This window comes from Lygodium microphyllum, chromosome 11 (genome assembly GCF_053477565.2).
Source record: "Lygodium microphyllum isolate KBCC chromosome 11, Lygodium_microphyllum_v1.1.10, whole genome shotgun sequence".
Lineage (NCBI taxonomy): Eukaryota > Viridiplantae > Streptophyta > Polypodiopsida > Schizaeales > Lygodiaceae > Lygodium > Lygodium microphyllum.
Window position 1 is genome coordinate 38,742,509 of NC_141145.1, and position 72,089 is coordinate 38,814,597.

Here is a 72,089-nt window from a genome sequence, read left to right on the forward strand (position 1 = left end):
ATAAAACAATCTCTTTTAGTAGGCAAAAGAAACCCTTCTACACTAACTTTCAGTTCCTGTAATGTTTCAACTGTAAACTAGTGACCTATATCTTTAGGATCCTGTAAACTTGGCTGCCTTGACACTTTCCTTATACACGTCCTCACTATCTAGTGGAAGCAGCAAAGCAACTAGTTTCACCTTTTTGTCAATTGTCTTATACTTTATCTCCACAATTTCTTCAGTCCATTGTAATCCTTCATGCTGAGCAAACAATCCTATAGCATCATACATGTCCAAAGGGTATACTGACAATAGTCTATTTTCAGCCTCATTTTTTGCATGTATGGTTGCTGAAATTTCAACCATAGTGTCAATAATATTTAGCCCATGAAAGAGGCCTGAAATGCCTTCATTTTCATCTAACAATCCCAATGCTCTCAATTCCTTAGCAATCTGTTTCATAGATATGTGTTCTGTCTTGCACATAGCTTCTATAGGCTTAAACCAACATGAATTGTTTATTGTAAACTGAGAATAACCACCAGCAGTAAATGCTTACTTCGTTCCATCAGGAGGCGAGTACATCCACCCCAAAGAACTCCATCTTTTGAGCATATATATGCAAATATGCAAAATGCATTCCTACCATTAAACAACTTCATCTCACACTCTATTGTTGTCTATAAAGCATTCATCACAACAGTTTCTATTTGAGCAAAAGCATGCATCACCTATTGTTATTGTTGTACCTGCATAAGCATGTTGATATTCTGCACTAACTATTGCAAAACATCACTAGAAACTGTGCTTGAAGGTTCTCCCATCCTCCCTTTCCTTCAGACGACCTTCCACGTTAGGTTCACCAATATCGGAGAGATTTTAATTGAAAGGTCATAACCATCGAGGATTAGAGAGTGAAGGAAGTAGAGAATAGGAGATAGAAGAGAAGAAAAAGAATAGGTAGGAGATTCAAATGAATCCCAAGAATGCTAGAAATCAAGTTCTCTTCAAGACATGTCCATACATCATGAATCAATCATAAAACCTTCTGTCAAGTCTACCAAAGCCTTTACACAATATAAAGGCAAAGCTCAATGATTCAGACTCTGTATGTATTACATTTAAACTCTACCGTACATCCAAAACAAAGAGTCCAAATAATCCAAATGTCAATAGATTTAGATGATTTCTTGGTAGAAGAAGCCCAAGTACTTCTCCTAGGAGCACTATGTATTGATAGAACCTGAGAAGGGAAACAAAATCCTTGTATGGGACTCCAAATACACTTCCTTGTGTATTCCTGGTTATTACAGCAATCATAAGTTGACCGTTTGATGGCTAAACTCCAAGACAAATGGTTATTGGATTATCTAGACAATGTCTACTACTACTCGGAAGCAATCTCCAAGCTTTAGATCTCTTGGAGCTCCTTGTTATATCCAAAAACATGCACCAAACTCTAGCTTCTACTTTGCAACTTAGACGGAAAATCTAATGGTTTCGTTCGCTTCAAAAGGGGGGTAAAACCCTAAGACACCTACTCAAAATTCTCCTAGATCACTGCTCCTCTTTCTCCCGTTCGGAGTGTTGTGCATTTGCTGCCTGAAAACTGTGATCGCACGCCACATGAATTTGGAAGCCCTTCTTTTTTTATGAGATTTACCAAAATTGGCTAAAAATCCACTTGCTTTCTGCATGTCATCCTATTCTAGAAGTTTATTATACCTTTTGAGAATATTTACGAGAAATAATTGCCAAAATATCAAAAATAGTCCAAAAATCTCATATTTTTAAACCATCCATACTATGAACACTAACATTAATGACTATATGACATTGACTCTCTAAATTAATAAAAAATCCAAATGATGATGTACTCTAGGATTTTCCACACTGTATCTGCGTAGTGGCACGACATCGGGCTATAAAAGGAAGACCTCTCTAAAGCCATCGTCAATCTGTCTTTCACCCAGTCATAGTTCTTCTAGCTACCCTAAGCTGCCTATGATCTATTTGGATCACCATCTAAGATTCACAATGGAAGCACACGAGTAAACAAAGTCATCTTTGTATCAGTTCGTCTGAAATTAAAGCAATCTCTGTTCTTCTCATATTTGTTGTGTATTCTCTATTCCTTGCTCAAATTTTGTCCACTTTGCCGTGTAATTTCTACAAGGATGAGGGTGCCAAGAAAAAGAGATGTTATTAATTGGGGGGGGGGGGGGAGCAATCATTGAGGAATAGAAAAATAGAATTGCTAGTGAAAAAAGAAGCAATCGAACATCACTACTAGTGAAAATTCAATAAGTGTGAAGAATGCAACAGCACATTTGACAAGTTCAGACATTAGCTAATCTTATGCTTTTGTTATGCCTTGTTGCTAAATCCTTCTTCTCATTCACATGGCTTACTAGTGTAGCTAAAAATAACAAGGTATTTCATCAACAGTGCCTCCAAGCATATAGTATCCTTTCATAACTTATTTATATCATATAAAAATGTGCATCAATTATATGTGCTAAAAATGATTCATATGCAATCCAAGGTATTGGATAGATTACCATTATTACACTAGATTTCTAAATTACTATGCTTAAAAAGGTTTTGTATGTATCTAGCATAAAGAAGAAATTGTGCTCAATATGAGCCATTACGCATACTGGTTTTGTGGTTAATCCCATATGAATCAATGTATTGTCTATGACTACAAAGATAGGGATACATTTGGTGTCATTGACACGTTGTACAATGACCTATATTAGCTTGATATATATGAGAGAAGAGCATCAAAGGATGCATTATATGTTAATGCCACCATTATGGATAACACGAAGTTGTGACATGCTTGATTTAGTCATCTTAACTATGGCAACTTACTTCCTTTGAAAATCAAAAATATGGTGCTTGATATTCCTTCGTTGAAAGCACCTACTCAAAATGACATGAGAGTTATTCTCTTGACAAAATGTATCATGCTTTATTTTCAAAAAAGGGATCTATGTGTGTTAATCAAAAATTACAACTTGTGGATAATTATCTTTGTGGATCCATGTGTGTCAAACCCATCGAACGATACTCATATTTGGTAACCTTCATTGATGACATGATACATCATAGTTTGGTGTATACGATGAGGCACAAATCAAAGGTATTTGTTTGCTTTAAAGCTCTCTACCATGATTGAAAATTGTAATGGTTGCAAGTTGGTTACTTTTCTTATTAATTGAGGGGGAGATATATATCATGTGAGTTCAACACATTTATGGCTAAAAGAGGGATTATACATCAACGTATTAATCCTTATATGCATTTTTTTTTTAAATGGTTGAAAGAAAAAACAAGAATCTCATAGAGATGACACGTATGCTTACACATAATAAGCTATCCACAAAAATTTGGCTTGATACTATCTTGTGTGCAATTGTATTAAATCATAGCCCTATGAAAGCTTTGAGTGATTATACACCTTAAATGGCTTAACATGGACGTAAATATGTTATGACTCACATTTCATTGATTATAGTCTAGAGAGCAAAGGATACTATTTGTATCAATCCTTCACGTACAAAGTTTTTGTGAGTAGAGATATGGTATTTGTTGAAAATGCAAGTCAACCTTTCATTGACTGGCAAAGACCAACTACTTGTTAAACTAATGCACATGTTTGACATTACTACCTTACTTTCAACATTATACCTCTCAAAATGATCATTTCCAACCAACTATATTGAGAGGGTATAACAATAAAATTATGCATTATTACTTGAAAATCAGAAACCTCAAATTCAACCCTTGATCCAAATACTATTTTTCATGCTTGCACTAACCACATTGAGATGCATTATCATTATGTTAGAGAGGCTCCATGCAAGAAAAATTGACTTGACATATATCTCTACCCAAGATAACTTGGCAAATATGCTTATAAAAGCTCTTTTTAAAGAGAAGTTTGAGGCATTTGGCAAGTCTTTAGGCTTACTACCATGTGGAGATTGATCTAGTGCTTCCTTGTATTACATTCACATCATTCACTGGAGGGGGATTTGTTAGACATATCGCATTCCTCCTTAGCCTTGGTGTGGACGATCTATTATCAACAACCACTTTTTACATTCTAGTTGGAGAAGGGTCTTTCCCTTGTGTGAGCATCAGTCAATGGGTATGGTGCTTTAGTACCTTAGGGATTATACTTTCATTATCATTTTCACATAATGGATGTGACTTTCTAAGAACTCTCTTCTTTCTTGCTATTCACTTATTCATTATGAGGGTATGTACATGCTACATGGAACAATAACAAAATTTCTTGGAGTAGAGAGGAGAAAATCCATCTTGATATTTCGATATCTAGGTTCAAATCTAAGATCTTGACTGTGTTTAGAGTTGTTAGCAAAAAAGTCCAAGTTTGAAAAGGAACCTATAAACTTCTTTCAAGGGTCTAATTAGAATTTTGGCAAAGTAAACATAGCTATAGCTGATGTACATATTTAGATTCATATATCAATATTCCATAATAGAGTTAAATTCCAAGTACTTGCAACTTTTATAACCACAAATTTTGTAAAGTTCAAAGTTGTTAACTTTTTCCAGTAATAGTTCGTGTACTAGCAACTTTTGTAACTAAAAATTTTGCAAAGTTCAGAGCTGTGAACTTTTTCCTTTCGTGTTTTTTAAAATGTTGAGATTCATTTTACATAAGCCTCAGTTTCTGATTAATGATCTTTAACACAGCACGTGTTGACATTTGCACAATTTCTTAGTCTCTTGACTATGTGGGCAAATGAGGTCCCCTTTTGACCACAACAAATGTGATTATGACATTTGCACAGTTTAATAGTCTCCTGATTATATGGGTCATGAAGGTCACATCATGTCTGTTGTTCACATGTCATATGCAGGATTCATACAGTGATGGGTAACAACCCTACTGACCTTTTGACCGCATATAGCTTAGAAAATCATCCCAACTCAAACCTGAATCAATATATTGAGGATCACTCGGATTGTAAGGAGCTTGTATTCTGTCAACACTATTAACAGTAGCTGTGGGTGGAAGAACTGTTTCATCCAGATCTGTTGCGGTAGGCCTCATTAATGATGACGATTGACCCTGCTATACAAAGCAAAAGCTTGCACACGTTAGCTATCTATAACAATTTTCTCATTAAAAATCTTGAAAATAAGGTTAAACAATCTGAGACAACTAAGTAGTAGTACTTTGTAGACCAGAACCTCATCCTCCTCGTCCTCCACAACTGCATGCACTAATAAAACTTCTGATGGATTCTTTTGTGTGTAGTATTCCAAGATGCTGATGTCGAAGGACATGGGAGATGACGAGCAGGATGTTCTGAGCAATGTCTTTTGGGACCTGGGTATCAGAGGACAACAGGAGAAATTGCAGCTCAGAGAAGGCTGCTCTTGGGTTTTTGAAACTGGAAGATGAGGTGACCACATACGGAGATTAGTCACCAACCTCTCCATCACCTGAAAAGGCATCATAAATGCCAAAAGTCGAAAAGAACCAATATCAGATCATGTGAAGCAAATCATACCTTTCGAAAGACTCCATGCTCTCAATCAGGGCATACTGTGACCCTTTTAATAGACCCGTAAAAGCTTTAAAAGGACTCATTAGTCACATGTGGTGGACAAGCGGCATCATATAAATCTGTGTTGTTCCATAGAAAGTAGACAGACCAGCATTCCTAGAAGACTGTAGAATGGTCTTCACAATACCGTTTTAGGTTTCTAGAGATGGAAAGAATGTTGGCAATTTGCAAACATGTGTCAGTAGGTACGTCCCATGATAGCCACCTATCAAGTACCTTAAAATGCAAACAGAGTTTTGAGTCCAAGTGTTATTGAGCTAAAAGAATGCAGCATAGTAGCATGGAATGGGGATCGGGGAACAGGCATGGAAATGCAACTGGAATGGAAAGCCCCCATTCCAAGGAGCAAGGAGGAAATGGGGCATCAGAGAATAGATCAATTTTAGGATTCATTGATAACTCGCCAATAAACAAGCAGTTAGAGACACTTTAGAACACACTAAACATCATACTGCACTACTAAAAACAAAATGAATGGTGCATCATGCAAGTCGATGCTGCAAAATAAGTATACACAAGTAAACTCTAACGAGTAGAAAGAAAGAAAGATGTATTTGTGTCTCCAAGAAGCCAAAAAGGCCTATGAGACAAAGAAATGAGTACATCTAACCATGTTGTCTCGACTCAAGAACAAAAATGAAAATAGCAATGACTATGTTGATGCTTACAATCATAACTATTGAAAGAACAGGCAGCCATCATATACAAAATGAGCTCTCAATGATCCTCAAGCTGACCTGGCGGATCCCACCTCGATCAATAGGACCCTCCAAGAGAAACATTGTACTCTCCTCGAGGTAAGAATATTTGTGGAGGGGTGGTCCAAGATAGTGAGTCCACTGAGAGGGGGGACTCATCTCTGATGGCGAGTGATGGTGAGCAATGATGGGTCAGATCTACCGAAGGTAAGGATGTCGAGCTTGGCAACAGGGTGGTGGGTGCCGTGCTCTATGGAATGTGGCTGCCTGGTCTACTATCTCCCCTCTCGACTTGTAGATGGTTTGACAGTGCTGTCGTAGTGGTAGAGCTAGTGCTGAAGAAATCTGTAAGAAATCATTGGCTCACTGGCTCTACCTGTCCTTCTCCTGCTCCTAAGAAGTCTCTCTCTGTGTTCAGAGCTCCAATATGAACAATCCTAGGCATCTCTGACCCTTGTACTCCATCAACTTGTGGGGAAGCCCAAACCCCTCCCAAAAAAGGCAATGAAATCTCCCTCTGATCTCATATGTGCAAATAAAGTGCTTCTTTGACTCAACCTCCTGGCAGCTTAACTGGCAAATGCGTGCATTCTCAAATGTGTGTATACCGTCCTGTCTCAATCCTAAGTAGCATGATGATGTCAGAATCTATCCAATAGCACTACATATCCCATGAGAGAGGTGGACATCCATATATGCTGTCTTGACAATAAATCCCTCTGTTGACACATGCAAGAAATGACATTGATATTGTGTCATCTTCATGCAAGGAGCTCTACTATCTAGGGGATGCCCTCATGTATAATCTATATCAATCTTCACAATATCTGACCTAATAACTCAATTCCAAACAACAATGTGTCTCCCCACTCTATGTTAGTTGTCTAGAGAAAGTCAAAGCCAATTGCGGATATCAATATCTAGGGAGCTCCCATATCCTCTATTATCAAGTTACTGACTGAACTAATGCCTCCGTGACCACAGGTGCTACTCTAACCTTTACCCTAATAATCTCGCAGGGTACTTATGGCTTGCTTCATATTAATAATCATGCAAGCAATCATTATCAGTTGACACTAGTGGCCTCTCAATATTCTTCGAAGTCTTTCTATTGAGGATCCGTATAGGAAGGTCAAGGTAACCAATGTATCAAACAGCAACAATTTAGTCTGAGGTTCCTAGAATTGATCATTGGCACATTTCCCCTCAAGTGCTCCAAGTGTTGCATAACCTATATCCAATCTAGCAGTTGTTACATCTCACAAATGAAAATGTAGGTCCTATTAAAGTGATCCCGAATATACATGGAATCTAGCATACTCAGCTATATCCCCTCCAAGAGTAAACGAATGCTCCACTCGAGTCATCCAAGCTTGTATGGTATTAAAGACCATCACCATAGTCTTTCCAAGGTTCACTAGCAATCCTCTATCAATGCAAAACGCTTGCAATGCATTTCTTTGTCTCTACAAGCCCTTGGGAGAGTCAACAATCTATACCACATCATCTGCATACAACAAAATGGATATCAAAGTCCCAACCACAATCCTCCTAATCTACCCATATAATCTAAGAGTTGATCAACAAAACCCCCAAATAGAGTAGGTGAAAGAAGACATCCCTACTTCACCCCAATGGTATTGTCCACTAGACCTAAAAATTCTCTTAGAGCGCGTACCCTACCGTCATTGATTCATACAATACATAAATTCCCCACCGTGGATTCTCTAGAGTGCCAATATCCTATAGTCATTGCATAAGCCTAGCAAGGGGCACCATGTCGAATGCTTTATGGAAATCCACAAAGCAACAATTGATCCTCTTTCCATGTGCCCTACACTCCTCTGTGATAGCTTTAAGGGTCAATATATGATGGAGTGTAGTAAACCCTCTACTAAAGCATGTTTGCCCTTGTGCTCTTCTACCCGTATACTAAGCTCATATTCTAAAATGCAGACATGTATCTTGGCCAAATAATGATCAATCATGATTGTCATATAGTGATTCCCACTCTTAAAGAATGGTACAATAGTATGCTCTCTCGAAGTCACCAAACAGCCCTCACACATGACTCGATTAACAATGTGCCTCAACAAAGGAGCAAGGATCTCACATGCATGTATAAAATGTTCCCCAACCAAGCCATCACAATCTTGTGCCTTCCCATGCTGCAATCTATAGATCATCTCCATCACCATCCCTGTAGTAAAGTATGAATTGCAAGATGGGCAATAACCCTCTAGGAGAGACATAGGGGGTTGGCCTTGTATAAGCGCATTCTAAGCCGGATAGTTGGTAGGAGGCTCTTTAGCATCCCCAATGGTGAGAGACCATGGAGAAGGAGCTAGAGAGTATTGACCAAAATGAGACTTGGACCTTGGTGGATCGTCTGAACCACAAGAAAGTAATCAGGGCGAAGTGAAATTTTAGGACTAAGCTAAAGGAGGCCAATGGGACTTTAGACAAGTACAAGGCTCGCCTTGTGCTGCAAGAGTTTCGACAAAAGCAAGGCATTGACTACTACGAAGAGACCTTTGCTCCTACTACATATTGATATCATTTCCTCTGTTGGTTGTGCTCGGCACTCACTACGGTTGGCCAATCTATCAAATGGACATTAAAAGTGCCTTTCTAAAAGATTATCTAGAGGAGGAAATCAATGTGGAGCAACCACCCGGATTTTCTTCAACTGACAGGATGGATGAGTTTCTTAGAACTCACAGATACCATTCTACCCCTTATAACCCAAACTTATATGTCTGCATCACTTCACAGGGGATCAGCTGTATCTTGCTATATATTCATAATTTACTTATCATTGGCTCAGACTCTACTACCATAGTAAAAGTCAAGACTCAACTTTTTGCTACTTGTTGAGCTCAGAGACGCGAGGATCGAGACACGCAGTGCTTGCTAGCAGTAGAGAGAGTGAGAGAGAGAGTGCAGAGTAGATAGGAGAGTGAGCACAACTTATGGATACAATGACGAGTGTACCTCTTTAGGTTTTTTAGATAGATGTGTATGTGTGTGTGTGTGTGTGTGTGTGTGTGTGTGTGTGAAAGTACAAGTGTGCAAAGGGTGTGTTCACACCCGAGCACATATAAAAGGCAGGAGGACCCTTTACTCCCGACAACCTCTCACCTAAAGGCAATGTGCCTTAACAAAAGAAAAGAATCAGCTAAGTCTAGGTATGTACAAAGCTGAAATACATATACCTATCCAACTCCCATCATCTGTCGGCAATGAGCAAACCACTTTGCTAGAAGACCCTTTGTGAGAAGGTCTACAGGATTATCATCTGTATGCACTTTGACAAGCTCAATGCTCTTGCTGTCAAGTACATCTTTAATGAAGTGATACTTTACCTGTATGTGCTTCGTCTTTGCATGAAAGACAAGATTCCGTGCTAGCATGATAGCACTCTCACTATCACAAAGGAGAACAGGTAACTGTGTAATGCCAAGCTCTCCCACTAGACGTGAAAGCCATAAAGCCTCCTTGCATGCCTCAGTGGCAGCCACATACTCTGCCTCTGTAGTAGACAATGCAACATACTTTTATAGCCTGAAGATCAAAGAGACCGCTCCTCCTATAAAGGTAAACACATAGCCAGAAGTGGACTTTCTGCAGTCTGCGTGACCAGCATAGTTTGCATCCGTAAAGCCAACGACAAATGCCTTTTGCTCTCCAAAGCAGATACACAAATCCTTTGTGCCTTTGAGGTATCTCATAATACCTTTCACTGCTTCCCAATGCTTTTTACCAGGGTTTGCCATATATCTGCTAACCACTCCCACTGCAAAGGCAATGTCAAGATGTGTAGCAACCATAGCATACATCAAACTGCCAACAGCTGAAGCATATGGTATCCTGGCCATTTCAGCCTTCTCATCATCAGATATAGAGCTGTCCTCTCTACACTAAGTTTCACATATAGAGGCAATGAAACCCCAATTGTTTTCCCCCCCTCCATATTGAAACGCTGCAAAATCTTGGAGATATACTCATGGTGAGATAGATAGAGTAATCCTTTTGACTTATCTCTGAGTATTCGCATGCCAAGAATGTGATTTGCATTACCAAGATCCTTCATGTCAAAGCTGCCATGAAGGCTTTGCTTCAGTGAGTCCAAGGCATGAGTATCCCTGCCAGCAATCAGCATGTCATCAATATAGAGAACCAAGATAATCAAGTTGCCATCTGCTGCCCTTCTTGGTGTACAAGCAATCCACTTGACTTCTATGAAGACCTTGAGACTGCATAAATGTATCAAACTTATGATACCATTCTCTTGGTGTTTGTTTCAGCCCTTTTGAGTTTGCATACCATCTTCTCTTTCCCTTTTGCCACAAACCCTTCAAGCTGCTACATATATATGTCTTCATGCAAATCACCATGTAAGAATGCAATCTTTATATCCATCTGTATGAGCTCCATATCTTCAGCAGCAACCAAAGCCCAAAATGGTTCTCAATGTAGTCATCTTGACTACAGGAGAGAATATCTTATCAAAGTCAATTCCATGTTCCTGCTTATACCCCTTCACAACCAATCTTGCTTTGTACTTTGACAAGGAACCAGAAGTAACCTTCATCTTGTAAAGAGTTTTCTGCCCTTTAGACAACTGCACCAAGTCCCAAGTGCCGTTTTTCTCAAGAGATTCCATCTCTGACAACATGGCTTTATACCATTTCTTGCTGTCCTATCTGTCCATTACTTCCTTGAAGCAGGACGGTTCACCACAATCTGTCAACATGACATAATCAACCACACTGTTTGCACCAGGAACAAATCTATCAGGTTGTCTAGTAGCCCTAGACGATCTCCTAACCCAACGATCATTGTTTGCTGGCAGTTCCTGCAAATTTTCATTTTCAGCATGCTGTCTTGGCATTTCAGCCTGTAAATCAGTATTAACAGCTTGCTGTCCTGGCTGTTCTTGCACATCCAATGGCTCATCATTATGGGCAATAGCCAGTTGATCATTTCCAGCATTATTTTTTGCATTTACAGCAGGTACTTACTGCTGTACAGCGGGCATATTTTGCTGTCCAAAATGTATTTCTTCTCGGAAGACAACCCTACGGACCTCAATCTTTTCGGGTTGTTTATGCATGCGATCTTCCTGGAAGATAACATCATTGCTCCGTACTACTTTCCTTTTCTCGGGATCCCATAGTCTATACCCCATTTCACCCTCGTCATCATATCCTAGGAAAATGCATTTACAGGACTTTGGCTCAAGTTTGTTGCGTTTTTCCTTACGTATGTGCACAAATGCTTCGCACCAAAACACTTTCAAGTGAACATACGAAGGTGGTTTGCCTAACCACGCTTCTTGGGAAAACCCCCCCCCCCCCCCCCCAAAGACCTGTTTGGTGACCAATTCATCAAGTGTACGGCTGTCATAACAGCCTCTGCCCAAAAACCATGGGGTAATGGAGCACGAAACAGCATCATACAGACATTATCCTATATGGTCCGATTCATACGCTCTCCAACTCCATTTTGGGGTGGATTATGAAAGACAGTGAGCTCCCTCTTTATCCCTTTGCTGTCACAAAATGCTTGAAAGGCCTTGGACACATATTCCCCACCATTGTCAGAGCGAAGACACTTACGTGTCTTATCAGTCTAATTCTCAACCAATGCCAAGAATTTTTTAAACTTGTCAAGCACTTCATCATTGCTACGAATAGGGTAAACCCATACCTTCCATGTAGCATCATCGACAAAGGTGACAAAGTATTTCTTTCTTCCTAAAGATAACTTTGGCATCTGACATACATTAGAATGTACTAACTCTAGAGGAGAAGATTTCAACAAAAGAGACTTCTTATGAGACGTTTGTGCATGTTTACCATAAACACAATGATCACAATGCTTAAAATCAGCATAATGAAGACAAGGCAAGTAACCCAAACGAGAAAGCACTTTCATTCATGTTTGACTCATGTGTCCCAACCGGCCATGCCACAAAGAAACACTTGGCTGCTCGATCACGGCAACAACATGGTCACACACACTAGATACATGGAGAGGATACAAGGTATCGCTTTTACAACCTCTGGCAATCACTCTAGATCCCTTATAGATCTTCCATTTTCCATCACCAAAGGTGGTATAAAATCCATCATCATCTAGATGCCCCGTGCTGATCAAGCTCTTCTTGAGCTGAGGTACATGCCGTACATGCTAAACTGTGAAGACAAAACCATGCTGAAACTGCAACTGCACACTGCCAATACTTGCAATGTCACGTGCATAGTTGTCCCCAAGATGGACAACACCATGTCGACCCCCTGTATAGTCGGAGAACCGGTCACAATGAGGGGTGACTTGAAAGGAAGCACTTGAATTGAGAATCCAAGTATACTGCAAGTAAAGCATGTGTACTAAAGTGTGAAGAGACCAATAGTACATCATTCTCATTGTCACTGTCATGAGTAACTACATTCATCTCTTCAATTTTGACATTGCTCTTCTTAGACTGACTCACTTTCTTCTCTTTCTTGCTATCATCTGTCTTCTTACATTTTCATTTTTCTTTTTTCCATTTGTAGCAATCACATTTAAAGTGACCCTTCTTGCCACAATGATGGCATTCAACATCCTTACCATGCGATTTACTGCTTCCCTTGCTATCAAATTTGCCTTTTTGTTGTGATCTGCCCCTAGTATGTCAAAGGCAAAATGTCACAATTTCTTGCAATTTCTAAGACAAATTGTCTTGTCCTGCATCAAAATCCCCAAATCCGAGAAAAAACCCAAATTTCCGGGCCAAGATTGCACAGATCTACACTGTGTGTTGTGCGAGTGAACGTCCGGCAAAGGGAGAATGAAAAAATTTCAAAAATTTGATAAAAATGACGAAAAATGCCTAGAAAGTGACGAATCTTAATGCCAGGAGGCATATTCCACGGTGGATTCCATGAGACCGGGGTGGATTCCGTGAGTTTTTATTCCACCGTGGATTCCGTGAGGTTTTGTGGTGGATTCCATATAATTATATTTATTTGCCGCGGCTCATATACAAGGTGGATTTTTCTGCGAGAAGTTGACAGACACCTGTCCTTTTCGGGCGTCAAGTTAATTTAATGTGCACGTGGGTGTTTATGAGTTTAGAGTGCACTCATATTAAAATAAGGTTAGAACAGAGTTTCAATCTATTTATTTATTTTGTAGTTTAAGACTGCTAGGTATTTACTTTTGGCGGTTTAATTTTATTATTTTCTAATTATGAATGCTTCAATTGATGTGTAGAGCAGGCGACGGTAGCATTGGGAAGCACTCGGCGATAGCATGTATTCAAATTACCTAGAAGATTATCATTTTTTATGGGCACGCGTCTTATCATTAAAGGCGTGGCGCTAATATTTATTTAGTGTACGCTTATTTATTGAAGCGCTTGACAAATATTTATTATTTTGTATGTGCATGGACGCTTGGTTTAAATATTTCATTATTGGACATTATATTTGGACACAGCCTGACTTTTGGGCCGCCCAACTGCTTTATTCTTTATTTGGACAAAAGCAAATACAAAAGCTAAACCATGTTAATTGTAAAATTTGGCTATTTTTTAGCTTTGAGATGAATAAATTTATAAATACATACCTTGTGAAGCGCTCACACAAGGCATGGGGGAAGATTGTACCCAATTTGTCTCTTTTCTTCATGTCGTACAAATCTTCTTTATTGCTTTTTGAGCTTAAGTAGAGTTCTTTTGTTCTTAGGGACCTTCCAGCACTCGCTACATACGCATCCAGCATCCGATTTGCGCACCAGTGGTATCAGAGCGAAGCTGAGATCAAAGGCTTCCAATCGCTTACTATCTCGTGCAAAGGTGAAGCTCCTAGAACGAACGGGCTCTACAGTCAGCGAACCGTCAATACCAGTGTGTTCTTGGCGGTGAAGAACCCCCTGTTGTGCTATTGGATCGCGAAGGATTACTCGGGAAGCTCCTTTGGAAGACGTTTTTTTTTTCCCTCTCTCTCAGACAAAAAGTCAATTTTCTTTGAATTGAGCTTAAGCTTTAAGCTTAAAGGGAAAAAAAATAGCTTAATCTCTTAAATCCAACGCAATATGGCGGCAGCATGTACTGGACGTCGCCGATTATGATGACGACATACTGCTGTCTTGCACATTTGATGATGATTTGTATAAAAATTTTATTTAAAAAGCTTAAAGCTAAGCTTTAGTAAAGCTTAGAAGTTTCATTAATAATCTCCTCCTCAACGGGTGTTCACATTGAATTCTTTCCGAATCAATCCCGAAAACTTCAACAAGTCCCTGTTCGTACCTATACTCTGACAGAGACAGTTTCCAGCAAGCAAACTAACACGCATAGTCTATTTCCCGCTTAAAGAGGACTTCATTAATTTCCATATCTGCAAAGAAGAAAGATCGCAAAAAGCCATATGATAAAAAAAAGAAGCAAGCCTTGTAAACCCAACCTTGAGTAACGCTCATCCCGCTAACAAGATTTCGAGTGTGTGAGATTGTTTGAAATTTTGCAGGATGTCTGATCAAAATATGGAAGATTTTATGGCCGAATGTGATTTAGTGGAACCAACGGTGGGGCAAAAATTGGACCTAATTATGATGCAACTTCAAGAGGAACGAAGAGCACATCAAACTTTACAAGCTCAATTGGCTACTCTTCAACGATCTACTATTGATCAAGATGGACCGCAAACCGAAGATGTTATACGACGTACGATCGATGCAACACTCGAAGCACAATCTATCAGTAAAGAAGCCAAGATAAGTAAAAGAAATTTTAAATTCTGTACTTTTAATGGGCTACATGACGGAAAAACTGTTCTCGCTTTTATCAATCAGTTTGATGATTATTTCCATAAAGAACAGTATGCCGAAAAAGACAAACTCAAATGTATCACTAATCATTTAGTGAACAGAGCATCGTTATGGCGGACTATTGTCCGCAAAAGTATTTATTGTCCTACTACTTGACAAGCTATTCAAAAGAAATTTTTGTAGAATTTTCTTCCACCTCAATTTCATAAAAAAGCAATCAAACAGTGAGATCTTCTACAACAAAGAGATCATGAGCGTATTCCGCAATACACTGAGCATTTCTGAAATGCCTTATTGCAACTTCGAATGCTTGAAGACGTACCTAAGGCAATCCACAAGTGCAAGTTTATATCTAGTTTCCTTGGTCACTTCTATGCGGAGGTGAACATGTTCAAGCCAATGACTCTCGAGGATGCGATTTCTTTAACCCATGATGCTGAAGACAAAATTCATCGACGAGAAGAGCAACCACAACAATTTTCAACTAACGGTAACTTCAGTACAAAGCAATTCAATTCTAACTTTCGAAGATTCAATCAAAATCGCTTTGTTTCATCTTCTTTCCGTAAATCCTGGACACGACCCCTTGCTTTACCATCAAATACAAATTCAAATCCTAAGCCATCTTTCCAACCAAATCCCAGCATACCTAAACTCCCAGCCATTACCAATAATGTTTCCAAAGACAAGCCTATAGTTTGCTACAAGTGCCACCAACTTGGATATCTAGCAGTGAATTGTCAATCTACTCTTCACACCAACTACTTGGAAGCGACTGAAGATGAAAACCATGAAGAAATGCCAAACTTCATAGAAGACGATAATAATATCGGTACTACTTCAGATACTTTACTAAGTATGTCAAATCCTCATTCATTATTAACAATGAAATGTCTTGTGCATAGTAAAGAAAATATTGTTTTGCATAATGATGAAAGCACACATGAATTTATTTCTACAAAATTGGTCAAAGAATTGAATTTACATACTGTTCCGACTCATTATCGCATAAAGGCTGCATTCTTAGGCACTAGATATAATGGTACACAAGAAATTCACGATTTAGAAATTAAAATTAACGATTATGTTGAGCATAGAAATTTCTTAGTTGTGCCTTTGCAATCTAGTGACATTACTTTAGGAATGCCTTGGCGTCATAAATATAATCCCGATATAGATTATTCTACACATTCAATGAAGATTTATTCTAATGGAAAACAAATCACATTACATGGTACGCACACGTTAGATAATTTTCCATTGCTTAGTCACACACAAGCTAAACGTGCATTAAGAAAAGGTAGCAAATCATACTTAGTATCGGTGAATGAAATTGAAGCTAAGGAAAATCAGATGCATCCTAGGCACGCACAATTTCTTTCGCAATTTAAAGATTGTTTTGTTGCTGACTTACCACCTGGCATATTTGTCAGAGTGCAGCGATGCGGAAGCGAAGGACAAAGAGAGAGAGAGTGAATACAGAGAGAAGAGAGAGAGAGAAAAGGAGACACTGTAAACAGAGAAAATCTACGGTGTAGTATGCTGTATAAGAGTACAGAAATACAAGGGGATAGAGGAAATATATACGTATGTCTCCGACTTGATGACCTTGATCTCCGTCAGCCCGAGCTGTCTCAACCAACAAATCTCAAGATCAGAATCTGAATAATGAATACTGGAGTAAGCCACGAAACAGGCCATAAATAGCCAAAGAAATAGGAAATAATTAGAGCAGGTCGGCTGCATTAAATGCAGCCGACTGTACCAGTGCCTTGCCGTACTGCTGTCGTGCAGCCTGCTGTCCACCAACCTGTTGACGTGGAACTTACTGTCTGCCAAATGGTCCCATTAAGAAGCTTCTCACGAATGAAGTGATACTGAATCTCAATGTGCTTCGTCCGGGCATGGAATACTAGATTCCGTACCAAGGCAATGCAACTCTCATTGTCGTACCGCAGAAGAGTAGGACGAGTCTGGGGACAGCTAAGCTTCTCCAACAATCTCCGAAGCCACACAAGCTCCCTCTCAGATCCTAGATGGATCAAAAGACTAAGGAATTTGGACTGGTGCCGGAGAAGAGCCTGGGGAAGCGCCTTCGTAAAAAAATCTGCAAGATTATCCTCCGTCTTGTAGTACTCCACATCAATGGTCCCATCCAGAAGCTTCTCTCGAATAAAGTGATACTGGATCTCAATGTGCTTCATCCGGGCATGGAATACTGGATTCCATACCAAGGCAATGCAACTCTCATTGTCGCACTGCAGAAGAGTAGGAAGAGTCTGGGGACAACCAAGCTTCTCCATCAATCTCCGAAGCCACACAACCTCACATGTGGTGTAAGACGCAGCTCGATACTCCGCCTCAATAGAACAAAGGGCTACTGTGGACTGCTTCTTGCTACCCCAAGACATAACACCTGTACCCAAGATAAAACAATAGCCTGTAGTAGACCGACGCTGGTCCACATCGCCAGCCCAATCCGAGTCACTCCAACCTGCAAGAACCAGATCTGTAGCATCTGTACCTACGCGATAAAAAATCCCTAAGTCAGAGGTCCTCCTGAAATACCAAAGAATCCTTAGAGCAGCCTACCAATGCACCGGTTTGGGTTCCGTCATAAACCCTGCCAAAAGACCCACAGCAAAACAAAGATCAACACAAGTGTTGAGAAGCCAAATCAAGGATCCAATCAACTGACCGTAGCGTGAAGCATCCATCATGAGAGAATCTGAGTGTAAAGTGGACTTCCAATTCCAATCCATAGGAGTAGTAATGGGCCGACATGTCTCCATTTAAAAAGTCACCAAGAGCTCCTGAATGTACCTCTGTTGAGAGATGAAAATTCCCCCTCTGAGACTAATAAATCTTGTGACCCAAGAAGAAATAAAGAAGCCCCAAATCTATCATCTCGAATGCTTGATGTAAAGCTATCTTGGTCTCTCGGGCCTTCTATGCATGATCCCCTGTCAAAATCAAATCATCAACATATAACACGAACAAAACACGACCAACCTCAGAAGTGTGTACATAAAGCTGCAGATCGGCCTTGGAGCGCCGATATCCCAACTTCGACTGAAGAAACGAGTCAATCTTCTCATTTCATGCACGCAGAGCCTGCATGAAACCATACAAGGCCTTCTTCAACCTGTAAACTTTCCCATCCGAGGATCCAAAGCCAAGAGGCTACTCAACATAGATCTCCTCCTGCAAGTCACCATTCAGAAAGACCGACTTCACATCCAACTAATAAAGAAGCCATCTCCTATGGCCAACCAAGGCAAAAACAGCTCGAATAGTCGCCATACGAGCAGTGGGGGCAAAAGTATCATGTAAATCAATGCATGGGCGCTGAGCAAAACCTTTAGTAACAAGGCGAGCCTTATGCTTGTCCAAAGAACCATCGCTAACGTACTTGATCTTGAAGACCCACTTGACACCAATCACCTTCTTGTGAGAGGGACAAGGCGCAAGAGACCAAGTGTCATTCCTCTCAATAGCCTCCAACTCGGCTTCCATGGCCTTCCGCCAATGATCAGACTCCAAAGCCGCTTTCACTGAAGTGGACTCTCAATCCTGCATAACACGGGTCAGCAAACAATAGTTGGAGCAAACAAGCTCTGAAGAATGTGCCTGGTTCCTCCGTGACCTCCGCGATCCATCTTGTGGTTCCCACTACTCAGGGACCCTCTCGATCCCTGAATCTCGAAGGGTGTCACGGGCCCAACAAGGAGGACGACAACGAACCTCTCCCCGTCGCTCTCCATCTATTGAAGACTCAGGAACATCCACCGACAGAAGCTCCACGGGGGTGGCCGGTGGAAGAGAAGACTCTGAATCCGAAGAAGAATCTCCATCAAGAGACTCTGGCTCCAAAGAAACTGTCTCGGGAGCCCAACTCTCCCCTAGATCTCCAAGGACGGGGTGCTTCTCACCCCCCTCTATGGCCGGTACTTTCACGAACCGCACATCTCTGCTCGTGTAGACATTCCGCTTAACGGGATCAAACAAACGATAACCTTGGGATTGGGAGCTATAGCCAACAAAAACATGTCGTCGCGAAGCCGCCTCGAACTTATCACGTTGCGTCTTCGAAATGTACACATAAGCATCACACCCAAAGATCCTGAAATAAGAGACATCAAGCTTAGTCTCGAAGTAAGCCTCAAAAGGTGTCATCCTGTCAACGCCCGAAGTGGCAAATCGATTAAGGATGTGAACTGCGGTAGCCACTGCCTCGGCCCACAGAAACTGAGGTATCTTGCGGTGCTCCATCGTGGTACATGCCATCTCGATCACACTTCGGTTCTTCCACTCCAAAATACCATTCTCTTAGGAAGTGTTGGTATTAGCAAACTCCTCGTAAATGCCCCCACAAAAAGGAGCAAACTCATTAGACATAAATTCACCTCCCTTGTCTGAACACAAGGTCTTCAGTCACCGGCCAGAAAGGTTCTCCTCAAAGAGAAGCCAATCCTTGAAATGAGAGAAATCCTCCGACTTCAAAGTCAAGAAATAGGCCCAAGTCATCCTGCTGTAGTCATCTACGATACACATGAAGTACAAGCTCCTCTTCAAGGACTCGGTCCTCGTTGGGCCACAAAGATCCGTAGATACAACCTCCATAGGTGAAGTAGACCGTCTAGAAGCTTTGTTGGGAATCGCATCTTGATGCAATTTCCCACGAATGCAAAAGACACATGGCCGATGGCTCACCACTATGTCCAGCAAGCCTCGGACAAAGAACTCTCGCTATGCCTTCCGAAGGTACTCGTAGTTCAGGTGGCCAAACCGAGCATGCCATAGCTCGGACTATGTCTGAGAAGTAAGAAGAAGAGAAGTAAGAGCTGAAGAAGACTTCAATTTGTAGACTCAATTCTCCTCATACCCTGCAGAGAGAACCTTCCTCGATCCACGATCAAGGACTAGAACAGTATCACTGTCAAACTCCATCAAGAGACCAAGAGCACAAATCTTATGAACCGAAAGTAAATGATACTCCAATCCTGGCACATGCAGCACCTCAAAGGTGTGGATACCACCACGTCCATCTGGAATAAGCTGCATCTCACCCCGCACAGCAATAGACACAGAAGAGCTATCTCCAATGAGAATATGCCCACACGAAGGTCGCAAATGGGCAATACCAACGGAAAAAGGAGTCATGTGCCGTCAGGCACTATTGTCCACAATCCACTCTCAAGCTTGGGGAGTTGTCATCGCAACATTAGAAGTTGTCGGTGTAGAGTTCTCAATGACTGCTAAGTGTAGAAAAGCAGTTGATGAGGGTGCAGCCACCGCTCCAGAGTCCTTCATGTCCTTTTTCTTGGTATCCTTATTGTCTTTTTCGGAGCAATCCTTCTTCCAGTGACCGGTCTTACCATAAATATGGCAAGTTGATTCCTTATCCTTGTCCTCCTTGGATTTGTTGTTCTCCTTCTTCATCTTTTGGTCCTTCCCCTTCTTCTGAGAGGCTCGACCAACCAATGTCTCTTATTTGGAAGCATTTTGTCCCTTCAATTGTTCCTCCTAATCGAAGACCATATAAACCACCTCTTCCCACCGAAGAGTCGACTCCTGCCCTAAAGCAATAAGAGCAGAATAAAAAGTACCAAATCGTCGCGCCAACTGAGATAGTAAGATGATCCCCATGTCTTCGGAGGAAATAGGCTTCCCCGCATTTTGAACCTACATCTAAAGCTGCCGAGACTTATTGATGTGTCCTCGAAGCGAAGAAAACTTACTCATGCACATAGTTCACATCTGCACCTCCAAAGGAACCCTCTTTATTAGGGTCATCCGGTTGTACATCTGATCGAGCTCCAGTCATATCTCACGGGTCACCGTCAAGTGCTCGATGTGAGCTATTACGGCTATGATGCAAGACAGAAATAGAAAAGATCAAATCATGGCATTCAATTTGTCCCAATGAGACTGGGCCTTGGTCAACCCCGCGCGAGCATTGGAAGAGAGTTTGGACACATCCCTCATCGAGGGCCCATTAATCTCCTCCATCCCTAATTCCGTCAAATCATAAGACTCTTAAATGGCCAACATCATTACCCGCCAGATGCGGTAATTGGCACTATCAAGCTTTTGATTTGTTGGAAGAGCCGGTAGGACTGGCACCTTTCTGTCCATGATCGCCTCGAACTCCAAATCACTCTCTAAAGTCATGTTAACCTGCAATACCTGCACAAACGCAAAAGTAGCCCCCTCTGACTGTGAAAACACAGCCTTCAAGGACTGATTCCTCCGTTGCCCAAACCTTCTTCACTTGCGGAGATGATAAAAATGTAAAATCTGCAATGGAAAGCCTCAAATGCAGCGTTCCTCACCTTCAAACAGTAATAACCTACAGCAATTTCACCGATTAGACTCCTTTCTCGTATGCCCACGCTCGCTTCAGCCTTGATCCAATGCGCAGCCCTCCCGCTCGCCCTCGAAACCTAGAAACGCAGCCTTGTGCCGCGATGAAATCTCCTCTTCAAATAGGTTCAGCCCTCAGTCAATCCATCTTCACCGCTCTGATACCATGTCAAAGTGCAGCGATGCAGAAGCGTAGGACAAAGACAAAGAGAGTGAACACATAGAGAAAAGAGAGACAAAAGGAGACAGTGTCAACGCAGAAAATCTGCAGTATAGTATGCTGTATAAGAGTGCAGAAATGCACAAGGGGGCTAAGGAAATATCTGCGTATATCTCCGATTTGATCACCTCGATCTCCGTCAGCCCGAGCACAGTCTGTCTCAGCTAACAGATCTCAAGATCAGAATCTGAATAATGAATATTGAAGTGAGCCACGAAACAGGCTATAAATAGCCGAAGAAATAGGAAATAATTGGAGCAGGTCTGCATTAAATGCAGTCGACTGCATTAAATTTGGCCGACTGTACCAGCAAATCTCGCCGACTGTACCAATGTCCTGCCGTACTAATGACGTGGACTGTCGTACTACTGTCGTGGAGCCTGCTGTCCACCAACCTGCTGACGTGGAACCTGCTATCAGCCAACTATCCAAGAAATGAGTGTCTAACATTATCACCTATACGTCTTGAAGATCATAAAATAGACTTAATTCTTGAATCACAACCACCATGTAAAGCATCTTATAGACATAATTAAATTAAACAGAAAGAAATTCAAACCCAAGTTGAAGAATTGTTAAACGAGAACTCATTAGGCCCAATAGTTTTTCTTTGGTGCACCTATCATGTTAGTCAATAAGAAAAATAACACCTATTGGATGTGCATTGATTATCGTGCCCTAAACAATATCATTGTAAATAATAGATATCCAATCGCTAGGGTAGAGGATCTCATGGATAAACTAAAAAAAGCCACAATATTTAGCAAGATAGATCTCAAATCTTGATATCATCAAGTACGATTGGATACACCTGATATTTTCAAAACTGCATTTAGAACTCAATTTGGTCATTATGAATTCCTCGTTATGCCTTTTGGTTTAACTAATGCACTAGCCACATTCAGTCGTATGATAAATCGCATATTTTTCAAGTATCAACATTGTGTAATTGTTTTCTTTGATAATATATTAGTTTTCAATAAGAATAAAAACAAGCATTATAAACATTTATCTTTGGTTTTCAAATTATTGAAAGAGAATCAATTATATGCTATCCCTGAAAAGAGTGAATTTTTCCAAACCCAAATTGAATACTTAGAACATATTGTTTCTTCTGATGGTATTAACGTTGATCCTAAAAAGATAAAAGTAATTTTGAATTGGCCAATCCCTAGAAATATCCATGAATTACATTATTTCTTAGATCTTGCTAGCTTTTACAAAAAATTTGTAAAAAAAATTTCATTGCTTGCATTATCTTTAACGATACTATTAAAGAAATGTATTATATATCACTAGTCTGATAGTCATCAAAAGTCTTTTGATTTACTAAAACATGCTTTAATCCATGCCCATGTTTTGCAATTACCTGACTTCAATAGACCATTCTTTCTAGTAGTCACTGATGCTAGTGGATCTAGAATAGGAGCTATTCTTATGCAAGATTTACATCCCATAGCCTATTCTAGCTACAAACTTAAGCCATCTAAACTCAAATATTCTACCTATGGTAAGGAATTACTAGCAGTAGTACAAGCTTTATGTCAATGAAAACACTATTTAATGGGATCTGAATTCATGATCAAAACTGACCAACAAAATATCAAACATCTCTTTAGTCAGCCACAAATCTCCGACCGTCATATTAAATAGACTGCTTTTATTCAAAGTTTTCATCTACTTATCCAATATTAATCTAAAAAAGAAAATGTTATTGTCGATGTCCTAAGTAGAAGACCAAGTATCCATAATATTTCCGCTATATCTTTTGATTCTCTTATCCCTATGAAAGACACCTATGACCAAGACCGCAGTTTTCAAGCTGATTGGAATAAATTAGTTGCTAATAACTGGATTCCAATAGATTCATTGTCTTATTTGTATGGATTTATGTTTTATGAGAAAAGATTCTGTGTAACTGTTCCATTTCGATCATTTGTGTTGCAAGAAATTCATTGTCCTCCATATCAAGGCCATAGAGGTATTATTTCTACTTTGCGTATATTGGTTGAAGATTTTTATTGGCCACAGATTAATCTGATGTTTCTAACTTTGTATCTAAGTGTTTAATTTGTCAAAGAGTTAAGCGACACCATGGTAAGCAATATGGTTTGTTAAATGCCTTTATCAATTTCTGAACAACCATAGAAACATATTTTAATGGATCATACCCAAGCTAATCATGATATGATTTTGATTATTGTAGATCGATTTAGCAAACAAGCATATTTCATTCCATGCAAGAAAATATTAAATGCATCTCAAGCTGTACAACTGTTTTTTAGAACCGTTTTTACTAATCATTGTTTACCAAAAGTTATTATTTCAGATCGTAGTTTTAGATTTTGCAATAATTTTTAGATTACTTTGTTTGCTAATTTAGATACAAAGATTGATTTTTCATCTGCATTTCAACCTGAAACAAATGGACAAACCGAAGCTACTAACAGTACAATATTAGATCTTTTGCGTACATACATAATTTCAAAACCACAAACATCAAATACACATCTGCATTTACTTCAATTTGCATACAATAATACACCGCACACAGCTACACAGAAAGCACATTTTGAAATCATTTATGGACATAGATTGTCTACACCTGTTACATCATTATCAAACAAAGTTAAAGCTGCTGATAATATTGCCAATAAGCATGCTACTATTTTAGCTGAAGTCAAAGACATGATTGCGAAAGCCCAACAATTATACACTAAACAAGCTAACAAGAAAAGAAAAGCTATGAGTTTCAAAGTTGATTATATTTAGTTACGCATTGAAAAGAGAAGATTACAAAGTGTTGAGAAATACCCTGTTGTTAAGTTAACCCCTAGATTTTATGGACCTTTTAATATCATTCACAAAATCAATAAAAATGCATTAAAATTAGAACTATCCCAACACTGAAAAATCCACAATACTTTTCATATCAGTTTGTTACGACCTTTTAGAGACCAATTACATGTTCACTCTATCTATGAAAGCCCTCCTTTGTTAGAAAAATAAACTAAAATCCTTGAACCTTAAATTATTCTAGACACTGACTTTATAACCACTGGAACTGGCCGTAAATACTCTAGATATTTTGTTAAGTTAAAAAATCATCTTGTTGAAGAGGCCCAATGGATGCACGCCTATGACCTAAGTGCTTATCTCTCACTGCTCGCTCCACATTGAGCTAATAGCAATTGAGGTCAATTGCTATTCCACCCCGCGAGTATAATGCCAAGAGATATATTCCACGATGGATTCCGTGAGTTTTTATTCCACGGTGAATTCCATGAGGTTTTGCAATGGATTCCGTAAAACTATATTTATTTGTCGGGACTCATACACAATGTGAATTTCTTGTGCGAGAAGTTGACAGGAACGCCTGTCCTTTTCGAGCATCGAGTTAATTTAATGTGCACGTAGGTGATTTCATCTCAGGTAATTCTGCAAAATACATATTTAAATTAATAGACATTTATGAGTTCAAAGTGCACTCGTATTAAATTAAGGTTAAGACAGAGTTTCAACCTGTTTATTTATTTTATAGCTGAAGACTGCTAGGTATTCACTTTTGTCGGTTTAATTTTATTATTTTCTAACAATTGTGAATCCTTCAGTTGATGTGTAGGGCAGACGGTGGTGGCGTTGGGAAGCATTGGGCGATAGCATGTATTCAAATTACCTAGAAGAAATTATCATTTTTTATGGACACGCGTCTTATCATTAAAGACATGATACTAATATTTATCTAGACGCGCTTATTTATTGAAACGTTTAACAAATATTTATTATTTTGTATGCACATAGGCGCTTGGTTTAAATATTTCATTATTTGACATTGTATTTGGGCACAGCCCGACTTTTGGACCGCCCAACCGCTTTATTCTTTATTTGGACAAAAGCTAAAGCATACTAATTGTAAAATTTGGCTATTTTTAAGCTTTGAGATAAATAAATTTATAAATACATGCCTTGTAAAGCAATCACACAAGGCATGGGGGGAGATTGTACCCAATTTGTCTCTTTTCTTCATGTCGTGCAAATTTTCTTTCTTACTTTTTGAGCTTAAGTAGAGTTCTTTTATTCTTGGAGACCTTCTGGTGCTCGCTACGTATGCATCCAACATCCAATTTGTGCACCAAATCTACTCCCGTTGACCAGCTACTTGCTGTCGTGACATACCACCTTGTAGAAAACTACCGCCTAATGCCACGAAACCTGTCACCAACCAATCGCCTGTCAATCATGACCAGTCGCTGACCTGAAACCTATCGCATGCAGTCGTCTGGTTCAAAACAACCTGTCGCCTACACAAAACGCAACAGAATCTGTTGACACCTATGCAGATTTAGGGTTTCTGGATTGTCAACTGACAGTGCAACACACACACGTGCCTGAAATTAGTAGCGACCTGATGATTTTGCGCGAGTGAAACACTAGAGATGTCTTACACAAACTCTGAGAAGCATGAATACCTTAGCCGAAGCTCTGATACCAGTTTGTTAAGCTCAAAGACACAGAATCGAGACACGCAATGCTTGCTAGCAACAGAGAGAGTACAGAGTAGATAGGAGAGTGAGCACGACTTGTGGATATAATGACAAGTATACCTCTTTAGGTTTTTTAGATAGATAGATATATATATATATATATATATATATATATATAAGTACAAGTATGCTAAGGGTGTATTCACACCCAAGCATATATAAAAGGCACGAGGGCCCTTTATTCCCAACACTACTTTGAGATGACAGACCTTGGTTTGTTGTCTTACTTTTTGAGGATAGAGATAGTTCGATCTGGAAAAAATATTTTTGTGTCACAATAGAAGTACGATCTTCAGTTAGTTGACTAGTATTTGCAAGGATCATACACGGCCTGTGGCCGCACCTCTTGATTCCACAGTCCATCTTTCTAAGGATATTCTAAGTCCATCTTTCTAAGGATATTCTAGGTCAGCCCTTCGACGTGAGCATACGCTGTCGTGTTGCTGCGCATCCGAGCCGTATACACCTCCATTTCTTTTGTTGTGCATTTGTGTTATTTTTCCGCGTGTGATTCATTGTGTGTGAGATGCATTACGATAAACCGCATCCAATGTATATATTCCGTTTGTGTGTGTGTGTGATTCTGTTTGGATGCATGATGTGTGTGTGTTAGAAAAATATGAAAAAACTGATGCCAAAGGACATTATCAAGCTAATAATTTCAATGATGATCTCTAAGAAAAGTGCAGGGAATTGTGGAATCAAAGGAAGCTTTGTGGAAGCTGATCATTTAATGAAATAGAGTTGAAGGAAGTCTCTCAAAAGCTGCTTAAGCGAGTAAAGCACTAGTGAAGCACCGAGGGAGCATTTTGCCACCCAATTCTCAAGGCCGAAGTCGAAGTTTGTGCGCAAATCACTCATCGTAAAGCTGACTATCAATGGGGCAATGCATGACTCCAAAGATAGTCCTCAAGGTCAAAATCAATGTTGGTGCATAGATCTCGTAAGGGTGTAAAGAAACTATCTTGTCAAAGAGGAGTTTTTTTAATCCCCGCTCAGCTAAAAGAGGAGAAGGGGAGACTAATTTGGTTTGAACCGTTTTTGGAGGGAAAAAGCATCCTCTGCAAGAAAGCAGTGGGTTTTTTTTTGGCGGAGGAACGAGTTCATCCAGGAAGAAAAAAAGGAAGGTCTCTGGCGCCCTTGGTTCTCGCCGTCAATGGATTGAATGGAATTACAGGACGAAAGTAAGAGGCAATGCGGCAAGCTCACGAGGAGCGACCTGGAGCTGTGTAATATGGAACTTCCTGAAGATATAGCAGGCACAATGATAGAAGCAGAAATTTTTCCTGTTCATCCTGTTCGGCGTCTGATAGCAGAGGGAAAGGCCATCCAAAAAGCAGATGGTTGAAGTTGCCAGCCATCCTCTCTTGTTGATTGGAGCTGGTGCTAATCGCAAACGCACTCAGAAAATGCTTCGAGAGTTTGATGACCAGCTCGGGATCCCTTTCGTGACAACTCAAATGGGAAAAGGTGTCATTACTGATACATCTTTGGAATACCTGGGGGAGGAAATTTTGGATCTTCTTGATTCATTAAGAGGGTCGAGTATCAAATTAATACTGACAAGACATGAGCAGGCTGCTGGGTTCATGGCGGCAACACTGGGCGACTAACTGGCAATGTTGGAGTTTGCCTATCCACCTTGGGCCCGGGTGCAACTAATTTTGCAACTGCTGCAGCATATGCACAGTTGGCTGGGTTTCCTATGATGATGATAACAGGACAAAAACCAATACGAAAGAGCAAGCAGGAACCAGGTGCACAAGCCGGCAGAAGCAAAAGAGAGGGAGTCAAACTAGAAGGAAGAGGGAGGAAATCATATGGAGGAATAGGTGAGTCAAGAGAAGGGCAGTGCAATTTGAGAGACAAGTGAATAAGGGCAATCAAAGAAGCAATCACAGGAAGGAAGGGGATCCGCCAGACTAGCTTTCTAGCTGCCATGGCGGCCGAATGTGCCTGTGAGATGGATAACGTGTGATGGATAATTGATAGATGTGCCACTTGATGGGGCAATATCAAGCTAGAGACAGTATTATATCCTGTTAGCGATTCTGAGTTGTGAGTGGGCTAGGCTCAAACAGATAGGCCTCTTGAAGGAGCAGAGCAATAGCAACTTAGCGGCAGTACAATCTTCTATTGACAGATATTTTGATGGCCTGGTTTAATAACTCCATGAACAGCTCCTGTTCTGCGGGCATTTTATAGTCTGTTAACAGCTTCTGTTCTACAGCAAAGGCCTCATCAGAGACAAGAGTACAAAATTTCAATCATCTTGAACAAATTATTGGGTTGTTTGATGATCATGAAGTATCTGAACATGTGCACCATGAAACAGCAGCAGAAGCAAAGATGGTGACTGAGGGTGTGTGGCTGATCTGGAGTGTCTGAATCCTCCACATATACATGCTATGAGACATTCGTGCATCGTTCAGGAAGAACAGGTCGTGCTGGCAAACAGAGAACAGCTATTCTTATGCATACACAATTCCAGTTGTGGACACTTGATACTTGATACTCTAGAACGGAGTTGGGTTGCAGATTCCAGCTCATAGATCCTTTCAGCTCTCTGGATCTTCTGAAATCTTCTGCTGATCAAGCAACTGCCAAGTTACAGAATGTACATGCTGATGTGAAGAACATTTTTCTTCCTACTGCTAAGAAACTGCTTTGAGATCCCATAAATTACTGGTTTTCCGTATTTGATAGAAATCTCTGAGAGCATCAGAAATCAGATGTGTTGTACAACAGATGGTTCTCTGCACTAAAGGACATGCTTGACTGGATTATTAGTTAATGCCCATTGTTCTGTTCAATGTAACTGTCATCATACACCTGAATGTAAACAGTTTATGAGATACTTCAGATTTTTCTGAACATGAACTTCATGTAACTCACTTGACAAGGAATATAGTGAACTTTGGCATCAAAAATTCGATTTCTTCTTGTTAGTCTCTTCACTTGTTGCAACTTGAACCCCGTGTTCAGCAGCCCTTACACAAAATCTACAACATTTCTGGTGAACCCGACGTGAAAGTGCAGCGTCACTTTTCAGCAAGATGGGAGACTCGCAAGAAGAGATGACAGATGACAATGTCATGAAGAACCTGTTTCAGTCATTTACCACTTATATGCAGCAGGAAGCTCACGCGAAACGTGATAGTGATGCCATGGATGCCTTGAAAGCTGTCCAACAGGAGATGAACCAGTTTAACGGCCAACAAGTGTCAACTTACCTGCATTTGTATGAAGAAAAGATGAAGTTTTTTGGGGTTTCTCAAGATGTTTGGAGCCGCTACTTCTTGCGGATCGTGGTGCGCGCTCTTGAAGTCCGAATTTCAGAAATTCAAGAAACACATGCTGGTTGGGCAGAGTTTAAGAAGGCATTAAAAGATGAATATTTCCTGGAGGATACAAGTCTTATGAATCGCAGGAATTTCTTAGCATGGGTTTCTATGCCTAATAAGGGACTTTCAGTTACCGCCCTTCTGCGAGAGTTTGAGAGCCGTTATGATCAGTTGGATGGAACTGAGCAGCAAGCTTTGGAGATGCAGAAAGTGGAATTATTTTTACAAGCTGCTGATGCTGATTTGCAAGAAAAGTTGGATGATCTTTTGGAAGACCAAGCTACCGATTCAGGTTTAAAGACCAAGTGGAGACATGTCATTCATGCTGTGAATGCTCTTGTTAAGAAACAGCGCAGGAGAGTACGATTGCATCGTAATGCAGGATCTGCTCCTGAAAAATCCTTGGAGACCTCTTCTTCTACCCTTGCTGCAAGTTCTATGCCTAAGCCTACTCCTCCTGTTGTAAATCCACCAGTTCCTGCTGCTCCAGTGCCCTTATCTGTAGATGATGTTATTAAAGGCTTGGCAGATTTGACGATTGAAGCAGTCAAAGCTGAAGTTGGTAAGTTAAAGGAGCAACTTATGTCAGTACCTGCTGTAGCACCTGCTCCAGCGACTGCTTTTCCAGCTGGTCAAAAAAAAAGAGACGATGTATTTGGTGCGATAGTACAGAGCACCAACACTGCAGAGATTGTGATACTTTTCAGGAAGCGCGTAAGAAGAATGTAGTGTTCTGTGGACAAGATGGGAAGATATGGCTGACAGAAACTGGTGCTCCTCTTGACACGAACTTTGGTAAGGGAGACATGAAGAAGCTCGTTGATGATATGGCTGCGCGATCAGCTTATGTGAGTGTTAGAGGAGATGCTTCAGCTTATGGAGTCCAGCTTGAGCAGAAATCAGATGGAGACTCTGCTTTATGGTCCTCTGCCTTGGAGATAGCGAGAAGAGGGAAAGTTCAGGCATCTACTATGACTTGTGTGGGCTCCAGCATTTGAGGAGAAACGGGATGGGATTCGCCTGTTGACAGGTATTCTATTTTTGCTTATATGGCGAAAACACAGGGTTTAGATGCCATGGTTGAGGAAAAGAGAAGAAGAGATGAGGAGGGTCCCAGCACCTCCAAAAAGACTAGAGGGGGTGACTTTGTTTCACCACCTGTTACAGCTCCACCTATGTCAAGTTCTCCAGCTCAATCAGGTCCTGAACAACCTATGGGAGACAAGCAGATGAAAGAGAAGAGGCAACCAAGAAAGGAGCCAGGATTCAAGCTCTTGTCATACCTTGATATGCAGACAGATATGAGTAAGATTTTTCATGAAAGAATTTTGAAGAGTGAAGTCACTTTTACTGTTGGAGAAGCTCTTGGGATTGCTAGAAGAGAAATACAGGATCAGATGCAGGATCTTTTGCGGAGGAAACGACATGCGATGGAAGGACCTGCTTTACAGGGATTATGGCATGGAGCTCTTGGGGAAGAGCATGATGATGCAGTGATGGTTGAGAATGCTTCTGTCAATCCGCAATTGGAGAAAATAGTTCAGCCTATGCAGTATGAAGATGATGATACCCCTATTCTCATTCCTCGCAGCCATTTTTCACGCAGTCATTGGGCTAGAGCAACCACTGAGACGGTGGTAAGGATTGGAGAGAAACAGATTCCTTTGGTCGCCTTAGTCGATCATGGTTCCGAGATTAATCTTATTGCTCGAGGTGTTTATGAGAGTGGCAAGTGGCCTATGGATGCAGAGCATGGCTGACACATAAGAGCCGCCAATAATACTTCTGGTGATATGTATGCTGCTTGTCCGAGCATCAGAATTTCTATTGGTAATGTTGAAGAGGATTATCATTGCTTTGTTCAGGATTCTTGCTCTTATCCGATTATTCTTGGACAGCCTTTCATTACAGAAGCAAGAATGGAAACGAAAGTGATGGATGACGGCTCAGCCTATGCACGGATACGCAGTAAGGATGGTATGCGAGCTGTTCAGTTTATGACTGTTGGGGTAAATCATCCGAGAAACAAGGACTCCTTGCGTGAGACACCACTACCTGCGAAGGAGTTGGATTTTCATTAGGTACCGCTGTCTTGCAAGACGCCAATGGTACGGAGCGGAGAAAAGAGGAGATCTCGCCTCCTAGCAGCCAGTCTTTCTCCACTAATTATGTTGGTTTTTCTTCAGATAGTTCAGTGAGTTATCAGAAAATTTCAGATTTGCCTAGAGCTGCCAGGCAGTACATTGGTCGTAAGGAGAAAGAATTGAAGATTGCAGGTATTTTGCAAGCAGAAGAGCATGTAGATGGATTATATGAAGGGATGTCTTATGCAGATACATTGTTTGAGATGGGAACAATGCTGAAAACTGATGTATGTAAGGGTTCAAAGATCATACCTGTGCAAACCTCGGATATGTTTCAGGAAATTTCTGATTTTATGCTGAAAACAGAATTAGAGGCTGAGAAAACTCAGCAAACTGAATTTATGGCTGACCTTGATCAGCATACAGAGTTGCAGAGGGCTGAAACCTTTCAGCCAACAGAGTTAAATGCTGGAAAAATTCAGCATATGGAGTATGAGGCTGCACCCATGCAGTCCATAGAGCCGAGGGCTGAATTCATTCAGCCAACAGAGTTTAATGCTGAAAATTTTCAGCATACAGAGTTTCAGGCTGCACCCATGCAGTCCATAGAGCAAAGGGCTGAAATCTTTCAGCCAACAGAGTTGAGAGTTGCTGAAAATTTGCAGAAATTATAGCAAAGAAAAGAGTGCCTGACTGATGCCAAGGTTGACACGAAGTATAAAACAGTTGATAAGAAGGTTAAGCCGGTTGCAGGGCCGCTTCCTCCTGATAGTAATGAGCAGATAGAAAAAGCTATGAAGCAGCCTATGTTGAGAGATCCTGCAAATATTGGACATAAATTTACAGCTGAAACTCTTGCAGAATTGAAGATTGGAAATGATGATTTCTTGCTTCCAGTGGAAAAAGAATGTTTTAGAGAGATGCTTGGACGTCATGGTAAGGCATTTGCTTTCTTTCCTCATGAAATTGGCTGCATTAGTCCCGAATTGGTTGCACCTATGGTCATCTTCACTGTTCCTCATGTACCATGGAATATACGTCCTATACCTGTGCCTAAAGCACACTTGCCAAAGCTGATAGAGTTGCTGAATGAGAAAATTAAGATGGGGATTTTGGAACCTTCTTCTGCGCCCTATTCTAACAGGTGGTTTACTGTATCAAAGAAGAATGGTACTTTGAGATTTATTCAGGATATGCAGCCCGTGAACAAAGTGACAATCAGGAATGTGGGAACAGGTCCAGTTGTGGATGAATTTGCTGAGGCTTTTGCAGGACGAGCCATCTATTCTCTAGGTGACTTGTATTCAGGTTATGATCAGTTTCAGCTTGCCTTGGAAAGCAGGGATATTACTACTATACGGACACCTATTGGTCTTGTGAGGATGTGTACCTTGCCTCAAGGTGCCACCAACTCAGTTGCTCATATAATGAATGCTATGCATAGAGTTCTACGAGACTATATTCCGCAGTATACCATGCCTTTCCTAGATGATGTGCCTATTAAGGGTTGTGCAGAGGAAGAAAAGAATGAAAGTCTTGATTTGCGAGGATATAGACAGTTTGTGGCTGAACACTTGGTTGCTTGTGAGCAAATATTGACACGATTAAAGGAGGTAAACTTGACTCTTTCAGGGCTGAAATCTGTCTTTGGTGTTAATGAAGTCATCATAGTTGGGCATATGGTTGGTTATTATGGCAGGAAGCCTTCACCTGCAAAGGTGGATGCCATAAGCAGGATTGCAGAGTATTGCTCGACTACTTCAGAGGTGCGGAGATTTGTGGGAGCTTGTGTATTTTACATGATTTGGATTCCTCATTTTGCTCACATAGCAGATGTTCTCTATCAGCTGCTTCGAAAGGGGCAGAAATTTCATTGGGATGAGAAGCATTCGAAAGCCATGCGTAAACTCAAGAAGCTGTTACAGTCAGCTCCTACTCTTTGCAAGGCGGATTATCAGTGTGGACGGCCAATCATGTTGACAGTTGATACTAGCCCTATTGGCATAGGTTGGGCAGTGGGACAGGATGATGCTAATGGAAATAGATATGCAATCCGCTTTGGAGCTAAAGTTCTTAATGAGCGGCAGAGGAGATATCCGCAGATTAAAAGAGAGTTGTGGGGAGTAGTCACTGCACTGAAGTGTGACAAAGGGTATTTTATTGGAGCTTCAGTTGTTGTGGAAACAGATTGTTTGCCTTTGTTTGGCATGATTACTAGCTGCTCGACTCCAGATATAGCGATGCTTCGGTGGATTGCCTATATCAAATCATTGAATCCAGAATTTCGACACATAGCAGGGAAAGATAATCCAGTTGCTGACATGCTATCTAGGGCGAGATATGAGGATGAGGAGTCAATGCTTGCAGAAGATGATGAGACAGAGTTTGCAGCTTCTATCCTTGTTCATGATTGTCATGTATCTACTGTTGAAGCCTTTATTGAATAACTTTATGTTGATGAGTGGCTGCAAATTGGACAGTATCTAAGTTCATTGACTCGAAGAGCTGATTGGACAGATGATGAATTCAAGAAAATCAGAAGGAAGGCTTATGGGTATTTCTTGAAAGATGGTTTTCTTTGGAAGCATCCAAAGAAGAGAGGCGGCTTGCCCTTGAGAGTAGTTTGTGATGTAGCGATGCAGATACAGATTATGCGAGAGTTTCATGAGAGTTCATGGGCTGGTCATAAAGGTGTGTGGGCTACCTATGAGAAAATCAAAGAAAGATACTGGTGGAAAGGGATGTATAAAGATGTTTCTCACTTTGTGGAGACTTGCAGGGACTGCCAGCTTTACTCTTTAGTGCGGCATCGTGATGAGTTGCATCCGACCTATCCACTATGTATGCATTATAAGTGGGTGGTAGACTTGGTTACTTTGCCAGTGGGACTTTGGCAGATGAGATATCTTGTCTTGGCTAGGGAGGATCTTACAAACTATGTTGAAGGCAGATCTTTGCGGACAAAGACCACCACTACAGTATGTAAATTCTTGTTGGAAGAAATATTTTACAGGTATAGATGTATAGGCAAGATTACAGCTGATCGTGGAGAGCTAGATGCAGACGAAGCTAGAGAATTTTTCTCACGGCTTGGGATTAAGTTGACTCTTACTACTGCCTATAATCCAGAGGGAAATGGGAAGAGCGAAAGAGGGCATCCGCCAATAGTTAAAGCATTGGCAAAAGCTTGTAGAGGTCGGATTGGAGATTGGCCGAGATTACTACCTTTTGCATTGTGGGCAGACCGCTCTATACATAGCGTGACTACTGGATATATGCCTGTAGAGTTGATGTATGGGCAAAAGCCTGTCATGCCTACAGAAATCTGTGCTCTCACGTGGAGTGTTCTTCCATGGCATGAGAATTTATCAAGGGAGGAGCTTCTAGCTCTTCGGATTCGTCAACTAGAGAGAAGGACAGAAGATGTGCAGCTAGCAATTGATCGTTTGAAGGCAGCCCGACTCAGAAACAAGGACAGGTTTGATTTGAGGCATCGCTTGAGGCCTAGAGCCATAAAAGAAGGAGATTGGATTCTAGTCTACGACAGTAGTCTAGAGAATCAGCATAGTAGCATGAGAAAAATGGTTCAAAGATGGTTTGGACCGTATGAGGTGAAACAAATTTTTGACAATGGTACCTATGAGTTGGCTGAATTAGATGGAACAGTATTGAGAGTGCCCATTGCTGGAAAACGGGGTCAAGATTTTCAAGAGAAGAGAAGATGAAGAATATTCACTTAAAGCATTGGCAGAAGAAGAGCAGGTAGATGAAAGTCAAGCAGAAGAAGCAGAGAATATGGATGATGAAGCTGATGGAGAAACAGGTCTACTAGAAACCGATGAAGGACTCCACCTGTTTGTGGACTTGAATGATCCTGGATAGTTGGCTCATCCGGAGAATGCGCAGGTTTAGAGGGGGTGGATGTTGTACTGCTGCGCATCCGAGCCGTATACACCTCCATTTCTTTTGTTGTGCATTTGTGTTATTTTTCCGCATGTGATTCTGAAAGATGGCTCCGGAAAGACAGAGAGAAAAACGATGAAAACCTCTGAGTACGAGTGATTCTTCTCCTCCCAACCACGCCTAGATCAGTGCTGGCACCTCTCACTCGGATTCCTTTGCCAGCCGTCCACTTCTCTGGAGTCCTACTATTCTTGGACTCTCTTACTCTCTAGGCTCCCCTTAAACCCGTTCGGGCACCCAAGAGCCCAGACGGTCATTCTCGTGCATGTTCCCCTAGATTTACCTAAATGTCACATTAAATGTCACTTTTAATGTCACATCCCATATTTATGACCTTAACGTGACATTAAATATCACTTTTAATGTCACATTTCCTTCCCCTTAAGAATCGGTTTCGTCCTCGAAAACGATACTTGGAAGGTCTAACTGTAAATCGGGAAACCTTTTCTTTAAAGTACTTACTCGCTCCCATGTTGAGCTTTCTTCTGAACAATCTTTCCACTTAACCAAACATTCCTGATAAAGAGTATTCCTTGTTCGTAGATTACGAACATTTAATATTGTTTCTGGTTCATGTGGATTAGATTGGTCATAGAATACCTCAATAGCATCATTTAAGATTAGATTATCCAAATCACCCAGCTTCTTCCTTAATTTACTTATATGAAAAACTGGATGTATTTTACTACCAGCAGGTAGTTGGAGCTTATAAGCCAATTCTCCCACCCTTTTAAGTATTATGAAAGGACCACAATACCTTGGTGAAAGCTTTGGACATTGTCCCTTTTTCATAGTTTTAGTTTGTTCAGGCACCTTAAGATAGACCAATTCTCCTTCTTCAAAGGAGATGTCTCTTCGGTGAGGATCTGCATATGCTCTAGCTCGATTTTGAGCTTTTTTAATATTTTCTTGAGCAAATTTTAACATACTATTCATATCCTCCAAAGAGTCTTTAGCTGCCTGAACCTTTTCCTTATGCAGTCCTACTGCAAAAGGAGCTCTGGGCTGAAACCCATACATTAACATAAATGGACTATATCCAGTGGAAGAGTGCTTGGCACTGTTATATGCAAACTCTGCTATTGGTAAATACTCTTCCCAATTAGTTTGCCTTTTACTTACATATGCCCTAAGCATATCTTCAAGAATTTGGTTAACCCTTTCAGTTTGCCCATCTGTTTGCGGATGATCCGCCGTACTCATGCTAAGTTTAGTACCCAATTTCCTAAATACCGCACGCCAAAAATGGCTATCAAATTTTCTATCCCGATCAGAAACTATATTTGCCGGAAGGCCATACAATCGGTATATGTTCTCTACGAACAATCTAGCCAATTCTCGTGTTTTAACATCAGTTGAAGTTGGAATAAACCTAGCCATTTTGGTTAACCTATCCACAATCACCCACACAGAGTCGTGCCCCCTCTGTGTTCTAGATAAAGCAACAATAAAGTCCATGGAGATACTCTCCCATTTTCCCGAAGGAATTTCTAATGGATGGAGAAGTCCTCCCATTTTTAATCTTTCAGCTTTATTAACCTGGCATTTATTACATTTGACCACATAGTCAAGGACGTCCTTATTCATTCCAGGCCAATAGAACTGCCTTTTAATAAGACTATAAGTCTTATTAACTCCTGGATGTCCCGCACTAGGGGTATCATGACACTCAAAGAGTATCTGGCGCCTTATTTCTGTATCTTTCGGGACACATACTCTACCCTTGTAGAGTAAATAACCATTATCAATGGTAAAATTCTTCCACTTGAATCCAGTTTGAGCAACCCCTGATGCTCCATTTCCTTGTTGAACATCCTCAGATATTCCTTCCTCAGTAAAAGCACTTTCATTTGGATCCCCATTTTTTATTGCTTCCCATATATTGGAGTATGCCGGATCAACCTGGCATTTTCCTTTTAAAGATTCAAGCAAGTTGGAAGTGAACTGAGTAAAACTCAATTCATTAATGATGGGCATTCTGCTGAGTGCATCAGCTACTATATTATACTTTCCTTTTCTATATCTTATCTCATAGTCGAACTCTTGGAGGAGTTCGGCCCATCTGGCTTTACGCCCGTGTAAATCTGGTTGCTCATAAAGCCACTTAATGCTTTCATGATCCGATAAAATCAAAAGTTTGGCAATAGTGCCTCCATTTCTTCATTGCATGTACTATTGCATACAGCTCTCTCTCATAAACAGAATAGTTCTGTTTTGCACGATCTAATTTCTTGCTTTCAAAAGCAACTGGTCGACCTTCTTGTAATAAGACCGCGCCTATCGCCTTATCACTGGCATCAGCTTCAACCACAAATGGTTTATTGGGATCCACTATTAATAATACTGGAGCTGTAGCAATAGCTACCTTAAGTTTTTGAAAACTTTCATTTTGATCTGTTCCCCAATTAAAACTTTTCCCTTTCCCTTTTAGTTGGTCTGTCATTGGAACAGCTATTTTGGCATAATCTCGAATGAATCTACGATAAAATCCAGATAAACCTAGGAAGATCTGCAGCTCTTCCAGGTTCCTTGGAGGTGGCCATTCAATAATTGCCCTTACTTTTTCTGGATCCATGTTGATTCCCTCTTTCGAGATAATATGCCCCAGATATTTGACCTCTTGTGCAAAGAATTCACATTTAGTTTTCTTCGCATAAAGGAAATGTGTTCTTAACAGTTGGAATACTAATTGTAAGTGTTCCAAATGTTCTTCTCTTCATTTACTAAAGATCAAGATATCATCCAAGAAGACTACTACAAAATATCCTAGATAGGGCCGTAAAACACTATTCATCAGCTTCATAAAGGTAGCTGGTGCATTAGTGAGGCCAAAAGGCATCACCAAAAAATCATAATGCCCGTATCTAATACGAAATGCCGTCTTGGAAACATCTTGTGCCTTAATTCTTATTTGGTGATAGCCTGATCTTAAATCTATCTTTGTGAAGAATTTTGCCCCTTGCAATTGATCAAAAAGATCTTCCATTCTGGGCATAGGAAATTTATTCTTCACCGTTATTTTATTAAGTGCTCTATAGTCAACACAAAGTCGCATAGAACCATCTTTTTTCTTTACCAATAAAATTGGTGAAGCCCAAGGTGAACTACTGGGTTGAATTAACCCTTTATCCAGGTAATCCTTAATTTGTCTTTCAACTTCTTGATGCTGTGTTTCACTTAACGTATAGGGTGGTTTTGAAATTGGGTGTGCTTATTTATATCAATTGGGTGATTTATATCACCCCTATCTGGTGGAAGGCCACTTGGTAAATCAGAAGGAAACACATCTTTAAAATCATCTAGCAAACTATTTAATTCATTATTAACATTCAACTCACAAATATAAGAAAATTGTTGCTTTATATTACAAAAAGTAAAAGTATTCTGTACAGGAAGAAACCATAGCATATATACCTCACAAACTTCCTTCTTTATCAGCTTCTGAACTTCAGTAGAACACAGCAAAGGATTATCAGATACTTCATGTTCACCTCGAATGACAAAAGTCTTACCATCCCTTTCAAATTCCAGTGTATTATGGTGATAGCTACGTTTTAAGGATGGTTCTAATCCCCATAGCCACTCCCTCCCTAGAGCAATATCAGCTCTTTCCATGTTCATTATTTGGAAATCAAGCTTATCTTTATATCCTTGAATCTCAATTTCCAAATTGGATACCATTGTATTCCATATTTTATTGTCTTGGCCTTGCATCATACGAACAACATATTGATGCTCACTGTTTTGCTAGGGAAGTTTCAATTTTTTGACAAGTGCATAATTTATAAAATTATGTGTGGCAGAGTCATCAATCATGACTCTAACCCTTTTTCCAGCTATCAATCCATGTACTCTAAGTAAATCATGTGGTCCAAAAGTAGGCTGCCACATAGAAGTTGACATACAACACTTATGTTGTACATCCATGTGCAAGACCTCTAAAGATTTATACTTTTCATGGCCCTTTAATTCTAAGGTCTGCACTACATGGATTTGTTTATCTTTTCCCTTGTCCTTGTTCTTATCCTTTCCTTTGTCTTCCCCCTTTTTCTTTTGAGGGCAATTCCAAGCAGCATGGTTAGGGGATAGGCAATTGAAACACAACTTTTCTTTTTTGGCCTTATCAAAGTCATCACGACTTAACTTTGGCCTCATATATGGTTTCTTTTCAAAAGGTTGTTTTTTACCCTTTAAAAATGGCATTTTCCTTTTAAATTTGCCCACAAATTTTGAGGTTTCCAATTCCTTAGACTTGGGCTCCGTATCCATGAGACTAGTGAGTGTACCTGGACGCATACTGTCTTCATAAATTAATGCAAATTTAATTGCCTCTTCCAGCGTCTTAGGTAAACTCCGTTTTACTTCCTTTTTACAGGCTTTATCTAGTCCCCTAATAAATCCTCTTGTTTTTTGGAATTCATCTATTCCTTCCAGTTTGAGGATTATCTCACGATATTCCTCCAGATATGTCAGCAGGGGTCTTCCCTTTTGTCTGACATAATCCCAATCTTCCCAATTTCTTTCCATTTCATTTTCAGGAAGAAATTCTTTCAAAAAGACGGATTCAAATTGAGCCCAAGTTTCAGGTATTTTATTCGCCTCCTTTAAAGTTCGCCACCACTTATATGCTTTGGGTCCCAAAGTTAAACTAGCCTCCAGTGCTTGGAGATGTGGTGGGGTATTTTTTAATTTATGTAAATCTTCCCATTTTTGGAGGAAATTAAAGATTGTGTCTTTATTCCTATCTTTTTCCTCCCCGTAAAATTGAGGTGGTTTCATATCCTTTAGAACTGGATTATCCCTCAATTTATGGTAAGTTTGGGGTTCCTTAGGATCTCGCATAGTCACATCTAAATCTTTCGATGAAGATGGGACATCTGAGATTTCTATCTTATTTTTATCTCTTTCCAACAATAAAGTTAATTGAGATTTTATTTCAGTAAGTGTTTGAGTTAAAAATTCCATTTGAACCCCCAGAGTTTGCACACGAGCAGTAAGATCATCGAATTGCTCTCGCGTAGCAAAAAATTCTTCCCATTGTTCTTCTTGTATTTCTGGTTCATGGGGATCTACCATAGGTTGATCCCCAGAACTAGAGCTTTCCATTACCCTTTCTTTCCCTTTTTCTGCCATTAATACACTGGAATTGGAAAGCAAAAATAAGAAATTTGCATACAAAGTAAAGTACTTCCCTGATTTTTAATGACAGGCTGTGGTTGCTGGTTTGGAAAGAAGCCCGAAGAGTAATGAACAAATTTTATCTTCCCAGACTAGAGCAGTAAAACAGTCATGCTGGAAATTCAATTTCCTGACTTCAGTCGTGTATGGCATTCTTCTGTCCCTCTCACAGCAGTCGCAGTCACCTATCAACAGCAGTCGTGACAAAGTCACGTTTCACATTTCACCTCCATCTGCTGCAGTCGTGTCACATTTCCTCGTGACCCCACGTCTTATTTTTTTCCCTGCCCGTAACGTGTCACATTAATGTGACGTGGCACGTCTCACTTTTCTTTTTCTTCACGGCCCGTCGCGTTTTCACGGCGCCTGATACTCACGCGACCTTGCGAAAAGTTGACGACCTGGCGGGCGACTGACGACCTGGCGGATTACTGACGATCTGACGAACAACTGACGATCTGACGAACGACGGATCTCGTCGTTGAACCATAGGCTCTGATACCAATGAAAGATGGCTCCGGAAAGACAGAGAGAAAAACGATGAAAACCTCTGAGCACGAGTGATTCTTCTCCTCCCAACCACGCCTAGATCAGTGCTGGCACCTCTCACTCGGATTCCTTTGCCAGCCGTCCACTTCTCTGGAGTCCTACTATTCTTGGACTCTCTTACTCTCTAGGCTCCCCTTAATCCCGTTCGGGCGCCCAAGAGCCCGGACAGTCATTCTCGTGCATGTTCCCCTAGATTTACCTTAATGTCACATTAAATGTCACTTTTAATGTCACATCCCATATTTATGACCTTAACGTGACATTAAATATCACTTTTAATGTCACATTAATGTCACAAATTCATTGTGTGTGAGATGCATTACAATAAACCGCATCCAATGTATATATTCCGTTAGTGTGTGTGTGTGATTCTGTTTGGATGCATGATGTGTGTGTGTTAGAAAAATATGAAAAAACTGATGCCAAAGGACATTATCAAGCTAATAATTTCAATGATGATCTCTAAGAAAAGTGCAAGGAATTGTGGAATCAAAGGAAGCTTTGTGGAAGCTGATCATCTAATGAAATAGAGTTGAAGGAAGTCTCTCAAAAGCTGCTTAAGCGAGTAAAGCACTAGTGAAGCACCAAGGGAGCATTTTGCCACCCAATTCTCAAGGCCGATGTCGAAGTTTGTGCGCAAATCACTCATCGTAAAGCTGACTATCAATGGGGCAATGCATGACTCCAAAGATAGTCCTCAAGGTCAAAATCAATGTTGGTGCATAGATCTCGTAAGGGTGTAAAGAAACTATCTTGTCAAAGAGGAGTTTTTTTAATCCCCGCTCAGCTAAAAGAGGAGAAGGGGAGACTAATTTGGTTTGAACCGTTTTTGGAGGGAAAAAGCATCCTCTGCAAGAAAGCAGTGGGTTTTTTTTTGGCGGAGGAACGAGTTCATCCAGGAAGAAAAAAAGGAAGGTCTCTGGCGCCCTTGGTTCTCGCCGTCAATGGATTGAATGGAATTACAGGACGAAAGTAAGAGGCAGTGCGGCAAGCTGACGAGGAGCGACCTGGAGCTGTGTAATATGGAACTTCCTGAAGATATAGCAGGCACAATGATAGAAGCAGAAATTTTTCCTGTTCATCCTGTTCGGCGTCTGATAGCAGAGGGAAAGGCCATCCAAAAAGCAGATGGTTGAAGTTGCCAGCCATCCTCTCTTGTTGATTGGAGCTGGTGCTAATCGCAAACGCACTCAGAAAATGCTTCGAGAGTTTGATGACCAGCTCGGGATCCCTTTCGTGACAACTCAAATGGGAAAAGGTGTCATTACTGATACATCTTTGGAATACCTGGGGGAGGAAATTTTGGATCTTCTTGATTCATTAAGAGGGTCGAGTATCAAATTAATACTGACAAGACATGAGCAGGCTGCTGGGTTCATGGCGGCAACACTGGGCGACTAACTGGCAATGTTGGAGTTTGCCTATCCACCTTGGGCCCGGGTGCAACTAATTTTGCAACTGCTGCAGCATATGCACAGTTGGCTGGGTTTCCTATGATGATGATAACAGGACAAAAACCAATACGAAAGAGCAAGCAGGAACCAGGTGCACAAGCCGGCAGAAGCAAAAGAGAGGGAGTCAAACTAGAAGGAAGAGGGAGGAAATCATATGGAGGAATAGGTGAGTCAAGAGAAGGGCAGTGCAATTTGAGAGACAAGTGAATAAGGGCAATCAAAGAAGCAATCACAGGAAGGAAGGGGATCCGCCAGACTAGCTTTCTAGCTGCCATGGCGGCCGAATGTGCCTGTGAGATGGATAACGTGTGATGGATAATTGATAGATGTGCCACTTGATGGGGCAATATCAAGCTAGAGACAGTATTATATCCTGTTAGCGATTCTGAGTTGTGAGTGGGCTAGGCTCAAACAGATAGGCCTCTTGAAGGAGCAGAGCAATAGCAACTTAGCGGCAGTACAATCTTCTATTGACAGATATTTTGATGGCCTGGTTTAATAACTCCATGAACAGCTCCTGTTCTGCGGGCATTTTATAGTCTGTTAACAGACTCTGTTCTACAGCAAAGGCCTCATCAGAGACAAGAGTACAAAATTTCAATCATCTTGAACAAATTATTGGGTTGTTTGATGATCATGAAGTATCTGAACATGTGCACCATGAAACAGCAGCAGAAGCAAAGATGGTGACTGAGGGTGTGTGGCTGATCTGGAGTGTCTGAATCCTCCACATATACATGCTATGAGACATTCGTGCATCGTTCAGGAAGAACAGGTCGTGCTGGCAAACAGAGAACAGCTATTCTTATGCATACACAATTCCAGTTGTGGACACTTGATACTTGATACTCTAGAACGGAGTTGGGTTGCAGATTCCAGCTCATAGATCCTTTCAGCTCTCTGGATCTTCTGAAATCTTCTGCTGATCAGGCAACTGCCAAGTTACAGAATGTACATGCTGATGTGAAGAACATTGTTCTTCCTACTGCTAAGAAACTGCTTTGAGATCCCATAAATTACTGGTTTTCCGTATTTGATAGAAATCTCTGAGAGCATCAGAAATCAGATGTGTTGTACAACAGATGGTTCTCTGCACTAAAGGACATGCTTGACTGGATTATTAGTTAATGCCCATTGTTCTGTTCAATGTAACTGTCATCATACACCTGAATGTAAACAGTTTATGAGATACTTCAGATTTTTCTGAACATGAACTTCATGTAACTCACTTGACAAGGAATATAGTGAACTTTGGCATCAAAAATTCGATTTCTTCTTGTTAGTCTCTTCACTTGTTGCAACTTGAACCCCGTGTTCAGCAGCCCTTACACAAAATCTACGACAACGCTACACCTATAGATCTGTGGTAGAAAAACTCATTTGGTTGATTCACACTCTGCTAGATTTAGCTTACTCAATTAGTTTGCTTAGTCAATATTTCACTATACCTAGGATGTTACATTGAATTGCATGTCTTCATGTTTTGGGATATTTGCGGTGTACTTATTCTTATAGCCTAACTTATGGCTCTGGTTTCTGTTTGCAGGGCTATACTAATTGTGACTCGACAAGAGATCCTAACGTTGAGCTTAAAAATGCATTGTATACTGATTATCCTCTTAAACAGCCCCAAAGTATAATTAATGAAAAACCCTAAAACGGGGAGCGGTTTAAGAGAGTTTCTGTATAAACCCTAATTTAGGAGGGTCCATCCACACCTATAAATAGACAAGCTCCCCACCATTCAACCTATTCTTTTGTGCAGATTTCTCACTCTATTGTGTAGATTTCAGCCATTTGCCACCTACCATCTATTGTCCAGCCATCACCGACTGCAGCCCATCACCATCCAATCCTAGGCAGCTTGTTTACAAACATTGCCATGCTGTTTGGAGGTCTCCATCTGTTGTGTCATTATAGCACTTCATCAACGTGACATTAAATGTGACATTAAGGTAAATCAAGGGAAACATGCACGAGGATGACCGTCCGGGGTCTTGGGCGCCCGAACGGGGTTTAGGGAAGCCTAGAACCAAAGAGAGTCCAAGAATAGTAGGACTCACCAAGGTTTGACAGCTGGCAATCGGATCACGATGGGTCTGGCCAACAATGAACTAGGCAAGGCTGGGAGGTGAAACGATCGCTCGTGCTCATCAGAATTGAATGACTTTTCTCTGTTCTAGATTGTCTTCTGGAGAGCCCCTGTCAAGGTCGAAGCCTGCGTGGTCTTACATTGGTATCAGTCCTTATTCATTCCAGGCCAATAGAACTGCCTTTTAATAAGACTATAAGTCTTATTAACTCCTGGATGTCCCGCGCTAGGGGTATCATGACACTCAAAGAGTATCTGGCGTCTTATTTCTGTATCTTTCGGGACATATACCCTACCCTTGTAGAGTAAATAACCATTATCAATGGTAAAATTCTTCCACTTGAATCCGGTTTGAGCAACCCCTAATGCTCCATTTCCTTGTTGAACATCCTCAGATATTCCTTCCTCAGTAGAAGCACTTTCATTTGGATCCCCATTTTTTATTGCTTCCCATATGTTGAAATACGCCAGATCAACCTGGCATTTCCCTTTTAAGGATTCAAGCAAGTTGGAAGTGAACTGAGTAAAACTCAATTCATTAATGATGGGCATTTTGCTGAGTGCATCAGCTACTATATTATACTTTCCTTTTCTATATCTTATCTCATAGTCGAACTCTTGGAGGAGTTCGGCCCATCTGGCTTTACGCCCGTGTAAATCCAGTTGATCATTAAGCCACTTAATGCTTTCATGATCAGATAAAATCAAAAGTTTGGCACCGTACAGATAGTGCCTCCATTTCTTCATTGCATGTACTATTGCATACAGCTCCCTCTCATAAACAGAATAATTCTGTTTTGCACGGTCTAATTTCTTGCTTTCAAAAGCAACTGGTCGACCCTCTTGTAATAAGACCGCGCCTATCGCCTTATCACTGGCATCAGCTTCAACCACAAATGGTTTATTGGGATCCACTATTAATAATACTGGAGCTGTAGCAATAGCTACCTTAAGTTTTTGAAAACTTTCATTTTGGTCTGTTCCCCAATTAAAGCTCTTTCGTTGGCAGTTCTATTGGCATGGAATGAATAAGGACATCCTTGACTATGTGGTCAAATGTAATAAATGCCAGGTTAATAAAGCTGAAAGATTGAAAATGGGAGGACTTCTCCATCCACTAGAGATTCATTCGGGAAAATGGGAGAGTATCTCCATGGACTTTATTGTTGCTTTACCCAGAACACAGAGGGGGCACGACTCTGTGTGGGTGATTGTGGATAGGTTAACCAAAATGGCTAGGTTCATTCCAACTTCAACTGATGTTAAAACACCAAAATTGGCTAGATTGTTCGTAGAGAACATATACCGATTGTATGGCCTTCCGGCAAATATAGTTTCTGATCGGGATAGAAAATTTGATAGTCAATTTTGGCGTGCGGTATTTAGGAAATTAGATACTAAACTTAGCATGAGTACCGCGGATCACCCGCAAACAGATGGGCAAACTGAAAGGGTTAACCAAATCCTTGAAGATATGCTTAGGGCATATGTAAGTAAAAGGCAAACTAATTGGGAAGAGTATCTACCGATAGCAGAGTTTGCATATAAATAGTGCCAAGCACTCTTCCACTGGATATAGTCCATTTATGTTAATGTATGGGTTTCAGCCCAGAGCTCCTTTTGCAGTAGGACTGCATAAGGAAAAGGTTCAGGCAGCTAAAGACTTTTTGGAAGATATGAATAGTATGTTAAAATTTACTCAAGAAAATATTAAAAAGGCTCAAAATCGAGCTAGAGCATATGCAGATCCTCACCGAAGAGACATCTCCTTTGAAGAGGAGAATTGGTCTATCTTTAAGTGCCTGAACAAACTAAAACTATGAAAAAGGGACAATGTCCAAAGCTTTCCCCGAGGTATTGTGGTCCTTTCATAATACTTAAAAAGGTGGGAGAATTGGCTTACAAGCTCCAACTACCTGCTGGTAGTAAAATATATCCAGTTTTTCATGTAAGTAAATTAAGGAAGAAACTGGGTGATTTGGATAATCTAATCTTAAATGATGACATTGAGGAGCTATTAAATGACCAATCTAATCCACATGAACCAGAAAGAATATTAAATGTTCGTAATAGACGAACAAGAAATACTATTTATCAAGAATGTTTGGTTAAGTGGAAAGATTGTTCAGAAGAAAGCTCAACATGGAAGCGATAAGTACTTTAAAGAAAAGGTTTCCCAATTTACAGTTAGACCTTCCAAGTATCGTTTTCGAGGACGAAATTGATTCTTAAAGGGAAGGAAATGTGACATTAATGTGACATTAAATATGACATTAAGGTAAATCAAGGGAAACATGCACGAGGATGACCGTCCGGGGTCTTGGGCGCCCAAACGGGGTTTAGGGGAGACTAGAACCAAAGAGAGTCCAAGAATAGTAGGACTCACCAAGGTTTGACGGCTGGCAATCGGATCACGATGGGTCTGGCCAGCAATGAACTAGGCAAGGCTGGGAGGTGAAACGATCGCTCGTGCTCATCAGAATTGAATGACTTTTCTCTGTTCTAGATTGTCTTCTGGAGAGCCCCTGTCAAGGTCGAAGCCTGCGTGGTCTTACAATCAGCTTGCATTTTCAGCACCTAGTGCCAGACGACATGCTACCATCTCTCCCATCAAGCAATTGCTAGAGTACCTGCGTTTTTGTTGTCCAGCAAGCCTACATCAGCAAACACCTCTGTTGTCATCACCTGATAGTTCTATGCCTCAAGTGATCAGTTTTCAATCTTCTCTAGTGGTACACTACTGTGTTTACCAAATTTCAAATTCCGACTACTATGTTTTGATGATCAACCTATTACCCTTCATTATTCAACACTCTCATCTCCAACTAGTGGTTACAACATTCGTAATCCATCTGCAAGTGGATGTCACTCTCTGACAATCACCACTCTGTCCTTGAGCATTTTGTATACTCATTCATTCATTTTCTATATTGATTCATTCACTTCGGAGTTCTCCTTCTCTCTCTGTCTGATTTTGCGTTTTTGCATTTTGAGTTTTAAGTTTTGTGTTTTACATTTAGGGTTTGAGTTTTGCACATCATTGTTTATGTCTTTGTGTTTTTGTCATGGTCCTACACTCTATGTTTCCTCAATGCAAACCCTAGCAGCTTCTTCACACCTAACACCTAGCATTCCCATGGTGGCTACCTCTTTACTTGGGGCATGGCACTCGTCTCTTGGGCCAACCATAAGTAGAGGGGAGTGGCGGCTTTCACGGCCAAGGCCGAGTATCAGCTCTCTTTCTTACCGAGGTTGAGTCTCCAGTCTGTTACTTCCTATTTTTTACACAAACACTAAAACAAAAACCAAAAATTTCAATGCAGTTTCATCTGCCTTTGCAAGACTTGGAAAGCCACTAGGCAACCGACGTGCACTCTTTGACGAATACCCTAGCCTCTCTAGGGTGACCACTTGGACTCCCTTGGTAAGATTACGATCGCCTCTATAGTCTTAGTAGGTCACTAGACAGCCAATGTGCACCCTTTGTCTGATGGCCTGGCTACTTTGGAGTGGAACGCCTTAGGGTAAAAATACCAAAAACAAATAAAACTTTGGGTTGGCCTTCCTTTCTAGCTCAATTTTTGGGCCTAAGAGAGAATGTTGAGCTAAAATATGCACCAAACGCCAAATTAGTCTCTTTAACAGTCCCAAAGATGCTTAATTAATAGAAGACCCTAAAACGGGGAGCAATTCAAGAGAGTTTAAAACAGGGAGAGGTTCGAGGTCTCAAAACTTTCTATAAATAGATAAGCTGCCCTCCATTCAGCCCAAACTCATTTTTGCAAGTTTCAAATCCTTTAGCTTCATTGCCCACACCCGTTCACGAAGGACATCTCAACCAAGGCTACGCAACCTTGTCTATACCCATCCGGGGTCTATTTCTAGCCTTCATTGCATAGTCTACACCTCCTCTAGCTGTTGTCTAGCCTCAACTGCTGTTGTTGTTCACTCCTCTATTGTCACCAACTGCCAAGTGGCATCTATAGCTGCATTTGTACCTGTTGGCTGCCACCCTGTCCCAATCAATTGCAAAATTTCTGCATTTGTCTTTGCTAGTTGGCGTATAGGGTGCCACATCATTAGCTGATGTTGTGTTGATTGTTTTTCTCTCCTCTTTGCGTATCCACACTAATCCAACACATCACCTAGTATGTTTGCTGCTGTCCGACATCTTGGAGGCTGCCTTGCTACGTTTTGAGATCCGTTAGGAGTATGATACACTCTCCATCCCGCTATCTATGCCTCAGTCCTCAAGACATGAGAGTTCGGTATATAGTTTTCATTCCCGCACGGTTTGTTTCCTACATGAGCATTGTATATTTAGTATTCATTCATTCATTCAATTCTTCACTATGTTCATTGTATCTAAGTTACCCTAACCCTAATTGTGTTCTATTGAATCTATGCTTTGTCACATGCTTTTATTTATGTTTCTATGTTAAGGTATTTCTTCACATTAAGGAGTGAGAGAGAGTATAGCGCTCAAGGTGATCACAATGAAAAATACCACACGTCTTCACAATGCACAAGCTGTGTTTTTATAATAAAATGAAACCCCAACAGCTTAACCATCATAGGAAACCCTAAATAAAGCCCTAACCCTAGTATCACTTAGTGCCTAGGACACTAGGGGCAACAACAACATTTAGTGACAATTTAAATGTCTAGGCACTAATCATGGAGCAAATGAAATCAAGTTCAAGGCTTGCTGAAAAGCCTCGAACTTTGGTCAAGAAAGAGGCTTCGTGAAAAGATCTACCATGTTGTCTTCGGTGGGTATATAAGACAACTGTATATCTCCAGCTGACATCTACTTACTAGCATAATGGTAACGAACTTCTATATGCTTTGAGTGGGTATGGAACACTCGGTTCCGTGCAATGGTCAAAGCACTCTTGCTGTCACTATAGATACGTGTTGAAGCCGTCTAGTACACATGAAGATCTATAAGTAACTTGCAAAGTCAAACACATTCCGCTATAGTTGTGAACGCTACTTTATACTCTACTTCACAACTAGAAGTAGCAACTATAGTTTGTTTCTGACTAAACCAAGAAACAAGAGATATACCCAAGAAGAAGCAGTTGCCACTATGAGAGACACGGGAATCTCAACATCTAGCCCACCAATCACTATCAGAATATCCATGTGAAGAGAGTGAAGAATTTGCCTCGTAAAAAAAGCTAAGATCCTAGGTGCCTTTAAGATACTGAAAGACATACTTCACTACCTGCCAATGAAGTACTAAAGGGTTGAACATAAATCTGCTCAATGGAAGATAACAAACTAAAGATCGGGCCTTGTGTGATATAGATAAATCAAGCATCCAACAGTTTGCTGATAAAAAGTAGTATCAAAGGATCCACTACCATCATTAGAAGTGAATCTAGAACCAGGCTTCACAGAAGTAGACATGGGCTTACAATTCTCACATTGAAAGCATTGAAGAAGCTGTCCAATATACATGGATTTTTCATGATGATGCCCCCCCCCTCAATGGTGCAAAGTGGATACCCAAGTAATATGCAGTAGATCAAGATCTCTCATGGCAAAGCTCTACCGCAAATCAACCTTAAATGCTGCTATTTGACCAACATTGGTCCCAGTGACAAGCATGCCATCAACATATAGTGCAAGAATAATAAAATCATATTCCTAATGTCAAATGTAAAGAGTAGCCTCGGTAGGGCTATTTTGAAATCCAAAATGCAATGGATGAGAATGTATACAAGTATATGTATCAAGACAAGCTTCATCAATGCTTGATAGTTAATGTGGCCAAGCCTCTAATGCCATTAATATGTATCTTGGAAAGATTCCATTGTTAATAAGACATTGTCAATAGGATTTTCAATAAACTGTTGATCATATGTATCAAGACAATAGAGACCTTAAGTAAAGGTGGCTATCAAGACAATGGATGTTGGGAATAAAGGGCCATCGTGCCTTTTATATGTGCACAGGTGTGAACACACCCTTAGCACATTGTACTTTCATACATATATCTATCTAAAACCTAGAGTGGTACACTCATCATTGTACCTAAAAACGTGTTCACTCTATACTCTGCTCTCTCGCCCTCTCCCTGTCTCTCACTGCGTGTAATGACTGTCTGCCTCGATCTCTGTGCCTAATCGATTCCTTCAAACTCGTATCAAAGCGTAGAGTGCACGCTCCCCGAGATCAGAGGCAGCTCACGTACAGCAGGTAGGTGTTTGTCTGTCGACAGACAAGAGAGTGGAAACAGTCACTTCAAACTGGCCAGCAGACGGCAGCTCCAGCTATAGTGACAGCTGGTCCAATGTGGACCAAAGGGCAGCAATGGGCAGCAGCACGTGTGACGGGCAGCAGTCGCAAACAACTGGACTTCGCGTCCAATGCTACAGCCTGGTGACAACAACGACCAGACCAGGTCTGACGAAACGGGCTGCAAGCGACAGGCGATAGGGAACAGCGACCGGACGGAGGGCACGCGGGTGAGAGGCCACGCAAGCGACGAGGCGTCACGGGACGGAGGTCACAAGACGGCGAACAAGCGCTGTGTCCAGCAAGGGTCACATCGCATGGCTGACAGGTCCGTTGACCCGTCAGATTTTTTTTTCTTTCCTAAAATTCAACTTTTTTTCTCTGAAAATTGCTTCACCCACTGACGAGGCTTCGCGCGCGTAAGCACAAGACTTTAGATCTGTGCAAAATTGGCTTAGAAATTTGGGGCTTTTCTCGAATCTGGGGATCTCAACACAAAAGTGGACAATCTGACTCAAAAATTGCAAAATCGGTGCACATTTGCCCGGAAATTTTGGGGCTTTTCACCTTTTTAGTGAAATTCTTTCAATTTCACTAAAATTAGTGCACGCAGGACTTGGGAAAATTTGGGGATTTGTCCAGATTTTATGCGCACAAGATGCAACAGTGATATTTGTCTCAGAAATTGCAGAAATTTGTGACATTTTTTCCCCGACATTTGGGGCTTTTCATGTACATGCACAAATTGGGCTGAAATTGACCCAAGTTCTCGACATTGAGGCACATTGGACCCCGTGCAATTTGGGGCTTTTGCGATTTGGGCAAAATTTTGCAGCATCTGGTCATCTTATGTATATGCAGGTTGAATTCCACGCAATTTGGACATCAACACTTGGTAAAATTTGGGGGCTTTGCTGAAATTGCTTTATTTTGGCAAAATTGGACAGTCCTATGCATGACAGAGGAAATGCAGATGTGTGTTTGACGATTTCAAGCACAAAATTTTGGGGCTTTTGACCGATCGTGTCAAATTTTATGCCCGTGGGTACACGTACAACAGAAATTGCAGCTGAAATTTTGGGATTTCTCATGTAAAGTGATGCACATGCCTTTTGGAACAGCTGTAATCAGTTGGATAATGTTGTAGCACTTGGTTTGGTGCTTCTGAAAACTGAATTACAGATCTGAAATCTGTACTTCTGTGTGGTCATTTATTGCTGATTGGTACTTGTTTGTACCTTGGTCACTTGGGTGACAATTTGGGCCTGCATTTACTGGTTTTTTGGTCACTTTTTGAGCTGAAAACCATGGCTGGCAGCAATGACACCAGTAATTTGATGCATATAAAGAAGCTTGAAGGCGCACATAATTTTGCAGTGTGGCAAAAACAGTGCTACAATATCCTGTTACAAAAGAAGCAGGCAAAGCGGATCAAAACTAAAGCGGCAAAGCCTGTGTACATGGATCAAGATGATTGGGATGAGTTGAATGAGCTTGCACGCTCAACCATAGAGCTATCGATTTCTGATGCCTTGCTCTTCAACATTGAAGTTTGGATTTTGCATATGCTATATGGACTAGACTGGAAGAACTGTATCACAAAAGAGCGCTGCAAGTGTATTGGCTGAAAAAGCTTATGGATTTGCGTATGAAAGAAGGTACAGCAATGTCTACTCACTTGAGTGAGTTTAACTCCATTTTCAGCCAGCTGGTTGCCTTGAAATTTATGATTGATGAGGAATTTAAGGCTACTTTCTTGCTTTGCACTCTACCAGAGAGTTGGGATACATTTAGGACTGCTATGAGCAATTCTAATGTGATCCTTTTGTATGCTGATGAGAAAGTGCTCTACTTATGGAAGAGATGAATCGGCAGAACAATGCATCCAGCAAGTCTTCCAGTGCTTTGCATACTAGGGGTAGATCACAGCAAAAGGGCAAATATGATGGCAAGGGATGCAGTAAATCACGTGGCAAAGATGTTGAATGCCATCATTGTGGCAAGAAGGGTCACTTTAAACGTGACTGCTACAAATGGAAGAAAGAGAAAGGAAAAGACAAGAAGACAGATGATTGCAAGGAAGAGAAGGACAATCATCCTAAGAAAAGCAGTGTAAAAATTGAAGAGGTGAATGTAGTCACTCATGACAGTGACAGTGGAAGTGATGTACTCTTTGTCTCTTCACATTTTGGTGCACATGCTCTACTTGCAGATACAGACGATGACATGCATACTTAGATTCTTGATTCAGGTGCTTCTTTTCATGTCACCCCTCATCGTGAGTGGTTTTCCACATATACAGGGGGTCAACATGGTGTTGTCCATCTTGGGGATAACTATGCATGTGAGATTGCATGTATTGGCAGTGTGCACTTTCAATTTCAGCATGGCTCTGTCTTTACACTTCAGCATGTATGGCATGTACCTTAGCTCAAGAAGAGCTTGATCAGCACAAGGCAGCTAGATGATGATGGTTTTCATACCACCTTTGGTGATGGAAAATGGAAGATCTGTAAGGGATCTAGGGTTATTGCCAGAGGTTGCAAGAGTGATACGTTGTATCCACTCCATGTATCTAGTGTGCGTGACCATGTTGTTGTTGTGACCGAGCAGCCAAGTGTTTCTTTGTGGCATGGCCAGTTGGGACACATGAGTCAAACAAGAATGAAAGTGCTTTCTCGTTTGGGTTACTTGCCTTGTCTTCGTTATGCTGATTTTGAGCACTGTGATAATTGTTTTTATGGCAAACATGCACAGACTTCTCACAAAAAGTTTCTTTCTTTGAAATCTTCTCCTCTAGAGTTAGTACATTCAGATGTATGTCAAATGCCAGGATTATCTTTAGGGGGAAAGAAATATTTTGTCACCTTTGTCGATGATGCTACACGGAAAGTATGGGTTTACCCTATTCATAGCAAGGATAAAGTGCTTGAAAAGTTTAAAAAATTCTTGGCATTGGCTGAAAATCAAACAAATAAGACACTTAAGTGTCTTCACTCTGACAATGGTGGGGAATATGTGTCCAAAGCTTCAGGCATTTTGTGACAGCAAAGGGATAAAGAGAAAGCTCACTGCCTCTCATAATCCACCCCAAAATGGAGTTGCAAAGCGTATAAATCAGACCATCCAGGATAAGGTCCGTATGATGCTGTCTCATGCTACATTACCCCATGGTTTCTCTGCATCTAACAGTTGTTGTGTAGATTTTCTCTCTTATCAGGTATCTACGTTTTTAGTCTTTCTCTCTCCTACAATGTTGTCTACATCAGATCCAACCTTCCTTGGGTGGCTGCATTTGCTAGTATTTGACACTCAAAGGCTACCTTTGCTGCGATTCAAGGTCTGTCGAAGTACGACACACTCTACAGCTCATAACCTCTACCTTGATCCCAGAGATACGAGAGTTTGAGGTTCAGTATTCACTACATAATGTATTTGTTGCATGAGGATTGTATATTCATTATTCATGCACTTTATTATTCATTGTGTTCACTGTCTTTGAGTTGCCCTAACCCTAACCCTAACTATGTTCTGAGTTTATCACTTTGTGCTTTGTTGTACAATTGGTTTCCTAATTTTTTACGTTTAGAGCATTTCTTCACACCCACACCCCGCTTCTGGAGGACATCTCAGTCAGAGTTGCCCCTCACTATCTACATGCATTAACTTTGCGGTGAACACCTCCAGAAGCTGTCACCCACCTTCTAGCACTTGCATTTGCAGCCTGGCAGCATCACATTGTGTTTGCTACTCACATGTCATCCCCATCAATAGGTGACTCCTCCAAAAGGCTGCATTTGATAACAAATAGTTGCATTTAACTCTATTCTCCTGCTTGTCACCTTGCTCTTGGAGGATGCGTTTACAGTTTTCTCTCTCATCCACTACCTGTCTACTTCAAATCTAGTCCCCCTTGGCTGCTTTTGCTAGAGTTCAACTCTCAGAAGAGGCTGCCTTTGTTGTGTTTCAAGATCCGTCAAGAGTATGATACACTCTCCCGGTCGGCACCTTTGCCTCGGTCCTCAAGACGAGAGTTCCAGGTACAGTTTTCATTGCTAGACAGTTTGTTTGCTGCATGAGCATTGTATATTCAGTATTCATTCATGCATTCAGATTCATTGTGTTCATTGTCTTTGTGTTACCCTTATCCTAACTATGTTTTTCTGAGTTTATGTTTTGTCATACGCTTTAGTTTATGTTTCTATGTTAGGGTATTTCTTCGCAGTCCAAGCATTCTCTATAGCTAAGAATGAAGAAACTAAGTCCCAAAACCTGCAATTTTTGCTGCAACCAACTTGTGTGAGCTGAAAGGCAAAAGATGAAGTTGAGCAATAGCAAGTCTATCATTGCAAATGCTCACCACAACTCAAGGTTGTCACGTCCAATGGCATTCGATTAGTACCGTCCGATACTAGTACAATACTAATCGGACTAATAAATCTTGGATCTACGTCCGATGCTACCTCTGATAAAAGAAAAGTTTACATATAATTTGTGTAGTTCACAATCTTGAACTTAAAACATACATTTAGAGACTTTATTTTAAAGCAAATGCAAAAGAGAGTTGAAATTAGAGGGATGGAGACGTTGAGGAAGTAGAGAGAGCTTGAGGGAATAGGAAAGGTAGAGAGGTTAATAGAGATAGCGTGAGGGATTAGAGACCTTGAGATGGCAAGAGTGCTTGAGGGAGTAGAGAGAGTGGGAAGCTCAAATGAGCAGATACTAAAAAGGAGTAGAGAGTGTGCAAAGCTCAAATGAGTAGATACTAGAAAGGATGAACAAGATGGGGGAGGGGAAAAGATCTTTATAGAGAGGGAGAGTTTTAGGATTTAGACTTTTGTGTGTGTGTGTGTGTGTGTGTGTGTGTGTGTGTGTGTGTGTGTGTGTGAGAGAGAGAGAGAGAGAATGAATGGGTATGGCTATGGGTAGGTTGTGTATTTTGAAAGGGGGGGGAAGAGGAAGAGAGAGATTTCAAACTTGAATGTGTTAATGATGAGAGAGAGAGAGAGAGAATGAGATGGTTGCATTGAGTAGGGGAGGGAGAGAGAGAGAGAGAGAGAGAGAGAGAGACTTAAGGTGTAAGAGAGAAAAGAAGAGAGTTGTTGGAGGAGACTAGATGGTAGAGAAGAGAGAGTCGTTGGATGAGAGCAAGCAAAAAAAAAGGTTAAATTATGGTCATTTTTACCTCGGCCCTTGCATAGTTGACTCGTGCAATGAACCCATCAGATGCCTTTGGATGAGATCAGATGAATCGTACAGAACAGTACGGATAGGACGGGTCGACCCATCTGTCGGACATAGACAACCCTCCCACAGTTGACAAAACCCATGAGTTGATCCACATTGGGCCGCTGGCATGAGTGAAGCTGCTCACAGGAGCTGCTTATCATAAGCAAGCTGCTCATTGGGTGAAACTTTAAACATAACCCAGTGTAAGGGCCAAACATTCAAGTTAATGAAAGTTTCACATGGCATTGGAAACTCATCCCAAACTTTGAATTAAGTCCTACAAGATCCTGGGTGGACCTCGCTCAATCTGCCCTTATCATATGCTTTTATCACTCACTACCAATGAAATGCTCTCACATGCCAACAGCTAGGGATGCAATAATTTAGAATCAATTTTTCAATTTAAGTTTATAACTTAATTCTCAGTCTGGTGACAATATTCATCAGAAATGGACCTTGTATGTGGGTTTTCGTGAGTTTTGGGAGAGTTTAAAGCAAACCAGTGCTGCCTTTTCTCTCCAGGTGATGCATTTTGGTCATGCAAGTAGCGACTTAAAGCATGCAATCAGTATGTCGGCGGTGCACTGAGTGGGCATGCATGTTGGGACCTGACAATAATGAATTGGGACAGTTTTGTCATGCAAAGTACCACAAGTGCTGAGAGTACCTGTTGGCAAAGGCATCAGGATAAAGCTAGACAGAAGAGCATGCATTAGGATCCCAATCAGTTTTGTGGCGTGAAGGAACAGAGTATAGAAGAGCAATTGTTGGCAAATGCATTGAAGACAAAGAGAGAACGATCAAAGGGTAGTCCAATCAGTCTTGTTGCATAAAGGTCACTATTTGTGTGAGAAGCACTTGGCAAAGGCATGAGGAAATAAGTGGGACTGATTAAGAGAATACTAATCAGTTTTGTCACATGAAAGGTCACAATTTGTGGGAAAAAAACAGTTAACAAATGCATGAAGACAAAGCTGGACTGATTTGGAAGAGGAGAGTTCCAGGCTGAAATAAGGCAACACTTGCAAGTGAATGGAACATTATAGTTTTGTACCCCAGTTGGAAGCTCTTCATGAAATTAATCAATATTGAAATGCGTACCAGCTTTTGGGCCAAAAAGGTGTCACTACGCAAGTGTGGGACATGCTCCTCTTGTATGAGTTATTTATTTCATGAGTTTTAGTATTTTCAAGTCTATGTTTCTACTGCCTTTTAGCTCCATTGAAGGCCGGCTTAGATGACTTACTTTGGATCATATATGCTATATAAGCAGTGGTCTCTCCATAGGCTTTCCAAATATTTAGAAATCTCTATCTAGTTAATTTTGCCTTGCCAATAGCTCTCTCCTCGTGTGGTACAGTTTGGCTTCCCAAATCTCTACTCCATAGAGAAGTGTCAATGTCACTAGACTATCAAAGAGCCACAGTTTGGTGTGTGTGGCTCCTGATGAAACTATACATGACTGCATTGTCTCTCGTGTCCACCAACTATTGCAAAGCCTTGTGCCAATCTAGCCTCTATGGCCTCTCACACGGAGAAGTATGGTCCTTTGAAGGTCACATCACAAATATCTAAGGATAGACTGTGATTTGCAAACACTAAATGAAAAAATGCAAGCATAAACTCAATGAACAACTAAATATGTGAGAAGTGTGAGACAATGAATGCTCAACAGGTGGAGGGATGTCCAACAACTACCACCTCTTATGAGAGGAAAGCATGAGGAGTTTTGTGTACTCTGACAGATCCCAAATGCAGCAAATCACCAAAGCCCAATGTTGAATCTGATGTAGGCTGTCAGCAATGATGACACCGGAGAGAGCCGAACACAGCAGCCAAGGAGTGTGATGATGTCACCAAGGGTGAGAACAACTGTCTAGACAATAAAGCAGCAGCTCTTTATGATGCAAGAGGATGCAAAGACACGGAACATAGCTCCAAATGATGAATAAACTCTTTGACACTAGATAGGACCAGACATGGGTTAAAGGAAGTGCTTTGTCCTCAGCTTTGAATTTTTGGTGGTGCAGGTCTATGTGAGGACTAGACACTTATAGCATGCTAGATAGGACTAGAAATGGGATGCACTCAATTAGACTCAGTTTCTTAATTGTCAGTTTTTACACAGATTGTTATATAATTATCTCTCATAGGACAATTTAGTCCCCCCTTCCCCCGCCCCCCCCCTCCCCAAAGTGGCTACCCTAGTGGTAAGCCACTTGTTTTTATTAACCCACTGACCCAGGTTCAAATCTCCCTTTTCTTCCACCTATACTAAATGACAATCCGGAATGTAGGAGTTGAACACAAGACCTTCTAGTCACCACACGGTCAACTTAACCAATGGGTGTAGTGGTCAACTCAACCAATAGAGTTATACCCATTTGCTCTCTCTCTCTCTCTCTCTCTCTCTCTCTCTCTCTCTCTCTCTCTCATGTGAAGAATTTTGAATTAAGAAAATAAGTCGTTACAAAGGGCCACTTGTCAGACAGCTACTAGGACGAGAAAATTAAATCACAAAGTAGGTACAACGGGGATGGAGGGGATGCTCTCTCTCTCTCTCTCTCTCTCTCTCTCTCTCTCTCTCTCTCTCTCTCTCTCTCTCTCTCTCTCTCTCTCTCTCTCTCTCTCTCCACACACACACGCACACATTCAGACCTGCAAACATACATATCTACATACGTACGTACTTACTAACATACATACAAACATATGTACATGGCCATATCCTATGTATCCGTACAGGGAATTAAGTGAGACTCAGTTACTTGCAATGCATTGGTCCCTTATCTGGTTATGAATGTTGACGCTAGGACACTGAGAGACTAACAGGACGTTATTTTTTAAATGATATAAAAAGTGTAGCAGGAAATTGAGGGAACTGCCAATCACCCGTATCACATCTGGAAATGAGAATGTTCCATCTTTAATAACATCAGCACTGCAGACATTGCTCAAGAAAACTAAGCCAAGTCGTAACTACTTGGTGAACCATCCACATATTTAGGATTTATTGAGAAAAAATGTGGCTCCAGTAAGAATTGTACTGTGTCTTTTTGTCCTGCATAACAGACTGCACTTGAATTGACAAATAATCTGACCTGAGAATGTGCGCTTCTTCTGGTTCGCCCCTTCTGAGCTTCCAAGTTCCAGCCAAGCCTCACACCGGATAAGCTAACGCCATCAAGATCCCATGATGCCACGTGTTACCTCAAGGATTCATGGTCCCTCACAGATGGCCCGCCAAGCACCGAAGTAAATCATACACCTACAGACGTTCTGACGCTAGTAATGCATTTTGGTCCTACCAAAAAGGCCTCTAAATTAAATTAAATGCAGGTTAAAAATGGAAAATTCATTATTTAGAAAAAGAAAATTTGTATATCTATACTATTTCTATGTCTATACAACTACCTTTTTTTTCCCAAGAAAGTGTTAAATCGTATTGCAAAAAAGAGAGTGTGAGGATGTGCAACATATTGGGAGGGGGAGAGCCCCTCTAAAACATTCACAAGACTCTTATTTTAAGGAGGTGCTTAGTGTGCAAGCTGAACTAGCATGCGGAAGAGTGGATTGGACAGTTCCACATTCGGGGGAACATCCCATATTGTATTCCAATTAGCTTCCCTTGTCTCCATCCAATTTCTTATTTTTGAATCTATCAAACATGACAAAAGCACCACTCAAGTCTACATGGCATGCACTGGATACATTCCGAACATTTTGTAATTATCTCTATTTGATGATTTTTTTCCTTTCCTTTGTTTTCTTTTATTAAACAATTCGTATATATAAATATATACCCCGTTTACTTTTTTATTAAATAGATCATCGGCACTGTCAATCTCGTTACTGTGCTTCACTTGCAAAACTCACGAGGTAATGCCTCGCTCGCTTTGCATTTTTTTCACTTAAAGTAATGAACCTCACTATTACACGTTCGTGTGTGAAAATGCTTAACCGTGGGCATGTGTCACCACATGCGAACAAATTAGACAAGTAGTGAAAATCTTGCTCATTTGATTTTTCAAAGCTTTCTTGTTAGCAGGAGTCGTGTTAATGAAGGGGAGTCTTAAGTGGTAACTTGTATGTTTGCCACATGTTTTTGTCACTTAGTTTTGAAATGCATTTCTACTGCAAGAAGTACGGTCTTGTTGATAGGATTTGCAGTCCCGATGCATTATTTAGGATCCTAGGTGGAGTTTTTAAGTGTTTCACGGCATGGTTGCCACTTGGCATGGGGGAGAAATGTTCCCAAGTGACACCTACACGAGGGGATGAGCGCCTTCAAATGGTTCTCCCTTGTGTGCACGTTGGCAGGATGAGTGCCTTGAATGGTTCTCCATTAGCGCGGGGCACGTTCCTAAGAGTGAATTACTTTTTGTCTTAGGTAGAAGGTTGATGGGGGGACGTCTATCCTTTCCGAGCATGAGACTTATAGGTGTGAACGTGAGTGAAGCCGTATGTGGGTGATGCCACAATATTCATATCTCAAGTTCTAACGTCTACATAATTTGATTATATAATTGAATTCCAATAATTAGTTGATTTATTATGGCTAGCCGCATTTATTCAGTTATTTATTTTTCTAACATGGATTTTTGAATTTTGGACAATTGATGTGTAGAGCAAGATGAATTGGATATACATGGCAAGTGCAATTTATTTTACAGACTTTTTCATTAAAATATTTAAATAATACGCAACACCATTTATTCTAAGACACGTGTACATCCTCTTTGTAAATATTTATTGATATTTGAGACTTTAGGAGATATATTGCAGATATTTTAGAAATATTTTATGACTCTTGGCAATTGTGAGTTGTGCAACTGATTGTAACCATCTATTCAGTTAACTCAAACTCTTTTGTGAAAAGAGTGATTGTAAAGGACCTATCTTTGGGCAAAGCAAGATTTATTTTAATATTATAAATACGGCATGGAGAAGATGCCCACTCCATGTACATGGGGAAATTGTACCCAATAGTATAGCGCTCAAATTTACTTTACTCTTCTTTAAGTCTATTTTGAGTTGTGATTTCAATTTTTATAAGAAAAGAAAGTAAGAGAGAGCTTCTTTGATTCACTACTCGCAAGTCTCGTATCCAATCTACGCCACAGTGGTATTAGAGCTCAGGTTAAATTTGGGGCTTCCAATTGCCTATCATCTTGCGCGAAGGAGAGCTCTCTAGAGTAATTGAGCTCTACGGTCCGTCAGCTCAAACCAACTGCACGACTAGATTCCCAAGGCTTCAAAAACCCAAGCTCTCTAGAGCAATCGAGCTCTACGGTCCGTCAGCTCAAACCAATTGCACTACTAGATTCCCAGGGCTTCAAAACCCCAAACCCCTCTATCTCTGCTCAGAAATTTTACAATTTAAGCCAAGATTGAAAAATTCAACCCCCTCTACCATGGCACCATTATTCTGTGAGTTTCAGGTCAAATAAAGGTTAGTAAGAGCTTAATTAAGCTTTACAACTAATCCTTGCTATGTTTTTGTCCTAAAACGTCAAGTTTCTTTCAAATTAAGGCTTAAAGCCTTGATTACTCCCTTACTACTTAAGTAACTTCAGCTTCTTTTACTCCAAGTCACCCACTGACTACTCAGACGAGTCCAAATCACCATTGACTTCCAGTTTCTAAGAGGTGATTCCTGCGCAGTCACTCTGGGGCTGCAAAACTTCATCAAAGTATTATCAAAAATTCCGATCAGCCGCTCTTTATTTTGGTGCATACACGCCAAAGTTTTATTGCTATGGGTGAAGCGTCTCTTCAAGGTGTCTTTATCATTCGGATATCTTCATCAAGCAGTCGTAATCATCGTGTCTCATGAAGGTCCATCCAACACTACAATTTTTGATTCCGCGTCGACGCTTCTTGAACCAACCATGGAGCAACACATGGATTTATTGGTCATGCAACTAGAAGAAGAACTCCAACATCGAATCCAACTAGAGCAAGAGCTGAGATCTCTTAAGCGTCCGTCCTCTCAAATTTCCTCTGCTGACAACGCTATGGTCCACACCATCAATGCCAACCTTGAAGCACAATCCAATCGCAAAGAAGTGAAGATAAGCAAACATACCTTTAATTTTAATACTTACGATGGTATTAAAGATGGTCGTAAGGTTCTCTCTTGGCTAAGTCAATTCGACTCATATTTTGATAACGAAAGTTATGTTGAAAATGATAAAATCAAGTGTGCTTCACATTATTTTTTCACCAAAGCTTCTTTATGGTGGGATATCACATGCAAGAGCATTGATTGTCCTCTTACATGGAAAGCATTCCGTAAGAAGGTTCTTACTAATTTTCTTCTTGCCCAATTCGAGCTTCACCTGCAACAACAATGGGATGTCTTTATGCAACAAGAACGAGAGACCATTCCTCAGTATACCGAAAGATTCTGGAATACTTTGCTACAACTTCAAATGGTCGAGCGTGTAGTCGAATCAACTTTTAAAAGGAAGTATATGTTCGACCTTCTTCCATTTTTCCAAGTTGAAGTCAACATGCTTAAACCCAACACATTGGATAAGTCTATTTCTTTGGCGCATGATGCCAAAAAGAAACAAACTAAAGATCCACAACAACTTCTAGCTTCCACGGGAAATAATATGGGTAACAACAATTCTTGTTTTAATTCTTTTCGTGCTTTCAACTTTCAATTTGGCAAGAATTGTCCTAATCACCGACCTTGGATGAGAAATTTTTATAATAATGTCAGCCAATCTACTTCATTTCTAATCCCAAAATTTCTCATCAGCATACTACTTTGCCTAAGTCATTTGAACTTAAAAATATTAATCCAAGTGTCTCAAATACCAATTCCAAGAATGTACTTTGTTACAAATGTAATCATTTCGGCCATATTGCGAGTCATTGTCCTATGGGCAACACTCGTGAGATTGGAAAAAGCCTACTGCATATTTAAATTATTTTGGAGCTGACAAAGCAAGTGAAAACTTTGAAGCGATGCCTAATTTTGATGAAGCCATGCTTATGGGGAAAAACTGTAACGACATTGACGAACCTACTAGTAAAATTTATTTCCATACTTTATTGAAAATGAGGTGCAAAATCCATAATTATGAAATGACTATTCTACATAATGACGGCACTACACATAACTTTGTTTCAAAAAAGGTAGTCAAAAAATTGCAACGTAAAACTATTATGTCCACCTATAAAATTAAGGCTGCACTTCTAGGGCAATGATATAATGGAACTAAAGAAGTACGTGGATTAGAATTTTGCATTGGACCTTATAGAGAAAAATAAAATTTTCTAGTAGCACCGTTACAATCTGCTAATGTAATTTTAGGTATGCCTTGGCGGTATCAATGTAATCCTAATATTGATTATGACAAGCATTCAATGCATATTCAACATGAAGGTAAACTTTTTTTTTTGAAGGACTAACAAATACTGAATTATACCCCTTAATTAGCCATATTCAGGCAAAGCGTGCCATTCGAGAACAATCTAAATCTTTTCTCGTATTACTTAACGAAGTTGAAACTACTAATTCTAAGTTGACCATCTGACAGTAAAATTTTATTAATAATTTTTCTGATTGTTTTTCTTTCTCCATCACGACATGAGGATCATCAAATTGACCTTCTACTTGGTAGTCAACCTCCCTGTAAAGCTTCTTATCACCATAATCATGTATAACAAAAAGAAATCCAAAAACAAGTTGCCTAGCAGTTCACCTTTGGAATTCCTATTCTTTAGGTAAAGAAAAAGAATCAAACCTATCGTATGTGCATAGATTACATAGCTCTAGATAAAATTATTGTTAAAAACTAATATCCAATTCCTTGTGTGGATGATTTGTTAGTCAAATTGTAAGGTGCTACAGTGTTTAGTAAGATTGACCTTAAGTTCAGTTATGATCAAGTATACAGTGTATCCCATACATTTATAGAACTGCCTTTAGGACCCAATTTGGCCATCATGAATTTTGAGTAATGCTCTTTGGTCTTACTAACGTACTTGTTGCTTTCAGTAGAATGATTAATCAAATATTTCTAAATTTTTAGCATTGTGTTATTGTCTTTTTCAATGATATCCTTATGTTTACTAAAACTTAAAGAGAACATGAAAATCATTTATCTTTAGTCTCTAGTTTACTAAAACAAAGCCATCTTTTTGCTAACCCAAAAAAGAGTACTTTCTTTCAAACAAAAATTGAATATTTAGGTTATATTGTATGTGCTAAAGGAATACAAGTTGATCCACACAAAATTGAGGCTATTAATACATGGCCTACACCCAAAAAATGTGCATTCGCTCATTTTTAGGTTTAGCCAATTTTTATTGTAAATTTGTTAGAAACTTTTCATTACTTAATTTGCCATTAACTGTATTATTAAATAAAGGTCTTGTATTTCATTGGGGTGACAACCAACAACGATCCTTTGATTTACTAAAGCATACATTAACTCATGTACCTAGTTTACAACTCATTGATTTCAATAGACTATTCTTTCTAGTCGTTTATTGATGCTAGTGGTTCTGGCATTGGTGTTATATTGATGCAAGATGACCATCCAATTGCATACTTTAGTTGTAAATTAAGTTGTAAATTAAAACCTTTTGAACTTAAGTATAGTACCTATGACAATGAACTTTTAGTTGTAGGACATGCATTACGAATATGGAAACATTATTTAATGGGCTCAGAGTTTATGACTAAGATAGATCAACAAAGTATCAAACACCTTCTTTCTCAACCACAAATTTGTGATTGGCATATACAATGGGCATCTTTCATTCAGTCTTTCCATCCTTTAATCCAGTATCGGCCCGATAAGGCAAATTTACGAAGAGTAGAAATGATACCAGGATGACCCATATAAGGTGGATTGTGAACTTCTTGGAGAACAAAATGATGAAAAGGTTGAGCAACATACAAGCGTTTTGCATAAAAGAGGAATCCATCAAAGACAGAAAAATTATTCATATGAATCCATTGGTTTTGAGACAAATTCAACCAATCATCATGAAAATCAAGGTCATGTAAATAAGTATTTTTCATAGCATCTAATGAAGATGTAAAAAGCACAAAAATATTATTTACAGATGGTTTACGACTTAAGGTTAAAATAGTCAAGAAATATACTTGGAAGGTATAGATAAGTTTGAAACAGTTAAGAAATATTCTTGCACATGCAATTCAACTACCCAACATGGTTGATGCTATTGTAGAAAATGTAGGATAATAAGCTATAAATCTTTCCTCTGTGTTTGAAAGACCTGAAAATGGTATACAGCAAGGTCATAGGAAACCTGATGATGATGTAATTCACAAAAATTGCAAGAATAGTTGGAAAATCTAAATCTAAACATGAATATGTTGGAAGCTAGGCAACCTTCGTTGCAACCAAGTTTTAGAGGACCTCCAAGGAACATGTGGGAGAACTTTGAATGCTTTAATTGCAGGGAAAGAATATATATTGCCCTTGATTGTCCATATCCAAGAAGAACAGGAGAGGAGATGTATCCCATGTCACAACAGAGTCCTAGGCAAGATGTCTCGACCACAACAGGAACAACGACAACCTAAACTTACTAGGCAACAATTGGAAAGAAGACCTAATGAAGACCCATCTAGTATGAACCTACTTGAAACCAGCATGTCTAATGATGGAGAAGATTTAGATATTCTAGCTAATAAGAGAGCTAGGGAGAGGGATATTGAAACTGAAGCTCAACGGATAACAAGAATTAGAAAAGGAAAACTAGTTGTAGATGAGCCTAAGGCTAGCAAAAAGGCTAGGCAAAGAAGGAGAATTCAAATGGGGGATTTTGTATTGGGAGTCAATTAGGTTCCCTACAACCTGCTTGAGGATCTTAAAAGTAAAGAGGTTGATGTTACATATGGGCAACTATTGCAAATGAGTTCATCCTTGAGAGACAATGGCATGGACTAGTTAGTATCAAATAAGGGAGAAAAAAAGCTGAGCATGTGGGGGTTGTACATTTGTCAAATATGAAGGACATTATACCTATTATGGATGCATGGATATATGGAAGGAAAGTCGATCAATTTTATCTAGATGGTGACGTACAAGTCTGTGTAATTACTAAAGAGACAAAGCTACTTAAAATGACATGAAAGTCAATATTTAAGGTTAAAATGGCTAACAGCTCAAAGGGCATATCCTCTCATTTTGGAGTGACCATGGTTGATTGGTATGAGATCCAGACATGACTAGTATAAAGGCCATTTTGAACTCTGTCTGGACAAACCTACTCATAAGAGACCGATTTTTGACATGAAGATAGGGTCTACCATTCAAGGTGGACATGAAAATGGTGTTGAAAGAGATGAGGCTAGAGATTTAGAAAGTTCTAGCATTGATGAAGAAGATAGAGAATAGGGTGCTAGTTTACCTTCTAGAGACACTGATATTTTTGGGCTGTCAATTTAGGGTCCAAAAGAAGAGAAGAAAATAGTAAATCCTATAGTAGAAAATGCATAACATGTAGCAAGAAATGCCTAACCTGTTGAGATATCGATCTCCACTCGTGATATGCCAGGGTGACCGTTGTGCATTTATGTCACCGACGTATCAGTTGCAGATGCGGTTGGTACACCGCCCATGAATAATAGCTACATGATAGATATCCTTATCTACTCTAGTTTGTGGCTCAGATAGTATGCCACCTTAATTAGTTGAGTTTGGTTTGAGACCCATATATAGGGTTCTTCTATTTCCTTGTACTAGAGTTCCTTTTTATCTTACACAACTAAGAAGAGAAAAAATTGTTTTCAGTCTCCACCCTTGTGTGTATTCCCCCATTGTGCAAGCAAGAAAGCTACAAGTGAGACTCCTTCCTTCTCTCCCACAATCTTGACATGGTATCAGAGCCTTGTTCGTGGTAAGGAGCTCAAGAAAGCAAGCCAAGCTCGCGGTGTTCTGGTAAGAGGAGCAGTGTTACTTTCATTTTCTGTTTTGGGAGCAGATCTCTGTAGGTAGCACAGCCGGAAATTGCAAGAGTGCATTGTCTCAGGTTGAGACGCCCTTCGCGGTGAAGCAAGAGGGCAATATATGCTAGGGGTAAGGGCTTTAGTCCTTGGCGACCCTGTTTTTTTTATTTAAGGTCATTTCGGGGCCTGTTTTGGAGGCGGAAGTTTTCTGCACGCACTCAAGAAAAGACCCTATTTTATGCTATGCGACCACTGTTCTACAGGTCGGTGAAAAGTTACTGTACAAATTGCATCGTATGCTTGTGCGCAGAGACATTAGGAGTTTCAGAATCATCCTTGGTTCCTGTTTATGCAAAATCGTCACTAGGAAGTGACTGTGTGGTCAAATACCACTTTCGCCAGTTTTGCAGATTTGCCCTTGTGAGGGTGAAGCTGAGTTTTTGCAGTGACAGAATTTTTTGCAGTGTTCTGTAATGGCGTCTGATTCTCTTTCACAGATTGTAACTGAAAAGCTTGACAAGAACAACTTCCAGGCATGGAAGTTAAGAATGACGAATTTCCTTATGGGAAAAGGATATTGGGAATTTCTTGCAGGAAATGAAGAAGAACCAGTTCTTCCTGATGTTCCCAATCAACAACAAATGCAGACATTTAAAGCATGGCATGAGAGAGCCAGGAAAGTTATGTACTGGCTGTCTATCAATATTTCAGACTCTATGATTGTGCATATTCAGGATGCAAGTACGCCAAAGGAGGCATGGGATACTTTGTCAAAAATGTATAGCACAAATACGCAAGCCAGGAAAATGCAGCTCAAGCAAGAGTTGCATAATGTGCAAAGAGAAAGTATGAGCATCAATGACTACCACATGAAAGTGAAGAAGATTGCAGATGCACTTGCTTCCATTGGGTCGCCAGTGGAAGATGTTGATTTAGTTTCTGTGACCTTGAATGGTCTAGGAAAGGATTATGCACAGTTTCGGACATCCATTTCAGTTCGTGAAAGATTTCCTGATTTTGAGGAGTTAATTGCTCTTCTAATTTTTGAGGAGCAGAGAAATGGTGGTGCATCTTCTTCAGGAGGAACTTCAAAAGAAGCTGTCTTCTACTCAAATACTAAAAGAGGTAGAGGCAGAGGTAGAGGAGGCCGATTTGGAGGCCGTGGTAGAAATCAGAATATGCAGCAAACTCAAGAAAACCAGTCCTATGGAGGAGGACGTGGTAACTCTAGAGGCAGGGGGAGCCAAAGAGGTCGTGGTGGATGGCAAAGAGACCAAAATGCAAACAGCAATGTTGAATGCTACTAGTGTGGTAAAATGGGTCATATGGCTAAAGACTGCTATAAAAAGCAGAATGACATCATAAATGGGAAATTGCAACAAGGGAATTATGCATCTTCTAGTAGACAGGGTGATGACAGAAATGAGCATTTGTTTATGGTGCAGCACATGAACAATTCTGTGACAAGTGCAGAAGAAAGCAACGATGTGTGGTATGTTGACTCAGGTGCATCAAACCACATGACAGGTCATGCAGAATGGATGGAGGATGCAAGGAAAATGAAAAAACCAGGATTTGTGGAGACTGGTGATGATACTGCACATCCTATTGTGTAGATTGGAAAAATTCCTTTGTCTATGCAGGATGGGAAAAAGAAATACATGTCCGATGTATTTCATATCCCGAATATCACCAAGAATCTGGTTTCTGTTGGTCAAATGGTTGAGCAGGGCTTGCAGGTCAGATTTAATCCTCATGGATGCTTTGTTGAGGATATGAAAAATAAAGGTCGCTTGATAGCAAAAGGAAAGAAGAAGGGCAGAATGTTTACGTTGGATGCAGACATGTCTGAATTGAGTGCAGCAATGTTTGCACATGGGACCGGTGTAGTTGCAGATATTGATATCTGGCATAAACGCATTGGTCATGTTAATGTACATCGACTTAAATCAATGCAAGCCCAAAATATTGTTACAGGATTGCCTAAATTCAAGGTTGCAGAAATGCATAAGGTATGTGAAGCCTGTCAGTTTGGAAAACAGGCAAGGAAACCATTTCCTAGACATGTTCAATAGAGTAAGAAGCCATTGGAATTAATCCACTCTGATGTGTGGACTACTAAAGCTGCATCTCTTGGAGGCTGTCATTATTTTGTCACTTTTATTGATGACTATAGCAGGAAAGTTTGGGTGTATTTTATGAAAAAGAAAAGTGAAGTTTTTGGGCATTTCAAAACTCTTAAAGCTATGATTGAAAAAGAAACAGGCCTGCAAATGAAATGCCTAAGGTCAGATGGAGGGGGAGAGTACCTCTCAAATGAGTTTTCAAGGTTCTTGCAGGAGCATGGCATAAAGCAGCAATATTCATGTAGTCATACCCCACAACAAAATAGAATTGCAGAAAGGAAAAACAGGCATATTGGAGAGGTATCTCGTGCAATGCTCAACGAAAAAGACTTGCCAGATTTTTACTGGGCTGAAGCAGTTGCTACAGCAGTCTACATAATGAACAGGACTCCCACTGCAGCAATACATGGGATGACTCCAGAGGAGAGGTATACTGGTAGGAAACCAGATATTTCTCATTTAAAAATTTTTGGTTGCATTGCCTATGTACATGTGCCAGATGAGTTGAGATCCAAGTTGGATCCAAAAGCTGAGAAGTGCATCTTTATTGGTTACTCTCTGCAGCAAAAAGGGTATAGATGCTATAACCCTTCTACTCGTAAGTTTATAGTGAGCAGAGATGTTGTTTTTGATGAGATGAGTAGCTGGTATAAACCAGTAAATGTGATTGATGATGTAGATGCACAAAATGGTAATGCTGCACAGAATTCACAGCAACAGTCACAAAATATTAGTGGACCTGGAGCGTCCTCTAGCAGTGGTTCACATTCTTCGCCATGGACAGGCAGATTGAGATTAGGAGAATCTTCTCAAAGCAATACAGATAGTGGTATGCAGGTATCACGAAAAGGAAAAGAGAAGGTTGATCAGCCCATGTTTGATGTGAATGCAGGTCACTCTTATGTGGCTGGTGAATTCAGTGGCTCAGAACAGAGCATTGATGATGAGTTGGGTATTCCTTCTATTGTTACACCTGGAGTAAGGAAGACCAGGGATGCTTTGAGAGCACCTAGGAGTGAACCTACTTTGCGCAGGTCTACAAGAGCTAGGTATTCTGTGGATAGGCTGAAATATGATGGATTTACAGCCATTCACTATGCATATATGGTCAAAGTGATACAGGAACCAAAACCCACCTCTTTTGAGCAAGCCATGGAAAAAGAAAAATGGGAGAAAGCCATGGATGAAGAAATGGATGCCTTGGAAGCAAATGCTACATGGGAATTGGTACCTTTGCCTAAAGATAAGAATGCAATTGGCTGTAAGTGGGTTTATAAGGTGAAGCACAATGCAGATGGTTCTGTGAACAGATACAAGGCAAGATTAGTAGTCAAGGGGTATGCACAAACATATGGCATTGACTATGAAGAAACATTCAGTCTGGTTGCAAGGATGGAAACCGTAAGAGCAGTCATTGCTATGGCTGCATCAAAGGGATGGTCTTTACATCAGATGGATGTAAAGAATGCCTTCTTGCATGGTGATTTGCAAGAAGGGGTCTATATGGAGCAGCCACCAGGTTATGTGCATGCTGTTCATCCTAAGTTTGTTTGCAGGTTGAAGAAAGCCTTGTATGGCTTGAAGCAAGCACCTAGAGCATGGTCTGACAAGATAGGACAGTATCTTGTCACTATTGGCTTTCAGATTTCCAAGGCAAATTTCTCACTTTATGTGAGAAAAACAGAGAAAGGTATTATGCTACTTGTCATTTATGTTGATGATTTGATTATGACAGGTGACAGTGATGAAGATATCCTTCATGTGAAAATGCTATTGAAGCAGAAGTTTGAGATGAAGGATTTGGGAGAGCTGCGTTATTTCTTGGGCATTGAGGTGATTAGATCACCAAGTGGGATACAGCTCTTGCAGAGGCAATATGGATTGGACATGCTGACCAAATATGGGATGACAGGCTGTAAGCCTATTTCAGTTCCTTTGGAGCAGAATGTGAAGCTGAGCACAGATGCAGGTGAGCTTTTGGAAGACCCTACTATGTACAGACGCATAGTAGGAAGCTTGATTTATATGACTATTACCAGGCCAGATTTGAGCTATGCTGTTGGATTGGTAAGTCAGCTTATGCAGGCTCCAAGGAAACCGGATTTGGATGCGGCTAGACGCATACTCAGGTATGTGAAGTCCACATTGCAGTATGGACTATTTTATGAGACTGGGGTTCAGATACAGTTGCATGGATACACTGATGCTGATTGGGCTGGTAGCATTTCTGATAGATGATCTACCAGTGGATATGTGTTCTCTTTTGGGAGTGCTGCAGTCACTTGGAGCAGTAAGAAACAGCCTACAGTTGCCTTGTCGAGCACAGAGGCTGAGTACAGGGGTGCAGCAATGGCTGCATGTGAGGTAGCTTGGTTGCATAAGCTACTTTACGATATACATCAGCCTACAGATGGGCCAGTTGTCATTTATTGTGACAACATGAGTAGTATACAGTTGGCAAATAACCCAGTCTATCATGCTAGAACAAAGCACATTGAGGTGCATTATCACTATGTGTGGGAGAGGGTTTTACTAGGTCTTATTGATCTAGTCTATGTCAGCACAGAGGATCAGGTAGCTGACATATTTACGAAGGCATTGGGCACAGAGAAGCTGCGCAAGTTCAGAGACCTGCTTGGT

At 40.5% G+C, this 72,089-nt stretch overlaps 1 protein-coding gene across 3 annotated transcripts; it reads right to left on the reverse strand.

Moving 5' to 3' along the window:
- Positions 1-4,802: 4,802 nt before the first annotated feature.
- Positions 4,803-59,683, reverse strand: LOC148028723 (uncharacterized). Of its 3 annotated transcripts, none has more exons than XM_087688601.1 (3): positions 59,483-59,683; positions 5,215-5,469; positions 4,803-5,092 (listed from the first exon to the last, which is right to left on the reverse strand). In XM_087688601.1, exons 2-3 carry the CDS (start codon positions 5,464-5,466, stop codon positions 4,907-4,909), a joined length of 438 nt encoding a protein of 145 aa, XP_087544727.1. In that variant the 5' UTR covers positions 5,467-5,469; positions 59,483-59,683; the 3' UTR covers positions 4,803-4,906. The 3 variants fall into 3 exon arrangements, with proteins under 3 accessions (XP_087544727.1, XP_087544725.1, XP_087544726.1); XM_087688599.1 differs by having other exon boundaries at positions 4,803-5,095; positions 5,200-5,469; positions 59,483-59,681; XM_087688600.1 differs by having other exon boundaries at positions 5,200-5,469; positions 59,483-59,675.
- Positions 59,684-72,089: the final 12,406 nt, after the last annotated feature.

Excerpts from the sequence above, each read along its gene's own strand:
- LOC148028723 (XM_087688599.1), bottom strand. The coding sequence starts at position 5,466 with ATGGAGAGGTTGGTGACTAATCTCCGTATGTGGTCACCTCATCTTCCA. Across the intron at positions 5,096-5,199 it reads ATGAGGTTCTGGTCTACAAA|CAGGGTCAATCGTCATCATT; the intron begins GTACTACTACTT and ends TGCTTTGTATAG.